At 40.9% G+C, this 72,089-nt stretch overlaps 3 protein-coding genes across 3 annotated transcripts; 2 read left to right on the top strand and 1 right to left on the bottom strand.

Annotated features, from left to right (window-relative positions):
• The first annotated feature begins 14,509 nt into the window (after positions 1-14,509).
• Positions 14,510-17,043, top strand: prok2 (prokineticin 2). The gene is made up of 3 exons (XM_071520132.1): positions 14,510-14,629; positions 16,384-16,509; positions 16,918-17,043. The coding sequence occupies exons 1-3, from the start codon at positions 14,558-14,560 to the stop codon at positions 17,041-17,043; spliced, it is 324 nt and encodes a 107-aa protein (XP_071376233.1). The 5' UTR covers positions 14,510-14,557.
• A 4,671-nt stretch (positions 17,044-21,714) lies between these two features.
• gpr27 (G protein-coupled receptor 27) lies at positions 21,715-22,830 on the bottom strand. Its single transcript, XM_071520131.1, has one exon. It carries the CDS (start codon positions 22,828-22,830, stop codon positions 21,715-21,717), a length of 1,116 nt encoding a protein of 371 aa, XP_071376232.1.
• Positions 22,831-29,902: 7,072 nt separating this feature from the next.
• Positions 29,903-36,463, top strand: LOC139644671 (eukaryotic translation initiation factor 4E type 3-like). The gene is made up of 7 exons (XM_071520127.1): positions 29,903-30,211; positions 31,447-31,519; positions 32,228-32,322; positions 32,895-32,955; positions 33,222-33,288; positions 33,533-33,688; positions 35,040-36,463. Exons 1-7 carry the CDS (start codon positions 30,027-30,029, stop codon positions 35,084-35,086), a joined length of 684 nt encoding a protein of 227 aa, XP_071376228.1. The 5' UTR covers positions 29,903-30,026; the 3' UTR covers positions 35,087-36,463.
• Positions 36,464-72,089: the final 35,626 nt, after the last annotated feature.

The following is a 72,089-nucleotide window of genomic DNA, read 5'->3' on the forward strand; positions in this document are numbered from 1 at the left end:
AAACACGTTTCTCATGTATAAACTGGAGTGACAGAGTGAAGGCCTTGGTTTGAAATGTTTCCAAACGTCGTATCACCTTAGTAGCAGAGAGAAGTGTGCATGTGTGTGTGTGTGTGTGTGTGTGTGTGTGATGTCCTGCCACGTCAGATCCCGGGATGTCTGTCAGGAAAGATATAGTGCTATTCTGATTTATCCCATTTTAACACCAAAAAGCATGAAGTGCAATTCTACCTTCAAGCGCAGACACGAAAATATAAATAACTGTCACAACTTCCCTTTCATACAACGTCTCCTGTCTATATTCATATTCCTCCCTGTCAGATTGGCACATCTGCCATGCAGACTGCAGCCTCAGTCTGAGAATCAGGGCAAAGTAGACAGCTGTTTCCCTGTAGGCATAAAGGCTTTGGACACTATCTTACAGTTTTTTATATGAATGTGACACACAAAGCTATATACATTATTGTGTGTATAAGATATAGGACTTTCGCCTTCAGAACAGCTTCAGTCCTGCTTGACTGATGTCATACTGCATCCTGAACTGTGTGCAGTGGGATACTGGATCTTTTTTCAAGACGAAAAGCCTCCAGTTGTTTGAGGGATGGAGGAGGTGGAATAATGTTTACATCTGGTGACTATACTGGGCCCATGGAAGGAGTTGGACTTCATGCTGCTGTTCATGAAACCACTTTTGAATTTGTTCAGCAGTGTGTGTATCTTGGAATATGGGAACATCATGAGGAAACAGCGTTTGCACCCTAGGGTGCTCTTGGTCCTGTAAAATGGCTTCATATTATGTTTAGACTTTTAATGGGCAGTAATGGAGTAAAATTACACCAGTGTTCATCCTTTGGCTTTCTCCAAACGTAAACTCATACGGATGGAGGAAAAAGGCTGAGAAATGAGTCATCACCTATAGGCTCTAGGTTTTGTGCTCCTCACACCAGGTTATGTGTCTTTGTGCATTGGCCTTGTATACAAGTGCTTTCTGAATGGCAGCCCAGATTTGTGAAGCTCATAACACACAGTTTGTATTCAGACTGTATCACAGAGCTGTTGATTCAATTCTGTGGTAACTTTCAGGGCCACAGTTTTGTGTTTGACATGTGTTGACATGTGATTTTCCACACTATTCCCCCTTGCCACATTCAATAATTTAGCAGTTTTTGTGACTGATGCTGTAACTCTGCTGGTTGCCTCATGTTGCTTGGAAAGCTCACATATAAAAATGGTGATTGCCAGACCTCTGTTAAAGTTGACACTGTACTGCTAACACACACACACACACACACACACACACACACACACACACACACACACATAGAGGTGTTATAGAGGTGTATATGGATATCAATTTTCTTGACTTGATAGAGCTATTTGATCAGGACTGTTTACAAGACACTCAAAGTTTGTTTTGGTAGCTTAGTTTACAACTATTACATCTTCAAATCCATTCATTTTTACAAGCGCATCACCACTGGATGCACCTCCACTCAGCAGGTTTATGCAGAGACAGTAACCCCTGCTGTCATTCAAATGATGCAATTTGAAAGGCAGCAGGGGTTACTGTCTGCAAAATAATCCAGAATCTGGAACCAAATTGCCCCTCAGGGATAAATAAAGTTTATTCAATTGAATTGAATTGAATAAGGGTCCAGTATTGAGAAAGTTCTGCTTGTGAAAAGCATATTATTTTTTTCCGTAATACACTGCACCCAAATGAACAAAAAGTGAATAATTTGACCCCCTGAAATAGATCAAAATGAAAGGATAATCAAATTGGCTGCAATGATAAAAGGTGAAAGGCAATGTACTATTCCACTGCACACTGCATAATATATGTGATGCCCTTGTACAGGCCGGAAATTGTCTTTCTAAAAATGTTGGGGGAATAAAGGGAAATGTGTTTGAATGGGCTGCAGGGAATGATTGCATGTCCCTGATAGCCACAATATAACTAAAGGTTTTACTTTTACTTTTTTGTCATAGATTATTTATTAAAATGACAAAATATATTTTTTCTGTTGGTGATTCTTTTATCGTTCTTTTATAGTTTAAACTGAATGCTAAAGTTTTCACAAAATGGTTTGGTTCAATACATGTTACAGGGTTCACTGGATGATATTATACCAATAAATAGTTGAAGGGCATCCTAGAATTTCATGGAATTAAATTGAACATTCAATTCAAATGTTGAGCTTTGATTTAAAATCACACCTGTATAGGTCCTCACCTTATTCCACATAGTAAAATTGAAAAGAGTGGTTTGAAAAGTGGTTTCTACAGTGTGCATTTTGTAATACTGACAGAATAGCACAAAGACATGCAAATTCATTGAAAACAATATAAACCAGCGTACAAGAACTGCTCTGTGTTAAATCCAGGTACAATAGAACCTAATGATTTTGAGAGCGAACACAATCTACATACAATCCCTGCAAATTCAGACCTCAAAGAATGATCCACATTGCACCAGTGGAGCTGAAAAAGAAAATGACCTGCCAACATGAATACTGATGTAGGCTACAGTTTGTTATCCTAAGATCTTGAAGAATTTATTTGTGCGGTTCTAGCGTTTTACTGAATAATTACTCAATGTCAAACATAAGTGTGCTAGACTTGGAGAACACAGGCTGTTTTCCTTTGTGCTGCACTGTTTTGTTGCCTTCACAAATGACTGAGCAGTCAAACGCGTGGGCTCCTTTGTAATTAAGAAGTCAGACCTGGCTGCAGTAATTCTATACATGAATCACAGCGCTCATTAACACCCAGTGTAGCTATCTATGGACCAGTCTGCATATTAATGCATAGTAACTGCTGCTCCAATTCTCTCCACGGACGCTGTATGTTTACTCATTTAGGTTGTTTGACATGCAGCACTGCCTCTAAGGATGTAGCAGTGCATCATGTTTGTATCCCTCCTCAAACAAATGTGTTACAGTGGGGTCGGATCCCATTACAAGATGCTACTTCAAGATAAAATAAAAGAAAGAGTGAAGGCTTCCAGGCTTTGCCTAGTGATACAGAGGAAGAACACACAGTCATTGGAATATTTCACTCAGTCATAGCAGCTCTTGTACTCTCCATCAGAGACCCTGACCCTCTGGAGGGAAGAGGAGGAGGAGGAGGAGGAGAGGAGGAGGAGGAGGAGGGGAGGGTTTGCCGGCTCTTCTCTTTAATGAGGAGAGCACCTTGTTATCCAGGCCTTATGCTGTTCATCTCTTACCTCGGGGCTGTTGTCTTGGGTATAAGCAGGCTGAGGACGGGGGGTGGCAAGGAGGGGCAAGGCTGGGAGAGGCAGAGACGGGCAAAAGAAACATCAAAATCTATCTTGTTGCAGCTTACAAATGACTCTTTAAATGTGTCAAAATAAAATGTCAAATACAAGAATTCTATTTGATTAAAACACACATCAAATACTGAAACTACAACATTCAAACTATTACACTGACAAAACGAGTCTTCCCCCATGAAGGATGCTTTCCCATCAGTCCCATGGATGGGCCATCATTATGCATCTCACAATGCTGAAGTGGTGGTGAGATGCATAATTTCATATCACGTGAGACACATGGATGATAAATAAACAATGCAGTGTCTTAGGCCAATTAGTGTCATTTTTAAAATGTCGCAACACAATGATGAGATGCATCATTTCCACAAGCTTCATCAAAATCTGGCCAGCAGACTTTCAGATAACAGAAAATAAGAAAATTATGTTGGCTGTCAAGTGTATTATTTCCCAATTAGGCTTCTCAACTCACGTGGGATATGCTGTTTTAATACACAATCTGACCAATTTTAAGGGATCAAATAAATCTGTTCTTCATTTTGTTCTTCAAAGTCTTGATATTGTTCTGTACCTTATTCCAAATGGCATCATGATTGATACCTGAGAAAAACATTCCACAAACTCTGCCCCGATGTGGAGAAAGGTGCTGTCTTACGACTACATTCAGAGTAAAGCAGAGGGAGAGAGGACAGAGAGTTAGAAGACGGGGATGGCAGGCAGATTAAGAGCCAGACCCCAATGTTCCTGGAGGACGGCGGGCTTTTAATGCCCTGATTGGCTCCTCGGTGGGGACCGACTGACCCACGTCAGCGCTCCTGCTCTCTCTTTCGCCGCTAGAGACACACAGCGCGTGATCCGTATCCTCAAATACTCTCCTCACACTCCTCCGCTGCCCCGGCTTTCACAACCTCCTCTGGTGAGAGACGAGCCATGTTTGTCTTAGTTTGTGACTCAGAGATTCTAGCGGGAGTTAGTTGAGGTTTTTCAACGGTTCAAAGTGAAAAGATGTAGGACCAATCGGGTATAGATGTAGGAAATATCATGCTATTGTGATTCACAGGACGCAGATAAATGGATGCGGATGTGAAGACCTGTCAACGGACATGTCTTTTATTTGTCTCAAAGCTTAAAAATCCTTCTGTAACTTGTCTGCTTGTCTTTATCTACATCTCCTCTTTGTGATTGGTATAGATTTAATAAGGGAAATCAACCAGGGGTTTCCGTTTTATAGCTGTCATACACACTAGATCACTTCACAATCAATCCAAAAAACATAACCAGCACCAGTAACATCATTTTGAACCATGGTACAAAATTTCTCCCATACTGTGCTTTTCCATCATTCCTAATTCCTAGTTCTTTTCCAAGTGTTTTCACATTTTTTACTACTAAAGCAGTTGGAAACTAGACAAGGGAGCCGCCACACATGCCAGAGGAAAGATATGGAAAATAAGCTCCTATAGCCATGAAAATATGACTAGTGCCAATCAACAACTTCCTATAAAGTTTGGTTCTAAAATTAGATATCCACAATTTGGAATGGCTGCTATAGATTATTATACAACGATTGCTTGTGGTAGGAAGATAGATATTGTAAGTCCTTGGCTAACAAAATGATAACACTTTTGTAGACTGGATGTTGAATGATGAACTTCAGGTGCAGATCTTATTAAAAAATGCATATCTAGAATATTGGAATATTGGAAACACATCATATCGACTTACTCTGCATTCACATGTTGTCTGCCAACTAACCCGATTGATCCAACGACAGACAAGGACACTGCTTGGCAATGTCTTGGTCCATTAAGACTTCCATATGTTTACTGTTGAATGCCTGGTTCCCATGATCATCCTCTCATAATGTCAATCAATCTGCATATTGTTGTGGTGATGTAGGCCAGTGTAACATAACAGGATCAGTGTTTTCACCAACCATAATGAGACATTATAGAATGCTGCCAGGACTAATCCGCCATGACAGCCCATTTACTCAGGCCCTCACATGACCTGGCCCATGTGATGGAGTGTCAGGCCCAGGAGCCATCTGAGCTTCCCATGTCACTCTGTGTTAGCGTCATGCTGCAGCGCTCACAAACACAACCTGTATCTACCAGTCTCAGCAACCCCTGTGTGTGCCATATCCATGCTGGGTTTTTTTGATACAAAGGTCCCAACCCCAGCCTCCCCTATCAGGTGGACAACAAAACATCTTGCAGATTACCACTTTAATGCACCAGTATTACTGACAACAACTGCACTGTAAGGTTTTTTGGTGATACAGCTATCTTTGGTGTCATGCATGAGCTTTGTCCAGTGGGATGATGAGCATTTCCTCTTATTTTATGTGCAGAAAGCTGAGGAAATAGTGCTTGACCCCAAGGCTACTGGTGATCACTTGCACATTGCACAGGCCAGCTCATATAAATAATTGAAAGCATAAAAAAGTGGAAAGTCTTATGTGAAGTCAAGTCAAAACAAGTGTGTGAAAGTCAAAATAGCTGCTGAGGCGTTTTAGCCATGTAGACCTTCTTCAGGAGTTTGGTCCGTTGGTCACCTTGCCCAATATTTGACAAGAGATGCTCCCTGCATCTCCAAGCCAAATCTCATCCTCACAAACCAGAAATCACCATAAACTCAACCTTCCAAGGACACGCTCAAATCGATACATTAACTCCTCCATGCCATACATTACAAGCATATTAGTTAGTTTGTTGTCCTTAGATAGGAAATTCTTTTCGCAGTTGGTGCACACACGAAAATTCAAAGTTCAAAGACATGATACAAAGTAACAGAAAAAACCCCCCCACAATCAATAACAGAAACCCAAAACACATTGACATTGTACAGTGGTACAGAGACAAAAACATACTGACATTGTACAAACAAGTTACAAAAATTCCTGCACATGGGTACTCTGTATCTACAACCAGAGGGAAAGAGGGTAGAGTGCTGGTGAAGTTGGTGTTCTGGGTCCTGTGCGATTATGTATGCTTTACGATTCAGAGTTTTGGTGGTACGGTCGGATAAGTTGGGAGTGGGAAGACAGATTAGTTTGATGGCTGAATGGGTGATTTTTAGGAGTCTGTTCTTATTAGCAACGGTCAGCATGTTGAAAAAGCAGATGGCACCATACAGAAGAACTGCCGCAATGATACTGTGATACAGGAGGAGGAGGAGATGGGGTTGGACAGACAGATGTTTTAATTTGCGGATGGCTGAAAGTCTCTGTTGGCAGCGTCTGTGAATGTCTGTGGTGTGCTGATTGAAGCTGAGGTTATTGTCCAATGTGATTCCAAGGTATTTGAAGGCCTCAACCACCTCTACCTTCTCTCCCTTAATTATGGTGTGACTGGGGGTATGATCCAGTGTTACAGGAGGGCTTATGAGCACTTCTTTGGTTTTTGAGATGTTGAGGTGCAGAAAGTTATTGTCGCACCATGTGCTGAAGTGGGATATGGAGTGCTGTTAGGCAGAGAGAGAGTCCTTGTCATTGAGCAGTGCGAGGATGGCCATGCAAGGATGTCATCTGCATATTTGAAGTAGATGGTAGTGGGAGATGGGCTTCGGCAGTCATTTTTGTGTAGAGAGTGTAGAGAAATGGGCTCAGCACACAGCCCTGGGGTGCACCAGTGTTAAGACTGATAGTGTGTGACAATGAGTTGTCAACCCTCACTGCCTGTGGTCTATTGGAGAGGAAGTTATGGATCCAGTGAATTAGTGGAGATGGAACTTGAAGGTGCCGTACCTTTCTGATGACCTGATGGCGCTGGATTGTGTTAAAGGCAGAACTAAAATCAATGAAGAGTAGTCTGGCATGGTTTCCAGAAGGTGTTTTATTTGTGGGGTGATCCATGGTTTTGAATTTGGATATGTTTTGATAGTTTTTACTGGGATTGAAATGTCCATGCAGAATTTAATGTAGTCCGTGATGACAGAGACCTGCTCATCAAGCTCCCCATCAAAAACCTCCCAGTCCGTGCATGCGAAGCAGCCTTGGAGACATGCAGTAGCTTCCTCCGACCACTGGCAGACGCTGTGAGTCTTATGCTGTTTTAGTTGTTGTTTATAGACCGGAAACAGGAAGATCACGTTGTGGTCCGCTAGTCCCAAAGGTGGAAGAGCTCTAGCTGTGTAGACTCCAGGGATGTTACCATAGCACAAGTCTATTGTTTTGTTAAGTCTGGTTGGTACATCTATGTATTGGTTAAAGGCTGACAGAACGTGATCAAACCAACAGCTATTAAAATGACCCAGTAGGAACACCGGTGCGTCAGGGTATTTGTTGAGCATAGCGTGTGTGTTCTCCGCTACTTGCTTGGCTGCTGCCTTGACGTTAGCGCTTGGTGGAATGTAAGCACAGCTAAGCACAACAGTCAAGAACTCCCTCAGAAAGTAAAAGGCTCGGGCGGACAGGGTGAGCAGCTCAAGGTCCGGATTACAGACCTTCCCGTGAACTTTGATGTTGGTGCACCACCGGGAGTTGATGTACATGCACACCCCACCGCCACTCACTTTCCCCGAGCCTTTGGTTCTATCTGCCCGTATGACCCTGAAGCCATCCAGGCTCTCCTCCGTGTCTGGGACAGACTCATCAAGCCAGGTCTCAGTCAGGGCAATGACACACGCCTCCCTGAACGATGCTTCAACAAGGCATTTAGCGTGCAGCAGGTCCAGTTTATTTGTCTATGAACGGACATTTGAGAGAATGATCGAGGGTAGAGGAGGTTTGAAGGGGCGCCGTCTGAATCTGCAACGCACCCCACCACGCCTACCTCTTTTTCTCTTTGGTCTGGATCTTATGTCAGGCGGGATAGGGTTGGTTGGATCCAGTTGGCAGTGGATGGAGTTCCGTAGGAGTAGAAGTTTGTCCGGGAATAGGTGAGTCCTTGTCTCGCTCCTCCTTGGTGTAGATCAATGCTCCAAACAACACAGTCACTGACAATCCACATGATGATAACAGTAATCCAAATGTATCTCGCCCGGGTACTCATGATGTTTCACAGTGGTAGGGAAGAAAATTTCCACAAAAACAGCACAAAAAAAGAACGTAAATCACAAAAATAACAAACTATAGCAAACAGCGACTTGACACTACTACAGATAGATAGATAGATAGATAGATAGATAGATAGATACTTGCACATGTTTTGGTGCAGTTTTTTACCTCGCTGTGCTGAAATGTCTTTTTATCTCACAATGCTTTGATCATTTATGTGACTATTTATTATTTTTGCATTTTTATCATGTGTAGACTACCTTTTAAACTAAACATTATTGTGATGCTCACGTATTTCAGATGACTTGTCAGCTGCCATGTGAGTACTTAAACTTAAACTGATAGAGTATGGTAGAACAGTAGGCGACTAGCATTATACTAAAGTGAGAAAATGAGAACTTCTAGCAGCTCTAAGGTTGGATGGTTAGTTAATTTAATGACACGTCTAAAGCTGCCAGGCTTGTTAAGGGGATTGGTAAGAGTAAAAAGAGTCACTTGTTTTGTTTAGAGTTAGACAGCTAAAGTTTTTTGCGCTGTAATGGACTTCACTAATGATGAAGATGGAGATTTTGTTTTCAGAAGTCATTAATCTACAGGCCATAGAAGAAAAACCAATACCAACTTTAACTTACCATACTTTGGATAATGCTAATCGCCTATAATTACTTGACATATTGTATGCTAAAGCGTTAGCATGCGCACCAGACAGAGCTATCTAAGTCACAGAGATGATTTTGGTGCCAATCCTCTCATCAGATGTTGGGTAAAGTGGCCAATGGACCAAACTGTATAGTCCTTTAACAGTACATATGGATAACCGAATGGCATGGAGAGTCAGTGTAGAGAGCTTCAGAGCTTATATGGTGTGTTAACTTGAGTGTCAAAGTGCCACAGAAGTACCATCTCACAGGTGAGAGCATCTTGCTGTATGGCATCTCCGCTTGGTTTGGCATTTTTTCTTTCTTCAGCTGAAGAGCCACATCACTCCACTCACCCAGACAGCTATAAACCTCAATTGAGTCAGGCAAAATGTACCATTCACTCCAGACAGAGAAGATGATTGCAGACCCCACTCATGTGTTGAATCTTGAATAGCAGCTTCTCTCAGGCAGATGCTTCAAGATCCCCTCTTGCAAACTGAAAAGCTATAAGCCCTCCTTTGTCCCTCTGTCCATTAAAACCCTGAACAGCAGCCCAGAGGGAAGGCTAGGAGATAGGAAGCTCTCTTTTGTATTATCTATATATAAATATATGTGTGTGTATAGATATGCATATATGTATTGTAAGTGCCCATTTAAATGCATGCATAATGGAAAATATGCAATTGTTGTGCAGAAGTGCTGATCTAGGATGTCAGATCTAGGAGTGGGAATCAGCACAATGCTCCTGATACAATATTGTCATGATAATATTATCATGATACTTGATGATAATGATGATAACTCAGTTCTTATTGTTTCGTTATGTGTATTGTGGTATATGTGACCGTGATTTATCACTGTTTTTAATTCATTTGACCACAGTAAAAAGCTGATTTTTCTCTAAATATTTATCCACAGGATACATTTGCTGAGCACATTCACTCTTTTCCATTAATATCTTTTAAGGCAATAAAATATCAAAATCCATTATACTTATGTGTCAAAAGCATGAATCAATTACTAGATGAAATTCAATGCTTTTCAAACTAACAAGCAGTCTTCTAATGACCATTTTTCCATTTTCAAGAACATTACTGTCAAGAATATCTTTTCATGTAGTCCCACATGAAAAGCTATGAAGCATGAATATGACTATTAAATATATAAATAATATTTCTTGCCCTCCATTATCAAGCAGGTCATGAGAGTGTCAAGTCATTTATAGAACATGGGGACGTAAATTCTTGAAGAATGAATTGAAATCGCCAAGATGGCCATTGCACTGTCATGTAGGAGGTAGGTGTGAATAGGGGATGGCCGTGATGTGATGCTTGTGTTCAAGGAAAGCAAGAAAGCAAGAATAGTCCTAAGAATTGATTAGCTATGACCTTGCGGAGTGACAGAAGACGTGTTGAGTTTAGGTTTTTATAAGTGATGGAAGGCAAGCAATAGGTACGTATATGGCTAAAGGTACTATATACGGTATATGCTATTTTGTGGATGCCGTGAATGCATGCATTTTGAGTATGAGTGGCCAAAATGGGACTGAAGTGGCACTTGTGTCCAAGGCAACTAGAACCAATAGAAAACCATTGTGTAGAACATGGTGTTCTTCCTGCACTTGTGGGAAGAACACCTCTGAGATAATACAGATAATTAGACACCAATACAGTGGCAATAGTGAGACAAAAGTATTTCTTCAAAAACTTTCATGGTTTTAGCCTCCATGCGAAAAAAGAATCATATTTTGCGATATGACGTTAACAGTGAACTTCACCACCTTGAATGAGTTGAGGTTCAAAACACTCTGCAGCTGTTCCCGTGTCCTTCGGCTTTGTACATGCAGTCCTCAGTTGTGACATCGACGTGCAAGGACAGAATTCATACTTTGCAAGTACTGTATGAAAGACCAGTGAAAGGCATGTTGGGAATGGACTTGGAACTGCTTTGATAGAAAGCGTTTTTTCCAGTCAGGTTGTGAATCGGTGTGGTGGGGCCACTGAAAGAAGGGGAAGGATTTATACCCCTTAAGGATGGATACATCACTCGGGTTTACCTTCCACGCCCCTGTCGTGCACTTTTTTCTTCTTCTTCTTGCACATCATCGCCTTTAAAGCACGCATGATACAGGCTAACATTTTAGGTGGAACTGCTCTGACTGGACCCAACATTGATTCTACATAGCTTTGCATACATAAGCCATTCGGTGGACATGTGTATCCAAAGTGCCTTACCGCATGCTCTACCACACCAAGCCACATGCTCCACTCTCTCTCTTCATTTTGCTGCTCTCTCCATTCTCCCTAACAGTTCCCTAATCCCTACTTTGGGACGGTCCCAGCAGGTGGGGGGGCCCGGCAATACCCGGATTTGGCCCCCGTGCAACCTTGCAGGGATAAAAAAAAAAAAAAAAAGCGTCAGATTATGCGAGAGCGACGGATGCTGGCATGTTGCTTGCCGCGTAATGAGGGAGGAGGAGGCCTGCTGGGAGGCTGGCGCGCCGACAGCCGTGACATTATGTCACCCGAGGGACTGATCCTCCGATGACACGTTCTGGCTAAAAGAGTCTGATGTTCACAACAACCCCGTAATCTAGCGGCATGTGTCCCTCTCACATGTTTATGGATGTAAATCAAATGAGATTGGAGACGCCTGAGAGCGACAGAGTCAGAGGATGAGCCAACAGCCGTGCAGCCTCTCCTGTCCGTCGCCTATGAAATCAAACGTGTCTTTCGACTGTACATTTCCAGCGGTAAGTTATATCTTTCATCCCACGCCCGAGGAGATGCATTTTGCACGGATGTAAGCTCCACTTCTTGCCTCATCAGATCAAAATCATTAGTCCAAACACACACACACAGCCAACTGTGGTACCAGTAATCACCGCTGACACAGTGAGGAGCTGTGGATGTCAAGCCTGTCTGTCAGGTTGCCAAACACCACCGTCTTGATGCCTCCTCCTACCATCAATTTAATATCTTAAAGAAAGCAAAATATCTAGGACTTTTCAATGCAATATGGGTTTAACAGGATAAAAACTTGGTAAGAGCATCATGAGTTTGATTTCTACAATCAGTTTCAACTTCACTAAATTCAATCGTTCCATACAAATTCAGAAAACAGAATTTAAATTCAGTCGTCTGCTGGAACAAATCTCATCACTTTCAATCCGAGTCATTTACACAAACACAAGATCTCAAGTCAAGACCTTAGAAACCTTTTCAAGTCATCAAAGTACAAGTCAAAGTCAAGTCCCAAGTCACCAGAAACCAAGTCTCAAGTCTCAAGTCTTCTCTTCATGCATCAAGTCAAGCAATTCAAACTGTGACTTGAGTCTGACTCGAGTCCAAGTCATGTGACTCAAGTCCCCACCTGTGAGGCGTAGACACTGATCTCTGCCAACCAGGAGACTACACACAAGTGCCGTCATTCTGTAATCAACTGTTGTGAATAAATGTTGAGGCTTTGACAGTTTGTGTGTGCAGAAGTGGAATTTCGGGCCTTACAGCACACCAGGTAAATAGAAGGCAGCAGTTAGTGTACGGCTGAATAAATTGTTGCTGGGGATTGACAACCCTTTTAATGTCGGAAATCATATTCTTATAGAGCTTTAATCAAGAATATTTCAATTTCAATATTTAATAAGATCAAACAAGTTTGCACTTACTATAATAATATTTTTTTTAGCCTAGCTTATCATAAAGTTTTGTCAGTTTGTGTAAAATATGTCAAAAAGGCAAACAACGATTCCGTCTGTCTCCTGGGCAACAGTGAAAAAAGTTGCAAAAACCTCAGTGCTGCATTAAACTTTTATATCAGCCATCATTCTTAAGTAAGTCACTTGAGGCAATGAAACCAGATCCGATTTTTACTGACGTGCGGCACTCACTGCACTCTATTACTAACCAGGCTGATGGATCCATGTTGTTGGAATAGGCTTTCCTTTCTGAGCCCCTTAGCTCCTGTCCTGTGTTTACTGGCTTCTTTGATTTAGCTCTGCTCTTTGCTTCAGTCCAGTCGTCCACTCCACACAGACACTATCATAAAATGGAAGCATAGCGCAAAATGCCTAGAAAATGATAGTACTCTGCAATGGCTGATTGTGTACACTGTGATAAACTGGTGCTTAGATTGTACATTTGTTACGTTTTCCCCAATACATTCTTAAAATTGCAGATGTTGGAATGCAGCATCAAAGAATAAAAGTCTCTATTCAAGTGATAGTCTTATCCAAGCACTTTGGTCCTGCATTGTGCTGTCCATAATATGTGTAATGATGCAGGAGTAGTGATACATCATGAGAGCTGTACACATTGTTGCCTCTAGATACTTTTAATTTCAGACCTCAAGAACATTGGCGGGAAATAAACATGCTACAAACTGCATCACTTACATGATTCGGTATTTAAAGTTGAGGTGAAGTGGGTTATTTATGGGTCATCGTTGTTTCTCCTGAGACTCTGACTCCCGTCTTCCTGTGTGACTCAGTCATCAGTGTCACTGTGCCCTGCCAAGGCTTGACGAAGATAAATTTAGCCTGCAGACTCGACCGGACATGTCAGTCGCTTACACACGATGCCATTCTGAAACGTGTCAACTTCGGGCAATGGTGTCGCTTGTTTCTCTTTTCTCACTCTTTGGTTCTTTGGTAGAGCTACAGGACACTGAAGTTCCCGCAATTACATCTGGCTGGCAAAAATAAAACAAAGACAAAATGACATTTGCTGTATTTCCACTACAACTGTAGTTGTTTGAAAAGTTCTGCGGTGAATCCCTTTATTTCTGAGACATCACTGTGACTAGTATTAAAAAGCAGATACTGTTTTGAAATCAACTCTCAAGTCACCACAATAACTTTAAAAATTAGGTTTCATCCACTAATTTAGTTGTTATTACAGTCTACTCCAAGCAGGTTGTAATCCACTTGACTTGCAAATGAGCATTGAAACAACTGAGAAACAATTGGAAATAATGGTTGAATAATTTGAAAGAATAAGGAAAAAACACTTTTTATTTTTTTTCTACAGTCTTCAGTGGCCTCTGAATTTTCATGCCCGGGACCTTGAGAAGCTTTCATTGCAAACACTGGCACCGTGGGATTGAAAAGCTGTATTCAAACCTCTGGCCTTGGATTGTGAAAAGGTGTGAGGGGGGAAAAAAAGGAAGGAAATATAACATGATGTTATGCTGAATATCTCTGCACTGATCAAGAGCAGGTTTAGCATATATGACTGAGCAAAAAGCTCTGTTTTGGCACTGAAATTTTAATTTGGCATAAATTATAATGTGGCATCACCATCACCATCACTTGCCCGTGAAGGAAAAGAGCATTGTCAGTGAGAAGAAGGCAGGCAGGGGCATTGTTGTGTTGAAGTTTACCTTGGGCTTTTTTTTTTTTTTTTTTTTACCCCCTCTGAGGTGATGCTGGTGTGAGTGAGTCATTGAGATTTTGAATGGCAGGCTGGGCTTATAAACCTCTGCCAGCCCTCAACATGAGTTTGGAGGCCAGTTCTCTCAGTCCGTTACGTGTGCGCACACACACACACACACAGCTAAGGTCCGATAGGCAGAGCGTCACTACTCATCACCCTGGAGGACACAGGAGCGAGAGGACAGCTGTTCATCATGAGGTCCATCTTCTCACTGCTCTTCTGCCTATTGTTGGTGTCCCATGGATCCTCAGCAGTCATCACAGGGGTAAGTGCCAGCCGACAGGTCGATAGCTCAGAGGGCAATGAAGGGAATCTGAAAAGCTGAGCATTTGATCTCAAAATGCTATATACCCATTTTCAAAAAAAGACAATGTTGCCTGATTTGCATTGCTCCATAATTAAAAAAAAAAACCCATTGTAATACACCCTCTATGCCTACTTATAGTGTCTTGGTATTAAAATAGATGCTAACTACTGTGATATTTCATGAGTTATAAAATCAAGAAATCAGTGATTTTGTAAAAGAAGTCAAACATTTGAAATTATGAATACCTTGTTTTGGGATGAAACTCTTCATCCCAAATAGGAAATAAGAAAAAAAAACCTCAAAATGTGACAATAAATATCAAATATCTAAAGTAGATGGCACAGATAAACATCACAGACCAATTGTTTGTATAGCGGTTTCTAGGCATCTACAATAGTGAGAAAACCTTGGCATCCTTTACTCAACAATAGCACTGTTGAGATTAATTTATACATGCATCATGATATTATGGTGTGCTTATCATGTCTTACTTATGCTTAGACTTTACATTATTGTAACATTTATATATCTATAGTAAACTGTTGGCTAAATTCAGAACATTGTTAGATTTTATGGTGCTTTGAAAGCTGGTGTTGAAATATTATGATGCATTGAAAATGTGTCATAACATAGAAATACAATCATTTGAAAAGAAAAACAAAACAACTTTAATGACTTTTTCAGGTGGAAATAAAACACAATTCAGGATTTTTCTCACATAATTAGGGGCTTTTGGCATTTTGAAAGATTAGGCTGGGGGCAATTAAGATGAAAAATATGATTCATTAGCATAGATGATTTATGACAAGTAGAGTGTATCTTTCCAATGTATCCCAAAAATATATCAAATTAGTCACTGAAGTTGCAAATTTATTCATTGAATGATTTTCCAATCCAGTTCAGGATCTAAATTATTTCACAGGCTTCCATCACTGCCGTGGGATAAACCTGCTAAATAAAAAGCGTAATGCTGTCACAACAGTCTCTCACACTGTGGTGCTGATGTGAATGGAGAGAGAAGAGAGATTTCCACCCAAGTCTGTCACATGAAATCACTGGTGTCCCTCCTCATCCTGCTGCCTTCAGTTCATCCAGAGTGAGAGCTGTCACTCAGCTTCTGATCCTGCTAAATCATGATAAATCATCATCAATCCAATAGTGTTTTGCTATATGTGTTACAACTGTTAATGTAATAGCTTCCCATTAATGTAATAAACCATGAATTAAGGTACCAATTTGCAGCTTATAGCCTACTGTAATCCTGCTAATGTAATATATTCCCCTTGAATGTAATGTAATGGGTTTTATGACATTAAAAGGGAGGTTGAACTTTTAAATTTTTTTTTTTTAACCCATTTACAGTAATCAATGTGTATTGATTGATTATCAGAAATAATAATGTGTATTGTCTTTTTTATACCTGAAAATTCCAATATTCTATTCTAAAACCCAATAATCTAATAATGTTAACAGGTAGTTATTATGGTAATGGTTGGTAAACTTTATTACATGAATGTGGAATTGATTACGTTAGCAAGATCATTACACTATTAGCTGTAAATTGTCATTATGTTAATGCGAAGTTATTACATGTCTGAAAGCTAAACGTTACTCTTTGCACTTGTATAAATCATTAATATCCTTTATTATACAGCAGCATCTGTGTAAATGTGTGTCCCTTTCTGTGTGTGTGTGTGTGTGTGTGTGTGTAGGCCTGTGAGAAGGACTCTCAGTGTGGAGGAGGAATGTGTTGTGCGGTCAGTCTGTGGATCCGGAGTCTGCGTATGTGTACACCCATGGGACAGGAGGGAGACGACTGTCACCCTATGAGTCACAAGGTGAGATCTGATCTGAGATCTGATTCCGTAGTTTTACCTGTGAATTACAATACATGTGGACGCGTCATTTACTTTTCTACATAATGTGTTGGTGTTGTCAATGGAAGCAAGGGGTTAGAAGGTAAAGGAGTTAATGCTTAGGATTGTCTCTGGAGCAATACTTTAGGGAGCGGTCTGAAACACCTTTTCCCTTGTGATTGTGTGTGTGTGTGTGTGTGATTTCAAAGCACCCTAACCTTCCTCCTCAAAATGCATTCATGCTGCCAGGAAAACAATCTTTAGGAAGCAGTTAATAAGAGCAACACTGTCACTGTCTGTGTGTCTGAACATGTCAGTATGTCAGTACATCAAGTTTCCCATGAAACATAAAGTGAATCTCATCCTCAGTCTCTCTCTCGCTGCTTGTAGATTCCCTTCCTTGGAAAAAGACTACATCATACCTGTCCTTGTCTGCCCAACCTGGCCTGCATCACAGCAGAGGAGGGCAGATCCAAATGTCTCTCACCATACAAGTATCAAGACTACTACCTCTGAAGTCCAGGACCTCCAAAGACAACACATACACAATTTGTTACATGCATTCTAACTATTTCATCCACTTTTAAAAACCCTGTTTCCAATTTGGTTTATTTATTTATTTTTGTTTAATTTGAAGATAAATAGTTGATAATGCATCGTTTTTGTTCAGGTTAAATTAAGATGTATTTGTAAAGCAAAATCCAAATCTTCTTTTTCCTCTTGGGATTTAGAGCCAATAAAATGTTTAACATGGTACCAGCTGGGCAAAGACCACTCAGAAAAAAAGACATGATATGTTTTGTCAATGACCGTTTGCCAGCAGCATACTAATCTGCCAATGGGTAAACCCACCTAAACTGTTTGCCCTTCTTCACAGCCTGACAAAAACCTTTCTGACTTCAATTCATAGTAGGCATCATAGCAAGTACTATCAAACTGATGTAAGTTATGAGGAAATAGTCTTTCAAAAGGAAATACGTATAAATTAATGTTTCTTTTGTGAAAATATATCTAATTTTTGTTTATATCAGGCAGTTTACCCACCTTTTTAATTACTAGTATATCCTTGGAACTGACCAAATATCAACCAGATAAGAATAAACTGGTTGTGATTGTCTTGTGCATATAGACAGTAAATCCAATGCAACAGTCTGTCCACTTTCATTCATGTTCATATGCATTTGGCAAATACTACAAGGCTGCAGCATCCATCTAGTTTCTACTTTAACATACACAACTTTGCCACTTTACAAACTTGAATGTTTATTTACCTCTACATACTGAATGTTTATTTATGTCCATATACTTTTGTTCTACTCGTTTCGTTACATTTTTAAAATGGGTATTTTGAAATACTAACACCTTGCAGTGAGTGATAAACCAAAGAGCACAAAAAGGAAAATATTTGTACGCGACTGAATGGACGTCTGTAAATAGTCAATCATGTCTGTTATTAGTTAGATCTTACATTGCAATGTTCAATTTTGAGTGCAATCAAAATAAAACACAGGAAAGTGTATTGATATGCCCAGGCAAGAACAAGTCTTTCTTATTGCTGGATCTCACTTTGTATTTGGCGGTGAGAATAATCTTGATTTGCAAATTAATGACACATTTCTCTGTGCTATACTGGGTTTTGTGTTTCCACAGCACTTCATGCGGCAGCAAATCAAAAGTCTAGACTTTTGATGACAAGAGCTTTCGGCTGCCCTCTAGGGAAATATGGGGGGAAATGCATATGCTATCCATCATCTTGCTTATAATAAAACCAGGTTAAGAGGGATGTGCAAGTTGGGTTACAGTGCAGTGAGATTCACAATCCGATGATGCTATTTTTGCATGTTTTTTCCCAAATTGCAAGAAGATTTGGTTTCCAGCAGGCCGATCACCAATAAGAGAAAAACTGAGAGAAAAACTTTATTGCGGTTAAAAGACGAGGGATCAGGGCCTTTCCTGCATTCACCTTGGCAGCCGGTGAGCGTCTTTATTACACTAGGAAGCGGTTCTCTGGAAGTAAGACAGCTATGAAATGAATCACTGTCGGGCCAATGATTCACAGCATTTGTTCAAGGCTCAAAGATATAATTAGATTTGTCCAATGTGTAAAGCATTGACTCCCATTAATCTTATACTTCAGTAATGGATATTGGCCTTCTGTGGCTCTAGACTTGAGAGCATTCAAATGGCCTAAAATCCTCCATGGAGTGATCTGCGATGAGGCAATGCCCCAGATACTGAATTCAGCAAACAGGAACAGACTGTTAACCTCTAAATAACTTGATATGTGGTTAATATGCCAGTGTAAAAACATTGCACTTTTCACCAAGAGATTGAGAACAGCCATCCTACTAATACAGTACAATAAACTGTGTAACCAATGAGATATGACAACAAAAAAAAAACATGAATCTGTCGGAGCCTCGAAAGCCATAGTCCTATATGTAAAGATTTTGAGATATGGTATCAGCCAATCAACTTTCAACCTTCATTACTGCCTAAAAAGTGACACGACACCAAGCTCGTCTGAAAACACCATTTCATCCCAGCTGTCCCAAATTGTTTCTTATAGAAAAACACAGTGAGAAGGACAAAGGGGCATCAGGGTGGCGATTAGAGTGGCTGAAAGGTCAAGAACGGAGCCGGCAGAAAAAGCCCGCCACAAAGAGTCAGTCGGCGGCATCGCAGCCTGAAGGCAACACGCCGTGCCCAAAAATACCTGACCTGCATTTGCGTCGCGTGAGAGCGCGTGCAGGTGAGCGGCTTCCTGTGCGCCGCCGGCAGCAGAGCCAAGCCAGCTGTCAGTAACGAGCGGGCCGTGTTGCGATGCTAATGGTTATGGATGCGCTGAGGCCAGAGACGTGTGTGCAGGAGCTAAGCGCTGTACGGTGGGTGGATCGCAGCGGCTGAGGCCAGGGCTCGGAAAACACCTCGGCCAAGCACAGCGATTAAACCGTTTACCGAATGAAGCGCTCAGCCTCTTAAAACGAACGGTTTTGTGCAGGTTTTTGTGTCGGGTCCAATGTCACCGAGCGCATCAGCAATTAGCGGAATCAATAGCCTGCTACTGGCTAGAGGAGGGAGGAGAGGATTGGGCTTTGAGTGGGTTTGGTTAAAAAGCAGGTGGCACGCAGACAGCTTATCGCAACGAATCTATTAAACCAAACTAACCTAGACTCTTTAATAGCTGCTCTATTGAGACCTGCATTAAGGGGGCCATGAATGTCACACGTTTAAAGGGAAAATCCAACCTGAAACACTTTAACACTGTTTAAACAAACACCTGGCAGCAATGTACGTTGCATTTCTGGACCCATTTTGTTGTTTGGTGGTGTGTTTTTCTTATTCCTGTGGATAACTGGCCCAACATAGATGGCATGATGTCATGTTAAGATATTTCTAGTGCAGCTAGAATCTAAAGTTTTTGTGTGTTTAAAGTTTAAAGGCTTCTTTCTGTCTCATCATTTTGCACCGATGTTCAGCAATCATACAGAGAGAAATCCATTGTATAAGCAGTAGAGAGACCAATTTCTCCACCAGCAGTAGCAGAAAATAGACCAGAATGTAATGCAGCCACAAGACATGTTGCGTTTTGAGCATGGGGCGTGACTCACTTTTTCTTGACTAGAAAAACTCTCACTCCACTATCGCTTTTGCTGTCTCCACCTACACATATAACCCACAGCTGAATGCAACAAGTTGACGTCTGTTCTCTGGGGGTTGGTCAAAGGGCATTCTGGGAAATGTAGGAAACGACTAACTGAAGCAGAAGTAGACAAGGCAGGTTAAAGGAGGGAAAGTGGGTTACACCACAAAAGTTAATTACCACACTTCATCACAAAATAACAAATGCATTGAACATCACAGATTGATGATATCTAACAACGTAAGAGTATCTGAGAGTGGATGTTTCCTTTAAAGACACACCATGAGATGCATGAAGCTGAACATCTTTCCCCATTCATACTACTTTCTCCATTCAACAATCTACAGCTTGAGAGCAGAACCAAATCAAGTAATAACATCTTGCGAAAAACAGATGATAGAGTCCAAACAACTTATCATCTATTTCTTATTTATTTGCTCAGAAATACAAACAATGCAAACATCTTTCCGAAGCACCGGTCCATTTCCCAGTGTCCATATCTGTAGAAAAAAAATGATATTTGTACATCTTACAGGGAAGGGGCAGGGACCCGTCTCTCATCAACACAATTTATCTATGAAGAATATGACTTTGCAAAAGACTTCAAAAGTGAGTTTTAACACCTTGTTCACACAAAGAACTCTAACAGTTTATGAAATATACAACATATCTGGTTAAAAAACAAGAGAAAGAAGAGAGGGAAACAGAGCTTTACAGTATTTACAAACATGTCATACATTGTCTTCACTAAAAATATACAGAGATTTTATCCTCTTGTGATATTCATATGATTTGTAATCAAGAAAAAAAAAAAATCACAAACGGATCATGTGTGTTAAAGAAGCCAGAGACAAGCAACAGAGAAATGGATCCTGACCATTCTGCTCTCCATAGAGGTTTCATAGTTTCTGTTGTGTTTCAATCAGCAGTCTGCAACAGGCAAACACCATATACTGCGAAAAATACATTTGACATACCTCAGCATTTATCCAGTTAGAAATATACCTCAAAATATGCAAAACATGTTTTTTTTTTACATGTAGATGACGTTCATTCAAACTATATTTGAAGTGTCCAAAACTTGCATTGAAATGCTGTCAATACAAAAATGTATTTCCAGTGTAACACATAGTCAAATATATCCTCTATTTGGAATGAATGTCATCTACATGCAGTGATACAGTGGTAAATTAACACGTGCTGACTATGACTTCCAGTAGGTGATCATCATAAGGCAAACAGCCACCACTATAAACACAAATCAATGATACTTTAATAAAAGCATTAAATGATGCTTTCCCCCTATCCTCATATAACTTAAACATGTTTGATACCACTAATTTACACCATATAAAGATGTATGTCCGCCTGATATGGTGAGTAAACTCTATTCCACAAATAAAAAAGGTGGGTAAACTGAGTCTAGGTGGGTTTTACCCTCCACTACATCCCTGTCTGCTTGTACAAAATCACTTTGAGGACCGATCTGTGTACATTCTGAATCAGCATGACATGTATCTTTGGCAGCGTGGACTCGGGACCGTTCACATGACACAGTATGGCTCCATGGGTGTCTGGGTGCCGAGGCAGCAGGGGAAACACGCTCGGAGGCGCACCCGGAGCTCCTTGTTGAACAGAAAGCTGATGATGGGATTCGCTCCCGCCTGGGCGAAGCTCATCCACACCGCAGCGGTCAGGTACAGCTGCGGGACCGGGACTCCCCGCACAAATATCCTCAGGTAGCAGGCGCTTATATATGGAGCCCACAGGACGAGGAACGACAGCGTGATCATGTAGTACATCTTACCGATCCGCTTCTCCATCTTAAACTCGTCCAGCACGAGCAGCCGCCTGTTCCCGGTGTGCGACGCTTGCCGGATGCCCACCAGCGTCGGCGGGGTGGGACCGCGGCCGAAGCCGGCGATCCAGTTGGCGGCGGCTTGCCCGGTGGCGCCGGGGCCGTGGAAGGTCCAGTTCTGGCTGATGGCCGGGACCAGCTGCGCCGGCTTCATCTTGCGGTGGTCGTAGACGAAGCACAGCATCTTGACGTAAACCACATGCGTCGTCCCCACGATGACGGCCAGCATCAGCATGAAGCCCAGGGTGTCGTTCGCCCGCACGTAGCGGTGCTCGAAGATGCACTGCTCCTCCTCGCGGATGAACTTGTAGGTGCCCACGTCGAACACCGGCGGGAACGCCATGGCCACGGAGAGGGTCCACACCATGCAGATCACCGCCACGCACGTACACAGAGTCATCCGCTTGGAGTAGAAGCGGTGATGGGCGATCGCCATGTACCGGGTGACGCTGACGCAGAAGAGCAGGAAGGCGACGTGGAAGCAGAGGAGCACGGACACGAAGGCGACGATCTTGCAGCTCAGCGCGCTGTACGTCCAGGCGGAGCCGTGGCCGATCGATGCCATCACGAAGGGGAAACACACGGCGGAGCGCAGCACGTCGGCCAGGCACAGGTCCAGGAGGAAATAGTAGGGCGCCCGGTGCAGCGAGCTGTCCTTCAGCAGCAGCAGCGACAGCGACGCGTTGCCCAGCAGGCTGATGCCCATGATCAGACCCAGCGAGGCCAGCTTGACCGCAGAGGCCGTGGACGCGTAGTTCTGTAGGGACGGGCTGCTCTCCCCGAACTCGCTTGTGTTTGCCATCTATGCCGCCGAGCCGCTGTAGTATATTCCCACATCAATTCACCGCCTTCCAGCCGATCGGTCGTATCCTATCGATGCTTCATGGAAAATCGGCCAAACAAATTAACACGATCCACTTAACTAGAGAAGAATTCAAGTAATTCCACTCAAAAAAAAAGAAGCACCCGTTCAATGTCGGTTCACATCCATCCGATATGGTTGCGATCCCCACCAAAAGAAAAACCAAATCATTTAATATTTCTTCTTTTCTTCTTATCCCTCATCTCACAAGTGTCACATAGGAAAATCATCCCTGTCTGTGGTTCCCTTCTCTGTTGACTGGAAACAGCCTGTTTTTGTAAATAAAGCATCTCGGTAGGCATCCGTTCAGGAGACAAGCGGTTCAGAAAACACATATCTCAATTTCCACCGATGGCGGAGGTCTCCCGTTCGTCTTGAGGAATAAAAAAACAGACTAAACCAATGTTGATCGGACGCATGGCGCATTAACGCATCCGGTCTCCTATTCAGCGACAGCTATTACTTACAGTTTACAAAAGAAAAAGAGATTTTCTAAATGCTATGCGAGGCTGAGCGGAGGTTTGTCCAGAGAGGTGGGAGCGCCAGGATCGGTCTAAATCTCAGAGAGCATCGTCTATGCGGCGCACGTCCGCTTGCATGAAATAAGCAGGCCTGGGATCAGTCAATAGTCTGATCTGCCGGTCCTGGTGTCTATTGCAATCTATGAGGCCATGCGAAGTCTGTCTCCATGCATTGAGGAGATGCAAATGTTGGGAGTTTCTGCTCCTTTCCCATCGTGCTGTTACAGGCTGCTGCCGACTGGTTCAGCATTAAAGGTGCAGGCTTGTTTATATCCTCTACTAATGTAACACTGTGCTAGATGAGCTTCATTGAGAAGGAGCTAGGCTACAACATTATAGTCTGGAGAGGAACTAGTGATCCAATACATTTCATAAAGATAGTATAAAAGTAGGCTATCACTGGAAACCCTACAGTGTGATACAGAAATTAAAAATACCATAAAGTACAATAAGGTCGTTATAAACTCACTATGAGCACCACAGACACACTCTAAGTCCCTATATGAATATTAATTTTCCCTCATTCATTAATATCAACTTTCAAGTCGAGTACATGGCAAGAGATGGGCAAAAATACATTAAACTGATACAAAATATAAGAAATGCATTAACCTTTTTTCTACATAAACTGTTTCTTTTACATATGGGGGATATACAATGTCCATTGGTGTACAGCATGTACAGTAGTTATTGTAGGGTTAGGGCCTTTTTGTGCATAATTTCTATATGTCATTTTTAGGTTTTGATTCCAAGTTTTGAATAGTAGGAGAACACACTGTGATATACAGTAATGGCATTTGGCTCCTGGCATTGTCATCCCCTAAGCAGGAAAAGAGGAGGCTCTCTTCCTCTTCCTCTGAGGCTGTACTAAATCACAGTAAGGCAACCTTCAGCATGACATTTTCATTAAATGTGGCAATTAACATGAGTTTTCCTGGGGTTTAAGGAAGATTTTCAGAATGGTAGAGTTCAATGTTTTCAATTTTCTCTACAAACAACAAAAGACAAGACACCAAATAATGGAAAGACAAGAATAAGATACCACATATGAACCTGAGCCTATGCTCTGTGCAAATGACTGTGATGCTCTTTTATTTTCTGACTTAAGTAATGAAATAACATGACTAAGTTGATACTGATTGGTTTTATTTTCCAGTGAACCTTTGAAACTCATTTTCTTAGCCAAATATCATGTAGCCAATCTGTTTCTAAAATATCCTGTAATCCCACATATGTCTAATATTCAGATTTATGATGCCATGTCCTTGTTGCTATGAATGAAGCACATATACTAGACCTAATCAGTGTTTGTGTTCCATAAAATCCTGCCTCCCATGAAAATGTGCTACAGTAGCATTTCATGAATGGCAATAAAACACTTGAAGAACTTTCAGAACATAGGCCTACTGAATTTTAGCACGTTATGTCCATTACAAAACAAACTTTACAGTTTGATAGACATCTACCAGGAAGACAGATCACAGTTGAATAGTGTCATTTTAACTGAACAAGATACTTTTTGAAAAGTTTGAAAGTATTTAGCATTAATAATTCTTGTATTTTCTTGGTGAGTAGATAATAAAAGATGGGTAATTTACACTCATTGGCCAGTTTATTAGGTACACCATCCATTTATGACAAGGCATTACTCCTGTATGTACATGTCAGAATGCACAACTTGTCTGTACCTGTGTGTGTTTTCATTATCTTAACCGAAGGGGAGCCATCAATTTCTATGCAGACAAAGATTTTAGGATTCTGGCCTCAACTAGCAACGAAAGCACTTAATAATGCATGTTGTTTGTGCAAGCTAAACTTGTCATCATTCATCGGAGCGCCGCAGTGGGAGCAATAGGGGGGTTCTGACTACCCAGGCCAGGACCCCGGGCTGAGGGAGGGTCCCGAGACTGACTGGGCTGAAATGCCTTTGGTGATCCTCTGGTGTGTATTTATAAATAGTTTAGACTTTTATTTTTCGCTGCTCTCGTTTTGAAACAGGGTTTGGTTGAAGTCTACAAAACTGCAAACAAGTCAAACTTGCTTAAAACTGTGACACAGCAGCTGTTGTGTTATCTGAGACAAACTGGAACAAGCAGGAAAACAATTTGGTGAGGTTTTTCCTCCGCTGACTGAAACAAAGTTTTCCTTCCTAAACAGCATGTCAGGATGGGTAGACATAGATGTTTATCATAGATGGGATAAGGGTGGAGTGGGGATGAGAGGAAGGTGGAGGGGAACCCACAGCCCCCCCCTGTGCAGGCCCATGACTCCTAGCTACGCCCCTGGCCAGATGAGCACAATAGTTAGATATCAAAGTTAGCCTCCCTCATCAACCTTCAACATGGAAAGATGATGCTTTACCTACTGAGCCAAACTCCTGTTATAGGTTTAGTGAGGAGAAACTAACTAAAGGGAGAAGTAGTGTGCACTGCAACCTATGATTGACAGACTGACAGTGTTAATCACTTTATAGAACATTGTAGTACTCTCCATTAACGAATAAAAGAATACTAAGTCACATGGGCCAGAAAACTGCTGCTGCACTGCTCTCTATGGGTTGAAAGGTCTGGCCACACCCCAATCAGTGATGCCATTCAGGTATTTTGCCATTGACAGATGATGTCAAACACCTGCTTTGAGTTTTCTGCACTCTGTGATTTAGTGTTGATTTACTTTTCATGAAACTTCAAAATGGTCAAAGTCCATCAGGGACTTAAACTCACAACTTGTGGTCCAAAGACCTGAGCTTTAGCACTCTGCTAACTTCCACTTTGGTGTGTCAGTGGGGAAACAAAACAAAGGGACAAGTGATAGGTCACAGGTGCTAGTCCAAACCTCAGAAAGTATTATAACTGTACTAGGGTGCCACATTAATCAATTTACACATGGCTTTACAGACATCATCTTGACAGTCCAGACATCATTTGTATTTAGTTTGATGAAGATTGATCAAATTATCTTGAACATATCACATTGTCAATTTATCAAACTATTTGCAGCTGCACATTTCCATCTACTGTGCGCTCAGTTTTCAAGATATCATTATAATTTTTGGGCTGTTTACTAATTAAGGTATGGCGATTTCAAAAATCATGTTGTTTTTTTCCTGTAACATACGGTTTAGGAGAACAACACTGTGGGATCACAGTCAGTTTTTGCGATAAACAGAGGGGGGGCGACGTCAGAATCGGGGGTAGGTACCAGTGTACGAAAGATTTATCTGACTTCAGCCGACATGTCCTGAAAATTTCAGCTCTCTAGGACATACGGCTGATTTTTAATGAATTTTTGAAGTTGTGACTTTAATACCAATGAAGATTTGGTTATTATGCAGTAAGCCATGCCCACTTTCATCAATAATGACCAAATTTCATGGATCGACTTGGACATCATCCTAGAACATGTGTAAAAATTTTCATAAAAACCTATGCAGTCAATTATGAGATATGAACCTTTTGCATTTGTAGCGCCCACTAGTGGTACAGCTCAAAATGCTTTTGTGGGTGTGTTCAAGCAACGCTTCTCAACATGTGTTTCAAATTTTGGCTTGATTAGATGAATGGTTAATGAGTTATGGCCAATTTAGTGTTATGGCGTGTTTTGTTAAAAGTTTATTGGTCGATAAAAGCCAAACCATTTGACCTATCAATAACCTTTATGCAACTTTGAAAGAGGACGGTCCCAAGATTCTCCACAGCAAGTTTCATGTGAATTGGATGAATGGCCTAGGAGGAGTTGCGAAAAAAGTGTTTATTAAATAATTCAAAACGGCGGACAATGCAATATGTTTAACATTAAAAGTGAGATATATGGGTTGGACTCCCCCTAGATTCCAAAGAATCTAGGAACACACGAATTTTTAGTCTGCGACACACAGTTCAGAAGTTATTGGCCAAAACGCAAAGTTGCTTGGTATAGCGCCACCATCTGGCCAATGTGCATGGGCTGCCTTGCCTGAGTAGTGGTGGGCCATAGGAGCCCACCTACCAAATATGGTTGCTCTAGGACTTACGGTTTCTGAGCTGCAGATAGCCTACTTTTAGCAGAGAAAAAGAAAGAAAGAAAGAAGCAGAATAATTCCAGCAAATACAATAGGGTCTACGTGCTGGGACCCCTAATTAATCCCAGTTATGAGATAATAGCAAGACCGTAAATCTGTGAGTCAGTTGAGGTACTGTAGAATATCTTGAAGTACCCACATGTTATGGAGCTTTTAGGGTGACTTCAAATCTTTGAAGATGCTGCTGCTGCTATTTCATGTCATTACTTTGATATTACATTAAACCAAACTGAGCTCTGCCCACAAAACCTGGGCTTGGCTGAGCATATACAAATCACTAGTTTCATGACAGTTAAATATAGTTAAATATAGTTTAAATATATGACAAATGACTGAGACCATTTGTGCTTATTGTTTCATTTTCACAGAGAGTGGCCATTACCCTGAAGACTGTCACATTATTTAAGAAAGCTTTGAAGGATATGATTTTAAACCAAGGAAAAACATTGTAAGGGTTCTCCAGTCTGACGTGCATATCAAAAATCTACTATCAAAACTGTAATAGAATGCAGGCCTCGATAACTGAAATCTTGCTTCAGCAGGACTTGTAGACTTTGAACTAGTTGTCATTATATGACAATGCTCAAGGCTGCACTACATGCTGCTGCTGCTGCTGCTGCTGCTGCGATTCACCAGCGCCCCCTGCAGCCAGTTCCGTGGAGTAGCACCGTAAGCACCTGACACACATTTGGCAACATAAGATCTATAAGCAAACCTGCAATTGTGCGATTATAATATGCATGTTTCTCTTTCCCAAGTCGTGATTCCGTCTGTCGCTATAGAACGTCCTTGTACTGGCAAGCTGTAGACAGTTCATTCTGTTTGGGTAAGCCTACATGCAACTGCCTGTCTTGTGTTTTTTTTTTTTTTTTATGTATGTCATTCAACCAAAAGAAATTTATTTTCAGTTGGAGTCTGCAGTAGCTTGCAAACTACTTTCACCAAAGAGCTAAAACGGGCAAAAACGGGGCTGCCACCAAAGATAGTGTATTCAGAAGATGACTCACTCAATAAAAAAACACTAGCTCACTTCCCGGTCTGCACAAGTGAGCAGTGAGCATTCAGATACAACAGGGCTTGCTTGCTCTTCACTCAATGTTTTGGGAAGTTGGGGTAGCATTAGCCGTTCCAAGCTCATTTAGCCTACAAAATCTCTCACCCCATGAACTATCTACATGCAAATTATTGGAAATAATGAGTTTTAGAGCGCAGGGGTGAACCTAGCAGCCATATTGGAGGTCCATGTAATGATGCATTCCATTGCACTCGGAACTCTGAGAAAAACGACTTTCAACACGGAAAAGTGCAACAGAATGGTCGTTCAAGTCGGAATTCCCAGTCGGAAGTTCGATCAAGATCTATTCCACCCGAGTTCTCCGGCATAAACACAGCTGACGTCACAGTACTTAATAAAACTTGATTTTACTTCATAGTTTTTGTGTTATGAAAACGTGTTGTAACAACTCTGTAGTTTCCATTTGTTTGTAATGTAATTCAGTTGACTTGTGCCTCGTTACTAGATAGAAGTCTTTGCTAGTATGAACTAGCCTGCTAACGATAGAGCATTGTCAGCTAGCTGCCGTTAACGTTAATTGGAAAAGGCTGTTGCGTCCATGTTTTCCCGAGAAGACGCACTGGAACGCATTTAGATCGGAAGTCGGTAATTCCAACTCGGAACTATCGACTTCCGACTTCCAATGGAATGCATCATAACTCTTGGCGACAACAGCTGAGTACAGCTGATTGCTTTTGTAAAATTACGTCTCAACAGTATTGAATAGACATGGTTAATTTCTGTGCTGTTTTTGACTGGGAACTGATCATTTCATCACTGATCCATCTGATTGATATTGTGTGTGAAGTAAAGTTGATAGACATCTATCTGGTTGTTATCACTGCATTGCACAACATTTTGTGACTATAGCGGTGGGCTAGTAGCTATCAGTTATGTGTTAACTTTGCTTTACTAAATTACCTTGCCAGCTACCTAATAAATTCCAAAACCAAGTGTTTGTTCAGGTTAACGGACTTTGGAGTAGAGGCTTGGAGTAAAGACAAGGACGTTTTCTTGAGGTCACAGTATTTGAAAATAAATCTACTTTATCAGACCATACAGTGTTACAGCAATACTGAATGGACCAACTGTACACCCACACCACCACTATCTTTTTCTGATATCTCTTTTTATGGTTGTTAAATATTTAGCCATTTTGTGTACAGCTAATTCTCCAGTGGACCTCCATGATGGCGCCAGCCGTGGTTGCTAGAAGATTTGTGACGCAAACTGGAAAGCTTCAAACTCTGTTCCGTGTGTGGTACTCGCAAATAGGGGCAGAGTGAAATCTTACTGCTTTTTCCTGCTCTCCGGTTATCACCTTCGGATGGCCCAGCTGCGACGTTTCTGCTCGGTGACGCAGAGGCGGAGGCGTCATCAGTCGGTAGGCGGAAAAGCGGTAGTGTGTTTCTGTTTCTAGGGATAAAACCAAACCGGGCGTTTTTATCAAGAAGCCTCACCCGGGGCCATAAAAAGGTTTTGCTTTTTTTTGTCCGAAGAAATGGCGGTTCCTGCAGGTCAAGCTGATCTGCAGATGGACAGAGACGCCCTGAGCGGCCAGACAGTTTCCCCTGAAAACAACATTGACATCGACGAGAGAGAGTTGGAAAATATCACAAAGAAACACCGAGAAGACGACACTACAACGCTGCCTCTGCACTCACCCTGGACGTTTTGGCTGGACAGGTACATATACTTCTCCCTTCCGCAATGTTTTCGAGTTTGAAGCCGTGCAAAAGCACCGAACAAGCGGGAATGAGGGAGAAAAAATATTTTTAAAGGCCATATCTTTCCGCAGGCCTTCAAGACCGAATGTAGCGGGAGTTTGGTCGCGTTAAAGATGACCTTCTCATGTTTGCCAAACGGCGTCTGACAAGCCAGAAAAGTTTCAGTTTCGACGGCTTTACTGTTGTCTACCGCAGTGAAATACCAGCGATGTCGATGTAATGAGGTGGACATGTTTATACATGTATAAACACTTGTGGACACTAACGTTGGTATTGGCAGATGATATTGCGGTTCAAACACGCAGCAATTCAAGTTGCATAAGTGGTTCCCAACCGAGGTGCTTGAGGGGGTTTTAGGTAAAATGAGAACTAGCTTAACTTCATATTTCACTCTCTGTAAGTTAGCACAATAAGAAAATATACAAGGATGACTGTTATGATCATAGGCTTCACTCTGTTCACTGTCACCTCCCATCTTCAGTGTAGACAGTTAACGCTGTACCAAATGAATCATATTATTGAGACATAGCCTATTCATATCTCAATAATATCCCCCCCCCAAATTGATACACATTAGGCCACAGACCCCCATTTGATAAGGAACTTTTATCAAAACAATCATCTTTATACATTAGCTTGTTATGTTAACTTCTAGTGAGTGAAATAACAGTGCAATAAACCCATTTTGTTGAGGGTCCCCAAACTAGGGTCTGGGGACCACTCATCAGTGCCATAGAAGATATAAACCCATTGAACATGTTGATGTCTGTTGAGGTAAGCTACATATAAAGTTGTTAAAATATATTTGTGGCCATAAATGGGTGTGGAAGTCATGACCCAGCAAAAATGGAAGGTCTAAAGCCATTATAAAAGTCATTATTGTTGTCAAACTGCCTCTATTAAGCTGCTGCACATGAATCATTAGTCTAGGTTTGTTACTTTACAACACAATCAGAATTCTAATGTTGATTAGGGTAATCACAATAGGCTTTTACAGGTATGTTTGCCTAAGGCACAAAGATTATACTTAAGATTTATGCTAAACCCCTCAACAAAAGTCCTGCCATGAATGCATTCATCAGAACACATTTAATGTGCTTGTTCGGTTGGTTGGTTAACTTGTTTACCTCCCAGTTGTTACTGTATCATCTATTGTGGGCTGAAGCAGTGTCATGTTCTCATTTGTTGTGTCAGGTCATTACCAGGGACGACGGCTGCGCAATGTGAATCCAATCTGAAGAAGATCTACACAGTTCAATCTGTTCAGGTGAGATTTAGTGTCGACTTGAAGGTCATCATTTTAGTTTATTCACACTTGTCAAATTCAAAATACAAAAGTTGTCTCCACCAACAGGAAGTGGTGAATCAAAAGTTAAGAGCGAAATACAAACTGTGTCATAAACAGCAGCGAGCAGCGCTTTGGTATCTTTGGTATATAAAGCATCACAGATGGCTGGTTGGTAAACATGAGTGTACTGTGAGCAGCTTACTGACCTCACCTTACAGGATTTCTGGGTATTGAAGTTTCAAGCAGTTACCTGACATTTGGAGCTGCCAGTTTTGGAAGTTGCCTGGTGCAGCTTTAAGCTCTTTGATCAACTTGCTGTTGTGTGACGAGACTGATAGTAGTTTACACTATTCCACTATTTGGCATGTTACGCTGCATATGCTAATGCTTTTGAGATGAGGCTAAGATGGCTTGTACTGCCCTAAGGAAAAATCACTACAGTATGTCTATTGGGACCTACAGTGTGTCTGTGATTAGTGAGTTTATAGTGAACTTGTACTTTAAAAAAACCCAAAATCCTATCAAAAATATTCCTGTATCGCTTATATTTTTGCTGTGATATTATGATATCCTATGATATTAAACTTTATTTTAGGATTACTATAGTGCTAGCAAGAGAAATAACACTGTTGCACATGTAATGGGCTTTACTAATAGTAACAGGCAGTGCTTGATTTCATCCTGTAGACGTTCTGGAGCGTATACAACAACATCCCTCCGGTCACAGTGCTGCCTTTGAGATGTAGCTATCACTTAATGCGTGGAGAAAGGAGGCCGCTGTGGTAAGTCTCATAGCTTTCATTTCTGACATTATTGTTATTATTATTATTATTATCATCATTGCTCTCCTTATCAATCCCTTGAATGGAAGGCAGGTTGTTACTATGTAATAAATGCTGTAATGTGAATACAAAACACTAAATGAGTTGAAAATGTAATAAATCCTGTTAATATAATACATTACATCACATTCTTACATTAACTAGCAATTATTACTTCATAGGGGGTGTAGCATATTTTTACTCAAGTTATGACATTCTTATTCGTAGGAATTATTACATTATTAGACAGTATTGTTATTACATCATCAGTTAAAAATATGTTACACTCCTTATGAACTAATAATCGCCAGTTAATGTAATTATGTGATGTTTTTACATTATCCAGCAATTTATTGCTTTAACAGGTTTATTATATTTTCAACCCATTTAGACCGGCAGTTATTACATTATCAGTTGCTAGCGACCTTCTCTTTCAATTAAAGTAAAAACATAAAATTTTACATAAAATGTAAAATTGTGATCGCCTGGTGAAGCTTGCTGAGTATTTAACTTTTATCCTTGTACACCAACAGGGAAGAAGAGAGTAATGCAAAAGGAGGCGTATGGAAGATGAAAGTCCCAAAAGAAAGCACTGTAGGTGCCATCTTGTTCTCTATTCATAGTATTCCTATGATGTCACATGCATTTCCTACCAATGTAGCGCTTTACAATACACACAGCTCATTGGCTGCATTTGTCATTTGATTGTAATCACCTGTTAATTTATTACAATCACCTGTTATTTTCCTACCAAGATGGCCGCGTGGTGATGGAACAGAATATTATGAATAGCTCCTTCTCTCATAATCATGTCATTTACTGAATTGCTAATTGGCGTCTGTGTGTCCTTCCTGTTTCAGTCTGCAGTTTGGAAAGAATTGTTACTTGCTACTATTGGGGAGCAGTTTGCAGATTACTGTGCTTCAGGTGAGTTACTGTAAAGTCAGTACTTGATATTTTATGTTTGTGTCTTCAGCAGGAAGACACTTTCATATGCAGAAACTAGAGGGCAACATTGGGCTGGAAACAAATGTATCATTTCATATGGGACTGTGACTGACTCTTGTGTTCAATTGATATCCATGAAATATGCTATTTTCAAAATATAGCTAATATATGATGGATATTTATTATCTACTGTTAATATTTTGACTGTTCTTCTGTTTTGCAGATGATGAGGTTGTCGGTGTCAGTGTCAGCGTTCGAGATCGGGAAGACGTTGTTCAAGTCTGGAATAAGGATGCATCTCTTGCTAATGAAGCTACTGTCTTGGGAAAAATCTATGAGCTTCTCCCACACATATCTTTTAAAGCCGTTTTTTATAAATGTAAGTATGGCCAGCCATTTTTTTCTGATTACATATACTGTGCCTTTGGATTTATAAATGGAAATTAGTTAAAACTTTCAATATAATAATAGTACAGCTTTATATATGATGCACTACAGATGCATTGTCACAGACTATCGCAGTATTTTTCAGACTGTGCAAAGATAAGCATCTGTACTGCTGATTGAGCTATGAACATTTGAAAGATTCAATATAGTGGTTTGTCTGGGGGAATAGTGCTTTCATCACCTCTTTTAGAGAAGTTTGATATGTTGTTTTCATGATGCGCTGCATGTTCACCTTCCTCCAACAAACATCTATTGTTTTCTTCTGTGGTTGGCCAGTTCACATGGAAACAGCCGTTCAAGTCTTTCTGCTTAGCTGTGTGTTGAACTACTCCCCTTTTTTCCCTTTTTCCAATGATTGGACAAGCATGTGATTTTCCAAATCACTTGATGTTAAATTCAATGTGTAAGGAAATAATTTTCAGGAAAAGTTAAAGAGAGCATATCTTTTTCTTTCCCTCAAATTACTTTGCTGTAAAGAATGAATCGAACTGAAGGGCCGGTGCGCTGGCCAAGATCATTGCACCCCTACCTAAGACCAGGTTGAGCATGCTGACAAATATGTCATTGCAGTGCCAAAATTGTTATTCATGTAAACTTGTCAGCGACACAAATGCACCTTATGCCTACTTACCCTGTAAAGCTGCATGCAGTGCATTAACATTGATTACTCCTGTTGCTACCAAGTACCTATTCATAACCAAAATTATAATAAAAAAAAATTAATACAAGCAGAAAAGGTGTATGCAGGCACAAGCCTATTTTTCCAAAGACAAGCTTTCAAACACTTTATCCAGTGGACGCATCGCACTGTCCAAACTGTTCTAATATATATTTGTTCAGTTTGATGTATAAGACCGCTGACTCATATCTGAAAAGCTTTTTTACTTGTCAATTACGTGTCAGGATTACAGTATCTTCTATTCTCTTCACTTTATGCCGTTGGATGCACTTAAATTTACTTAGGTATTCACCCTAAGTGCACATCTTGGTACATGCCATTTATCCCTTCAGAGTTGGAATCTGCAGGGAGGAGTGTATGCCTTTTTATATATATATATATGGCTTTTTTTTCCCCTTTATTTATATATATATATATATATATATATATATATATATATATATATATATATATATATATAAAAAAAAGGGGAAAAAAAGCCACAATGCCACGCTCTAGTCAAGGTCTGCATTGCGTCCTGTATAATGTGGTATAAAATGAACACTACTGTATGCATGACAGATCAAGGCTTTATACTGAATATGACTGTATTTGAATTTTCCAGCTCACATGGAACATCATGCCTTTGAAGGAGGACGTTCAAGACATTAGAATGTGATGCACTTTTTTTTTTCTCTTCTCTCTTTTTAATCTGAACTCTGTACTCGCCTGGACATGAAGGCATCGTCCACAACTTAATCAAGAATATTCTTTTGCATTCAACAAGGAAATGGTATCAATCTATTTTTATAAATTTTAATGACGGATGCCTTTTTTTTCCCATTTTGATGTGGCTCCCGGAGCTCTGAGTTCTTCAGAGAATGTATCAAGCGTAAGCCTCGTTGAACCGTGTCAAATAGATTTTATTTTGTCTCCATGTTTAGTTCAGGTTAGTCCTGACTTCCTCCTATACTGAACTGCACTGTCATGGTCCTGTTCTCTGCACAGCCTACGGACCTCACAACTTATCCCTGGTATAGAGGCAGCAGCTACATAATCTCACTACTTTTTAACTGTTCCGTATGTTTCACATTTCTTCAGAGTTGTTTTAAATAAGTTGATTTATTTAGTGCCAAAGCACTTTTTTTTTTTGCAGTCGAGAAAGTTTGTATCCTACTGATGAACGTATTTTGCCTTGTCCCACTTCTGAAGATGCAGTGAATGTCCCACGCGTTTTTCTGAAGAATCCATAAATCATACATCGTACTTGCATCAGGGTAACACTTGGAGATATTGCACATGGCTACCCATTCCAAAAAGCACTGGCCCTCATTTATGAAGCCATCATAGGGAGTCATCACATATTCAAGCAGAGAGATGGTCCTAAGAAACCTGTCAGATTTGATTTATGAAACTTGCAGCTTTGGTTTAAGTGCAGTGTCCAACGTGAAAGGTGCATTATTGACAGCTCCAAAACACGTTTGACAGTTTGCTCAATACATACAGAATGTTGAGACTAAACTCTCCTAAACCAAGTCACACAGGCTAATTTGTGCATTACTTTGAAGGGAGACACTGCACTTATTCTCTCTCTCCCATACCAGTACAGCTAGACGTCCTAATCCACATTTCCACATTTAAGTTTTGTAGCAATGATTTGTCAGGTTTCATGATTAAAAATGAAAAAATGTCAAATAGACTGAAGTGTCAGGTTTCAATAAATAACGCTTACTGGTTTATTTTGTCCTTCTGTGTTTCTCCATTATGTAGAGGGCTGCTTCTAATTAATGTGCACTTATTGGGACCAGAAATGAGAATGACCAAAACTTTATTACCTATTGTTGGTCACCTTCTCTACGTGGTGAACACAACACACCACACCTACTTGCTTCATTCCAGTGCAGACTGCAGTAAACTAAATGCACCTGGTACTTTTGTTTGTCACACCACTTTTATTGTTCAACTATGGACTGGTTGAGTTACTTGGAAGGGGACAGTAGTTAATAATTAGTAATTGGTAAACAATTTTTGAGTTGACATGGACTAAGTAATTAAAATGGAAATAATATACCATTATTATTGTCTGTATTTCTCCTTACATGGTAACAACCAGCAACAAGAGTCACCTGTTAAAGGACAATGTTGCCATTCTGGCATATGAGATGTGTGTCATTCGTCCCTTGTTGGGAGTTAATACCTCTGCAGCTCAGCGTCTTTCATTTTTGCTCGGGCCATTTTGTGCTGATTCATCACATTTGAATGTACCAGTTGCCCATTGCTGCTCTATAATGTTAATTCACGTGCAGGCTAGGGCAGCATAATCAGTATTTGCAAGTATAAACAGCTATCTCTTTAAAGCTAGAGGTCAAGAGGAGCAAGACTGTGTGTTTTTGTGAATCTTTGTGATGTTGCACTGATGTATAGCCCAGAGCAGCTTCACTGACAATCAATAGAAGATTGATGCTGTATATCACAGTAGTGCTATCATTTGTGAAACAGAACCTGTCAGTTAGTAGTTAGTATCAAATCCAAGTCATTTGAAACAAAATAATAATAATGATAATAATGATAATAGTTTTTCTTAAGTTTCTAGTATTAAATGTTCAATCCCCTTTTGTCTTTAATCTAGACTTGAGAGCATCTAGACTTCTATATTGTTCACAGTGAGTTTAAATCTCTGTTCTATCAGCTGGAGCCAAACCATTTAAAATTAGCTGTTTTGAAATGAGGCAATAAAATCTTAAACTTGATTCTAAACACCACTGGAAGCCAATGTAAAGTGGCTTAAATTTCTCCTCTGCCAAACACAGGGTTGATGTGAATATCTTTTATGCCATAATTGTGGGTGAGCAATTACACCTTGCTTAGGTTTAAGAGGAAACGTTTGAGCGTGTGTATTTCATTGGGGGTTATAAAATGCATTCAGCAGGTTTGACAGTAAATTCCAACTGAACTGACTAAAAGATGGTAGTGTGGAACAGCTCACTCAGCATTTCAGAAACTAAATTGTATCAGTAACAGTCAGACACCGATGACTGAAGAAACAACCTCACACCAACAATCAGAGCTTAAAAAAGAATAGCTGATCAAAGCCTCATTTTATTAGCATCTATCAAGGTAATAGTGGCTTAAGACCTACATATCATAAACATTGGTTGAGGCAGTTTGGAGACAAACTTAATGCAGGCAGGCTCTGCTCCTCCTCTGTCTGAATCATCAGAAAAACAATGCTATACACGCTTTCAATATTGTACGGCTATACCCATTAAACTTGGAAACTGCTCAACACTGTTGAAAATCACACCAGTGTGTAGTGTGAAGTCCCACAAGTTCTGTAGAAATAACTAAAAGAAACACACATACTTCTTTGAAAGTGAATCAGTTTTCCGCAACTGTGCCTTCTGTCCAGGCTCTCAACATTACAAATATGTGCTCTTTAAATGTATGCAAATCATTTTTTCCCCAGTAAGCAAACTTATCAGTCAGCATTCTCTACATCATGGGTACACATGTATTTTGAAGGGGATTTGTGTGAGAGATATAGCAACGCTGCACTCCCACATCCTCCTATACTCATAATTGGCCTGATTCTGAATGTTCATCAGTGACATGTTCAAGTAGAGTGCTGTGATGATAATATAAAGAGTTGGAAATACCTGTTATGTGGCACTTCAACATGCCAGGGGTTGACCTACATCATACAGTACAGTCCGATGTTTGTTTTCAAATTCAAAATAGAAACCGAAATGATGTTTACCACAGTCATTGCAATACTCCTGCATGCAGTTGTTCCCTTTTGTATAGAAGCCTTCTAACTGATGTGCACACAGAACTTACCTTACTACAGTTGCCAGCACTTCTTACCATTTAACAGATTGTCTGTTATTCATAATGCCAATAAATGTATGCATAAATACTGTCCTCTTTTTCAGGGCTCACATCCATAGTGGTTAACTTGTGACGTCAATATTCAATGATTTGAAAAAGCTTGTCTATGAATGCAAGAGACACACATTGATTTACAATCTTAGAAAAAATATACATGTGCATGTTTTCATCATTTGCATATGCACGTACATGTTATTAACGGTAAATCTACACCAAGGCCCATGGTAAAGATGATAAAAAAAGTAATGAGCAATAAATGCTAAACAGATTTAATACAAAATGTAGCTTATTACTTGTATTGTTTATTTTTATGCTGTTTTTGCCTCTCCTTTACTCTGGGTGGCAACAGTTCTGGAGTACAGAGCACACACATTAAGAAGAGACATTATCACTATACTCTGTAACACAAATTAGAGAATGTATTTGGTCTTCTAAAACAACAGGGACACAATACTCAATTCATATGGCCAAGTTCAGGACTTTCGGTTTCAGTATGAGTCCATATTGTTTCCAAATGCATCATCCCACAGTATTTTGCCATGTGTTGTGTTCCTAGTATAGAATATGATTTTGCATGAAAATCCATGATGCTCAATCAGTCTTATAGGTCACACTGACTTTTAGGAACTGTTAATCCTTATTATCCAATGCCTATGCGAGGTATATTTGCATGTTCAAGGTATCATGTCCTCTGGTTTCTCGTCCTTTCACCTATCTGACATTTTTTTTTACAGGTCATTATCTCTAAACCTTCTCCAGAAGTGCTCTTCCTTTCATTACATGTTGAATGCTACAGTCCTCTATTGTTCCTCTGCTGTTCACAATGCCCCCCAGCAGCAAGGGGAAAACAGCGTATGAAAGCCATCCATCCCCTCTGGAAATCGAGAGGAGCTTCTTTTCATTTGCTTAATTACCTAATTAACAGAAAGCTAATTACTTTGTTGTGTGCACGAGTACGCGTGGAGAGGCTGTTACGTAACTGATAGTGATCCTCAATTAATTTGTAACTGCACTCCATCAAGTCAAGGCCCTAATCCACAACTCATCACCAGCCTGACACCAACAGACTATGATAACAATTTCAAACCCAGACACATGGTTGTTGGGTTCCATTCAGCTTATAGATGCGTTATTGAAATGCAGATCAAGCCACTGAAGAATTACAAAGCTAAGATCATATGTTAGATTGCTTTGATAACATGTACATACATTTGAATTTTTGTCATTAATTGCTTTCTGAGCCAGACAACCATGTTTACAACCTTATGAAAAAGAACTGTAGTAATCCTATAATACATTTTAGAAGGAACGGCCCACTGTACAAATACCACAACAAAACAAAGTCCTGTACTGTACTGAATATTATAGGAATAATATAGTTAGGCCATAGGAAATAAAAATGCTATAAAGTGGAATAAGGTTACTCACTAGACACTAAAAGCCCCTATAGAGTATTTTAGGGATATTATAGTTTATTTTTTCTCAGGGAAATCAAAAGGTGAAATATTTCATGTTAGGAATAGTTTACTTTGTTTAAAAGTGTTTATTCTTTTAAAAGTCATGAATATTCATCATTAAGTCATTGGAGTTGGAGCCAGATAAAATATAGTATAGGTGTATCTGTGTTTGCGTCAGTCTCATTCATACATTTGAGTCCAACTGTGGCTTATGACTTATCAATTGAACGGCTCGGCCAACATCTGTGTGTTTCTCTGGCTCTGTGGGCCCCGGGGTCATTAAACACAACGCTGTGGTTGTGGGCCATGCAGTGACTGATGTGTCTCTCTGTGCCTTCGGGCTACTTGCTTCCTCGTACAGTACCTCTTTACAATGGAAATATGACCCCCCCCTCAACTCACCCCATCTCCAGCTGTCACCTCAACACCAATGTCTTTTTCAGTAACTGTCAACACATAAATACAGTATCAGGCTTGTTGTTTAGTCTACTACTCTATGTATCAGCAAAATTAGAGATTTTTTTTAAGGTAACCGTTTCCTTTCAACAAGAGAATTAGTTTATTAGAATTTCTGGAATATGGCATTGTGTTATATGACTGGGGGTATGCCCTTATAAAAAAGAACTGTATAGTAATACATTTTAGAACTATATGAATATTACAGCAAAACGATAAACTATCTATATAATGTAGAATATTACAGGAATAATATAGCTTATAGGAATATTACAGTGATACCACAGGAGATTAAAAACACCATTAAGTATGATAAGCTCACTGTTAACTCACTATTGAGTACCACGGACACTGTAAATCCCTATAGGAGTGTTATAGTGGTTTTTCTTCAGGGTGTGACCAGCCGTGGTCAGAGGGTGGCGCTCTCTACTAAGAAACAGGCTTTTCTGAGAAGGCTCATCAGCAGCATTCCTCCCAGATGCAGCCATGATAAATGTAATGTCGTTTATAATGAAATGGGCTGTGCTTTTCAGACCTTGATCAAGGACAAAAAAGACTTAAAATATTTTCTCTTGAGGTTAAATTAATGTTGCTTTTCAATGAGTGTTAACTGGACTGTTGAACTGGCCCATGATAATTCTCCTCTGCAGGGGCAAGTGACAGAGATTTTAATTACTGTCATAATGTCTTTACACTTCTTGTGACAGTAGGCATGTTCAAGTGAAAGCTGAATAGGAGTGAGTCAAAGTTTTCAACCACAACAATGATTAAAGGCAGACATTCCTAATAACTTTGCAGAAAGTTAGGCGTAGTTAGGGCTCTTAATGTTTCATAACATTGTGAAGGGTTGACCTAAATGTCAAAAAATTATAACTGCACAAAATGAAAGGACAACACCTGCACACCGGCTATCTATAATGTCATCTTCAAAGCCATAATAGTCTCCCCCTTTTGAAAGTTTTAAACTCCTCACAGCTAAGATTAAAACATCTTTGATGATTATGCTGAAGCATTTCATCTCTTTGCAATGAGGGTTTAGTGAAGTGATGATGAACCTAAAAAAAAAAAAAAAAACAGGAGAAAATAATAGAACTTCCTTCTGCCTCAGTTGTAATTAGTCAGCTTAGACATTTTAGCTTTTCTGACACCCCCCCCTCTCTCCTGCCACACACTTTTCAGCTAAAACTAATGCATATAATTACATTTCCCCATATAACGGACCTATTAAGTGATATTGAATTGTACTTGTGACTGTGATGTTTCTATGAAGGATCTGCAATGAATGTTGTTTACCCAGCAGGTGGATGTGACGTCACGGACTTGGAACATCAGAAAACAACAACATCCAAATCCGCGATTCTTCCTTTTTTCCCTTGTTTTCTCGGCGTGTTAAAATCTAATAACAACATTAAGGAAGGAGCTCGTTTTTTCCCCCTACGAGACGGGGAGCTAGTGTGAAACTCCAGATTTGGCTTTTTTCGACGCTCTCGGTAAGATATCTCTCTCTCTCCTCGTACTTAAGTTAGTTAGTTAGTCCCCCCCCACACCACCAACACCAACACCAAGGCGGGCGGAGTAATATTGTTGGTGTTTACGGGGTGATTTGTTGTCGCACGCGTTCTCGGTACACAAGCTCGCGTGCACGGGTTCGTTATCTCATACTAGCGAATCGGTATCCTCCGCGTGCGCCGGTAAGCTGCAGTAACGCGTTTTCCATTCCGGTAAGTTTCACTATTATCATAACGTTAACATTGGCTTTGTTATATAGTATCTACCTGCTGCTGCTGCTGCTGCACACACACAAACACACACGGAGTTTGTCTTTGTTTTTTGCTGCTGTTTTCTAGACATCTTTCCAATGGCGAAATAAACAAATAAACAAACACCTGTAATATTACCATGTAGGCTGGCTGGTAGCGATATTTAATGTCATGTTGCTTGTACGTGCTGCTGCTGCTATAAGAGTGTCTTTTCTAACTAAGAATCGTGCATCATGTACTTTTTTTTTGGAAAGTTGAGTTTCTAGTTGTGAGGCTACTCATGAGTCCCCGGGGGAGAATGCTCCTTTGGGAGGAATAAAAGTATTTACACAATTTATGCCAGTTTAGAAAGTGCTGGTTAGCGATAGCTGTTAACAGAAGTGAGCACGTAATTACAACGTTACCTGGTTGAGTTAGCGCCGTAAAACTTTCTAACTCTACACGGTGAAAGGGAAGTTTGAGTGCAGTGATTTCTTTGGCGTAAAATCAGGGAAGGGGCTTTTCCCCACGTGTTAGCTGTCCTCCAAACTCCAAAAGACCGTAGGAAGGCATTACAACCACCCTAAACTATAACTTTATTTATTACAGCTGTAATTCAGTATGGCTATAATGCCGCTTTGCCTCATGCTAATAGCTTAGGCGACTTACATACTTGACTGTCCATCATTTGCATTGATCGAAAGCTCTTAATACATATTTTGGTATGGCATGTCTGCTCTACGATAAGGCTAGACATAATGTATTTAAAGTGGATATTCAATTCAGAGTGAACTTTTCATTAACACTAAGAATTGACTGAATTAATCTGACATTATATGGCAATTAACATAAACAGAGTTCTTAAAAAGTTGGAAACCCATGGTTTTATTTTATGTTATTTTATTTTTTATTGGGGGTTTCTGGTCAAACGTAAATTAGTGGTTTTATTCAGTCTGTTCTGATGTGGGTTATAGCAGTCATTTTTTTAGGTAGAGCTAGATGAAGGTAAATAGGTTGAAGTTGGAGAGCACCTAATTATGACTTGGGAAAAGTAGTACATTTTGTTAAATTAACACTTACCTGTTGTTGGCAGACTGTGTAAGTGAACTAAATTGTTTTGACTATTTTAACGTGTTATACTGTCTAAAGGAATGTACGTAAGAAAATGTGTTGTTTTGCAGTGTGGAAAGCAAAACCACTTCAATAAACTTATTCTCAAATTTTTTTTATAAGGTATAGCTTACATTTTTTGCAGTATTTTGTAACAAGTGTATTATACATAAATGGACAGCAGTAACTAAGAATTATGTGTATTTTTGCCTTTAGCTTTTTATATTTCATTTTTTAACTGTTGCCTACCATGATGTGCGTAACCCGTGTTGATTTATTTTGTGAAGAGTCACTGAACATCATACTTTGTAGCAAACAAGAGAAATAGATAAAAAGTATACCGATACTGTGTGTCTATTGAGAGCCAACTCCACAAATGTAAGAGTTAAATATTAATTTCTTTACAGTAGAGACCAAGTCAATCTGCAGCTGGCAAAAGCAGGGCTAAAACTATCTGAAAAATTACAAAAAGGCAACTGCAGCTTTAACAACTATTGCCGGCAGTGCTCCCTCCTCCTTGGTCTTTGGATTAGTCATTGTCTGAGGAAAAAAACACTTTTTTGTAGGAGAAGTAAAGTAAACAGCCTCCAACAAGCGAACCTTGACAACCCAGATTAAGGAAAACATTGGAGATCAAACAGTGCTGCTGCTGGGCTGTTGTCATGAGCTGCCTGAGAGAGAGCTGCAGACTATTTGAACAGGCACTGGGGTTTGTGTGCTCACTTATGCAGAAATGGACCTTCGCAAATGCTGACCCAGGTTTAAAAGCACAGGGTGAACTTTCTTTGCAACTTTTCCAGCCCTGGCGTTTGACTCGGCTAGTAAGGCGTTCAGCCTTTTCGCCTTCTGCTGATTCTGATGGGAACAAACTAACGCCGTCCCTTCTGTCTGGTTTTAGCCAGTCAAAACGACTGTACTCTCTTTGCCCCCTACCACAACTGAATAAATTTAGTTGGCAGGGAGGGGTGGGGGGATAAAGGCTTGAAATTTGAGGAAGCGCAGCTGTATGCAGTGTAATGACTCAAGATCCTTAAAACTCCAATCTGTGATTTTGTGTTATTTGGAAAGCTCTTATTTCTAGTTTGGCCTCTACAGGCTCGGGCTAAGGCTCTTCTATGTAGAGAGTTAAGGCTAAATTGGGAAGAAAGTAATCAGTCACTCATGCATTCAGTCTGAGGACTCCCATCCCTGAGTGGAGCGGCCCTCTCTTTCATCTGACGGCTCAGTATTTGTGAACACACATTGAAATACCCTGTGCTGGGTACGGAGGGCCTGTAAACTGACTGTGCACCCTCGCTTGCAGCTGAATGATAAGGAGAGTTATTTTCGGCCCAGTGTGGGAATGAGGTTCTGCACTTTGCTGTATTGTTGCTTTCAAATCTATTTGCCGGCTTCACCCTTCATTTGATTTCGGATACAAGATGCCTTTAGACCAGTTGCTTGAAACATTTTTTCACAAAGCGAGACAAGTGACAGACGAATAAAGGGAATTTTCTGGTAAATGAATTTGTCATGTGATTTTTTTTTTTTGCATATTTGATTCACACAACACAAAGGGGAACAGTAGCGGCAATATGAATACGACTGCGGCACACTCATTAGTGCTGTATTACATGAATGGAAGTGATAACAAAGGAAAGCAGAACAATATTTCCAGGGTAAAGGTTAGTGTGTCCCGGCCCCTGTGGCGTGCCCAGGCAGACTGTTCTCCATGCCAGGGAGGAAGGCGATTGGTCAGAGAGTGGACAGCTTCAGGTGAGCGCTGGGCAGCTCCTCAGTCTCTATGGAGACTGCAAAACGCTCAGGACGGCCATTAACTCATGCAGCCATTAATTACTGTCTTCTACTGTCATCTGTCCTTAATAAAGGGAGGGAGGCTGACAAAAATGTCATCCGTCTGCAGGGGAAGAGGGGAAGCGTGCAATTACAATCAATTAACTCGTGCTGCAAAATGAATTTACTACTGGTGTTGTGTTTCAGGAATACAACATTGGAATACATATAATCCATTCTTGGAAAATGTAGTATGTATTGAATTATCTATCTGTCCATCTGTCTCTCTCAGTGACTTTGTTGATGTATTAGCCTAAATTATTTATTGTTTTATTGGTTGGCTTCAGATATAAACAAGGAAATGCATTGTTGTTATATTAATAAAAGATTGGCCTATTGGTTTGCAGTGCATGCTGTTGGTTTAGAATTAGATATACAATATATTGAAACAGCCAAAGGCACATCACTATCAATATACCACCCATGGCGGTGGTACCAGTGCCAAAAGATTTTGCTCAGTCACATTTTCTATATGATGGCTTTTAATAATGAATATATAGAAAAAAATCAATGCACTTACTGGCTTTTGTTAATTCTAAGATTAAGGTCTCCATATTTTACCTTGGATTTTAATCAAAGTAAAATGCGGTTTTGTGAAAGCTCATCTGATACTTGAGAATACTGGAGAAAAAGCACTGACTGAAGATAAATAATCAAAGGGAATTGTATGAGTGCTCCATCCTCAGCGTGTCCGCAGCAAGTTAACTTGGCATTGTTGTTGGTTTGCATTGAGATGTGAAACTTTTCATAAGGTTCGGGTGGAGAAAGTAGTGAGTCTGGGAAACCTCATCTGCGCTCATTATCAACTCCTCTAGAAAATAAATGCATGTGCACAGTTTTGCAGATATTTCATATGCAGACAAGCTGTTTTCATACAATTTTAACTACAAGGTCATCAAAAATATGACGGATAAGCTGAAAGGATATGTCAAATTGTAACAGTATTAGTCACCACAATTGAGCAAACTAATCATCATTGTTCATTTTACGGTATGGTTTCAAATTGCTTTGACATCAACATTTATCCTCTTGTAGAAACAAAATATTTAATATTAAATCTGTAGATGCCTGAGATGACTCTTTGTCCAGACTGATGGTTTCAAAGTTAACCAAAGTTGTATTGTGCAGTGCCCGGAGTGGTGTATCATCTTCCATGGCCTACCCGTAGGCGGCAGGGTCTGCCTCATTGGATTAGGGCTCAGATGAGATGCTGAATTGGCTTGGTTGTCACAGATCCCACTTTGCCAGCTGTGGAGTTGACAGCTGACAGTGATCAGGCCATTGGCTGAGTTTTTCCTTGATCCAGAGGTCTAAAGTCAGGAGTCATGGAGGGGAATCCTGGAATATCCCCACAGTTTACCATGGATGAGCCTCACACGCGGGGTTTCTCACATATGAAACATATATTTCCACATATAACACATACTATATATCACACAATAAGCTTGTTTGACTCAGTTGAAATGAGAAGTGAAATTGATACGTTGTAGTTTTTCATCAGTTTGTGTAACTTTCTCTTGCCAGTGGAAAAAAAGCAATCCATTCTTTATAAACAAAACCACGTGGTTGTCAAAGTCTGCCCTTTGTTGGACAGTTTTGAATCATATTGGCAGATTTACACAAACAGATTTTGTAAATTCTACTTTCTGTTTAGTCTATAGCCTAAATAATGGTAACAATTGTTACTTTTTAGGTCACTTAGTTTACTGTTTGTGATTGATTATTAAGGCATGTGATTGTTTTGCGGGTCTTAAGAATTGTTTGGATATTTCTTACAAACCAAAAGCAAAAAGTGATGGATGTGCATTTAAATATTACTGAGAAAACAAAAAATAGGAGAAAATATGCTGAATTTAAAGTCACACTGAAATTAAAAATGACTTTCTCATCTTTTTAGCCCATTCTATCATACCATACACCTATTTGACATTTCATGCCCAAAAATTACGAAACATTTATTTTCTTGTATTTTTATATAAAAATGTCATTACTTTTACTTCCTGGAAAAGAGAAAATCTTTAGTGGTGACATCATCGTGTAGCAGTAGGCGACATAAAAATTCCAGCCAATAAAACCATCACAGATTTTTGAACATTCCGCCTCTCCCGCCCCTCCCATCAAATAAATCCCTAACTGATATCCCATTGGTTTACACTTTCGAAATATCCCTCCGTGCGTTATGTCACGGGTCCCGCCCCAATATCGTGTTTCAACAGGAAATACATCACATTAAGGGAGCAAGATGCTCTCAAAATGCGGTTTCATTGTGACTTTAATTCTTTGTTCTGGGATGTTTTCGCTTCTAATGAGCCGCTCTCGGGTGAGGTGGACTATGAAGTTTTGTGTTTTGGTGTGGATCCAAGTGTGATTGGTGTGCTCACATCTCCCCAGATGAACCACACTATGGGTTTTGTGCTCCACGCTTGATTCAGCCACTCAAAACAAGCCAGATGTGTAGGCACCCTAAAACTGTCTTGGTGCACAGCCCTGGAAAATACCAACGTTACCCCAATTCTGATTTGATTTTGATCTTATTGTGTCAGCGACTACAATTTAATATTTTTCTGTTGTGCAGAAATCACACATGAATGCTTCACCTAAACTGCCTTCAAACCTAAATTGGCCTTGCTTCATGTCATATTAAGTGTGCAGGACAACTGGAGCTTTTTCGTGGTGCCTGTGCAATATATTATGAGTACAGTCCTTAAACTTGATACACCCAGTGGTTGTCGACTGCTGTGGAGTCACCACATAGCCTTCAAGTAGCTCTCTGTGACGTCCCCGGTAGGCTAGCCAGCCATGTACGGTTTTAGCCACATAAGTCAAAAACGTGCACTTTGAATAATGCTCATTGTCTTTTTGAGTAGCTTGCTGTCATCCAGTAAAAGTTGTTCCTTGTTACCAAATGCTAGCCTTTTAAGGCACATGATTCTCTGTTCGCATTTTGGGGTGAGTGCAAGAGCCTCTTAGTATATAGCAACGTAAAATCTGAATTTCCTGAGTAGCACAGCTTCGTGTCTCTATCAGGTATGAGGCAGGTAAGCTACAAACATTTTCAGGCAGATGTAAGGGGTCCAGCCATATGCTACAAGCTGTGTTCAGCTGCCAGGCAAAACCTCAGCACCTGTTTCTCTCAGCTGTCCAGTCTGTATGTTGGTCTGAGTGTGTTTGTGATATGGCCTCCACAAGACGCAGGCCTTCATTTTAAGGGAATTCTCTATTAAATCCCTATGAGTGAAATTTGCATTTGAGAGTATTTGCACTGAGATGGCAATTTGGTTATTACTCTAATATCATGCCAGATATTTCCATGTTGTTTTGTTTGTGGGGCAACATGAAAAGGCTTGAAAAAAAACTGAAGTTGGCCACTTTGGGAACAATGCAAATGCCACTAGTAACAGTTGGTTACATTTGTACTGTAAGTGATATTTCTCTTTGATTGAATGTTTCCACTTTTTAGTATGCATACCCCATGAGTTTATGTTCAAGCAACAACCAATATTTCATGTCCAAAAACACTCACTTTTATTTTTAAAAACCTAGACTAAAATAATTCTTTAACCATACACAATATGAGGTGGATGATGTGGATCCTGTGCATGTTTTCTTTCTTTTCTGTGTCCATGGTTACAGTTTTCAAGAAGTAATTTTTTCTCCTGGCAATTTTTGATAACAAAAAAATAATCTGACTGCTGATGGTGACTGTTGGACTCCTGAGGCAGCTAATGTTGGAATTGTACTCTAACTGAACTCATATGGAGGTGTGTGTGCTGAAAAGTCAATCTGTTCCACCAGCGCGGGATATCTACCTGAAATAGAAAATGTCTCTTCAGAATTTCAAAAGCATCACTTTAAAGTAGTAATCGGTGAAATTCAATTTTTTTTAAATTTTGGCGACATCTTTGATGCTAAGCGGTCAGTGCTGTGGTGTTTCTGCGCCACAGTTCCCAGAAATCACTTGTCAATCAAACAGCACGTCCATATGTGTCCAATATGAAAATGTCACGGATTATTACTTTAACCATGTTAGCTGTAGTAGCCAGTGTGATGTAGAATAAGGCTGAAGGAGCACATCTTTAAGGGCCCCATCCTTGACTTCTTGGCTGTGTTTTCAGTTGGCAGCCCCACCCTGACAAGAAACATAACATGGCAGGGCCTGCTCTTCCATCATCATTGCTGGGTGGAAAGTTGGTGTGCTTTGATCTGTCTTTCGGGCGCATCACTCCAGCTTAGCCCTGCTGCTCGCTATGTGATAAGCCATCAGAGTACTCAGATCTGAGCCGGCAGCTCTGTGGGCATGAGGAGAGACAGGGGAGAGCAATGGAGATGAGGAGAGAGCAGCAATGCAAATTTTGTTGACAGATTGTTATTGCAGCCGTTCTCTCTGCCTTTGAATTCAACAATGTTACTGTCCCTGTGCACGCTCCTCTGAAGAAAAGGCCATGTTTCATTTTTAAGTCCTTTTCTGGCGGAACAGCACTATTCCCATGTTGTATGTAGCGCCCTGTTTGCGATTATAACACCTTTTAATTAGGGGCGCATATTAATTACCTCAAAAGCACATGTGATTTAATGATTTTACAAACTGATGTGCGCGCAGGCACTCCTAAGTGCGCTCAGCGGATGCAAGTTCACTTTGAAGTTGAATGCTCCGTTTTCACACTGCTTTCCTCTATCTGTTTGTACATAAAACATCATTTTGAACCCCCCATTATGAAAGGCTGCTCCTAATTGACGGCTTGTTGCTTGTTTATTTGATATATATTTACCAGCTGGGTGGTAATTGGGAAGCAGTAATTACCCAAGATGCAGTGCAGCACTCCTGCAGAGGAGCTACCATGCTGATGAGTCTGGAGCACAGATGAAAGTATGCAGGTTACTGTTATCATCCCAGCAGCCTGTTTAAAGACTTGACAGCGGAGAGCAGAGATGGCTAATTGGGCCAGTGTCCCTTATACAGTCTAATTGTTTACCTTGATGATGTACAGTATGACATCAAAGGCACAATACTTTTTTTCTTTGTGTTTTCTGGTGTTACAGTCGTTGACAGTATACATGTAGTAATGGCAACAATAAAAGGCCAGGGAATGTAAAGACCTCATGGATTTGGAGTCCCTCATGATGATGTAGTTCCTTCACTGATAATGGCCTTGTTAACTGAGATTCATTACCTCTTCATTCAGAGTCCCCTGGATATTGAGGGTGAGTGTTCTCAAAGTACTGGCTTTGCCACGGTGAAGTCATACTGATGTGGTTTTGTGAGCTATTCATCGAAGGTGGTGACGGTATCTTCCCCGACTCCTGGTGATTCAGTTGACCTGAGACAGGGCGGGGGTGGGGGGTGGGGTGGGGGGGATTCAACTTTCTGTTTGCTACTCTGTTCTGCTTTCACACACACACTGTCTTTCTCGCTTTCTATCTCTCCCTCTCTCTCTCGCTCGCTCAATCTCTCACACAGACACTTTCTCTCAGTCTCTGATTCACTCGCTCAAACGCATACACACACACGCACACCTTGTTTGTGTGCGAGCCGCTGTTGTTTGATAGCTTGGTCTCCCAGTAGATCTTCAGACATTGTTGTTGTTTGCCTGTATTGGTTGGAGTGTGTGACTTGCATTTGCCCAGGCTCCTTGGAGGGAGTTTGTTTTTGTTCTCAGTGTTGTAAACAGGGTGGGGCTCCATTCCCAAACCACTCAGTTGGAGATGGTTATTTTCACAGGTGTTATTTTTTGTTTATCATTTCGGTCAATAGATTTACCCAGGACGGAATTATGTGTTGAAGCAGAAAGTGTAGCTAAGTATTTTCTATATGTGCTGACTAGATAAACACATTTTGTCATTATTGTTTTTGTGTTCGAAGCAGCACCCAGATTTGATTTTGTGGATATTTAAAATGTTTCTTAACTTTGCTTTGCTTGGCTTTGTTGCTATTGATATCAGACCTTTTCTAGATCTTGTAACTGGTGGGCCATATAATGTTTTTATTTTGTCACTGGTTAAAATTCAGTGGGCGATCGTGGACATTGTGGTATAATCGCAGCCTACAATCCATGTGTAATTTCCATCCATAACTTAGCTGATCACATTAACTGCTTTCAGCCACGTTTTCACCCAAGTTGCTGTATAACTTTCCTACTAACCTGAAAGTTTAAAATTGTGCGGCTCAACATCTCGCATGAGTGAATCACTCCAAAGGAAATGACTTATGCTGCCTTCAAGTGGTATCGCAAATTAACACTGTCAGACCAAATTTAAGTTGAATGTCAAAAAATTATAATATTCAAGTCACTACTGAATGTATCAAAAAGTGTTTTTTTGTTTTTTTTCACAGCCAATTGAATTGAATGCATCCCTGACTCCTCGTGGCTTGGCTCCACAGACGCTCATTCTCTGTCGCTCTTGCGATTCTCTTCTACTATTAGTACACACATGCTTGGTATAGTGCTGGCAAGGGGTAATCAATGCTTTAATGTTTTTCCAAACAAAGGATGGTTTCTATCAAAACAGATGAAAATTAAGGTTTCAGTAGATTGATGCTCATTACAAAATACCTTGCTACAAAACTTTTGCTGAAGCTGCTATTCCATATTTTGCCACAATGAGCGACTAAATCTATTTGTCCAATTTGTCTTTCTTTTACTAAACTCAAATTTTATAAATTTTTTTCTTGTTGGCATATGCTGTCTTTATCTGGAGTGCTGTACTGTTACGATTTGAGTTGTACTTTTCACTTACTTGCGACCTCTTAGAAAAACAAACTTAAAAATATTGTGATGCATATCGTCAATTTTGATAATATCTGAAAATATTGTAATATATTTTGTCAATACCACCCATCTTATTCTTTGTCCAACTATTTTCCTCATTCTTACCATATGAGTAGATCATATTTAAACTGTCTTTCGATAGTGAGCTAGCCCATAGTATAGTCTTGAAAATATTCAGATTATCCCAGAATTTCTCTACAACATGAAAATGTTCTACAGGTATAGACTCTTGACATTGACAAGTGACATCAAAGCACCGTCTGGATCATGAGCATTATGTTCCCGAGTTGCCTTCCTCCCAACTCGCTACAGTTTACCATTTACTATTTATTGTTTACAGCTTTTTGTTGGATATTTTACTACCCCTGTTATAAATGCTATAAATATGGTGTGGTTTGAGCAATAAGCTGTTATGAGTTATTGGATATTTTTCTAAAAGCCTTTCCATGTTGTGTATATAAGCGCATGATGTACAAGCTTTTAATGTGTTGACTAATCAATTCCTCACACTGAAAACAACTCACAGTGAGAAATGAGTAAATCAATCTTTTCGCATCGTATTATAGAGTAGAGTTGGATTAGGCATCTGAGTGCATTTCTGTGTTCTTTATACACAATTGTGTGCAGTGATTGAAGGGCTAATTCAAAGAATTTTAATCACTTCGACCAAACCTCTTGCAGTGTCATCTTTTTTGCAAATGCCTCATAAAATGAATAGATGAGCAGCCTCTTTTAGAGCATAATGGCTGCATTAGAATATGAGATGGATAGTAGATGAGAATCCTGTATCCTTCATGCACTCTTTCTCTCTCGCTCAGTCACTCTGGTCTCTTTTCATCTATAGTGGCCCAGTGTAAAAGACCTTGCGGGGCACAGTGAAGTGTTCAGTTGAACCTTACACAGACAGGAGAATGGAAAAAGTAGAGGTGAGAACAATTTGAGTGTTAAATTGTAGAGGAACTGGTGCGGGATCGACAGTTTCAGAACCAGCTTAGCTAATGTATGATTTCATGCTGCGGAGCCAATAATAGATTTGTTTTGTTTGTGTTTAAGTCTCCCACCTTCATTGATTGCATTGCCGCACCCTCCCACCAGCTTGACAGTGACGGCTCTTTTTCCACCTAGTGAGATCATGCCATTGGAGGCTGTGTGTTGTTCTCATCAAGGCCAACCACATAGTGCCAGTCAATATGTAAACAATGGTGGAGACAGTTTCTCATTGCCTAACTGACATCTCTCATTGCCTGGCTGATGATTCATCTGAGAGATGTCATCTCACAAATTGCATTTACAATTTGCAATGCACTGTACTTATGGCAGTTGCAGTCTGAGATCTTTATCCACCACATTCACTGCCACATATATGCTAATATTGTATATTCTAGTCCTACGGTGAAGTGATTTGTACAGTGTTTTTGGTCATTGACCGATAACATATTGGTTTACTATCCTTTAAGTAGCTGCGGGGTAAACTACCTGTTAATAAAATCAACTTTGGGATGTCCTGTTACCCAAGCCTGCCATAACATTGCAACATCATGGGCCCAAATCCAGCTCCTGATCGTGGCATTTCATCCACTTTCTCCCCGGCTTCTTTCAAGTCACTTCTCTACCACAGACCATGAAAGAGAATTGCCAAAAAATTAATTAGGACAAAATCAACTGAAATATCCTTGTAAGCTCTAACACTATAGTGTATACTGTGTATAGCAACACTATAGTGTAGTGTATAACATGCTAAGTGTGACATTAAATGAGTATGTAGTGTGTTACCACTGCATAATATGTTGATTTTGTGTATGCAAAAAATGCCCGGATGTACTGTATACTACATTTGCAAGAATTTGTGAATATGCTGCGCAATGTTACTAGAGATGCCCCATAATGCATTACTACTGCGTAACCTCTGTGGCCGCGCGCCACTTTCAGCGGCAGACAAGAAGGTGGTTGGTGCTGGTGGCAGTCCGATTTTCAAAGGACTACAAATGTAAGTAGACAATATTTATTTCACTAACACGGTTTGTGTGGCATCAAACATTATCAAAACGCTTCTAGTATTTTCAGAACAAGTATTTTTTTTAACTGAAAATCGGCTACACAGGCTTGCTAGCTTTTTAACTTGCTTGTGGAAATTTTCCATAGAGATTTGAGATTAGTTCGCTTGTTAGCTAATATTTGCCACTAAAGTGGGGGTTGCTATTTCAGAATAAATGTAAATGCATAGGTGTTTAACATTAAAGCCTTACAACAACAATGACATACATGTTTATTTTTCACCCAGGGAGCGATGACCCCATCGGCTTTCTGACTGTCTAGTCGGTCTGGACGGATCTCCCAGCTCCCCACTGCTCCTCTTCCCCTGCGGAGCAAGGGACATTGTGTAGGATGATATGGCTGAAAATGTTATCACGATTAAAATTTTCATATCAGGCGATATCAATTTTTATCTCAATATGTAAATTCACTATTTCTGTCAAGTTTAAAGGGTTAATTTTGCTCCGGAATAAAAGATGAAGATCAGTCAACTTTCATTTAAAACACTTCTTTATTTGCAGAATAAAACTGTAAAAAATAAATAATAAAACAAACAAGTGGGAGTGAAAACATTTTTTCAGTGTTATTTTTCAACACTGTAACCGTCTTTAAATAGAATAACTAAACAAAGCAGCGAAAGCCCGTTCTTCCAATATGACCTGAACACAGCAGAAAACTGGCAGCCAGCAAAATAACCAAGTGATGAAATTTTCAACACAATCAATCATAGAAAAAGGAAAATAAGGCCCAGGTTGAAAATAACTGGAATTATCCTCCAGTTCCTGAGAGGAACTCTGCTATGGTCATTATCGAAAGTTATCGTATTTCAAAATGGGGGGAAATTTATTCGAAATAATTATCAACATCATTTTATCACCCAGCACTAAAGGGACATAACATAATTTATAATTTATGATAGTTTCAGGTAATTGGTTATCTGTGGTATTGATGAAATCTGTATATTCGTTTGCTGGATTAAAGGTGTGAATTTTAATCTGATCATGCAATGCTGTCTTTTCATGAATGTATACTTTTCTAAATATGTTGGAGACGATTTGACAGTTCATAACATTTAAGTCTGATTTTGTGGGTGACAGGAAAGTAAAGTTAGTTTATTTTGTGACACTATTCTAGTGCCATTAGACAGCAGAGTTTGACTTAACGACATCAAATAACATGCTGGGAGTCAGCTAGCCACTTGGCTGGCTACGTAGTTAATCATTATTATTATTTACTTACGATACAAATATGAAATTCATGCATGTCTGGAGCAGTGACCACAGCCGACGTGCAGGTACGTCTTTGTGCTGTATTTACAAGACCACAGCATGTAGGAAGAGATTTATCTGTAGGCCGATGGTGGGTAGTTAGTAGCTGATGAATGTGTTAATCAGGTGATTTGGTTTGACGGTAAATGAATGAAGGCGAGCGGAAAATGTGTTACAGCTTTGTGCAAAAGAGGAAAAGTATCTAAATAGGAACTGATAGTAATGACATACCAAACGTACTAAGTGCTGATACTTATTATGTAGGCTAATGTAGCCAAAATAACAAAGGCTTATAGAATTATAAATACTTGATGAAATTCAAAATGATATATTATGTTATTGGGTAAAAGTAGGCTTATTTTGAGTTTCATCTGTGTTTTTTGTAGCGTGGCCTGGTCATGTGATGTACTGTTTGAGTATACTGCAATCTGATCGGTCTGCTGGTAATCGTGTACTGAACCATCACTTGAATGTGCAGTATGCAGCACATACTGATTAGTATGTAGTCGGTTAGTATCCGGTTCTGAACAGAGGTCAAACATTGTTGAAAAACTGGTGAGAAAAAAATTTTCTTAACACACCTGGCAATGAGGTTATAACTGACGCACAGATTTTTCTCGCTTTCATGTTCTGGGTGTGAAACCTTTAGATATTTTTCCGCTCTCTACACTTGTGCTAATGTAAATGATTTGCATGGAGTTTGTCCCCGCTGATTTAGGCTGTTTGGACTGTTCTTCTTTGGAACCATGCCAATTGAATTTTCTGCCTTCTAACACGCTAGGAGAGTGGGGAATATGGTTCTCATTGGGCCTGAGGCTTGATCTCCTTACTTGCCTCCCCCAATCCTTTCACATCACTCTGACAATTAGCGAGCTCGACCATCCCCAAATGGCACACGTAATTAAAGAGTTGGCATTATAATTACAATGTGTTTATTGTCTGTTTATGGGTACTGTGCAATGCATAACGCACTGGGAGATTTCTTTGGTGTAAATGGATTGAGGGCTGTTAATATACTTGGTGGTAAATGCGATTTCATGTGGTTAACATCTCGATACCTCCTTTATCAGCCCTTTGACAGTTGCTCTGTTTGTCGCATGTACAACGCAATTTGGCCGACAGCAGAAACTGGCAGCCGAAATAACCAAATTATTTAGTCATGGGTTTTTAACGGGCACAACGGTAAATGGATGTTAAGTAAATGATGCAATTTATTCCCTTCTCCTCATTGCCAGGCTGGCTGCCACGGGACTTCTGCCAGCTTTAAATAAGTGGTACCCAGATGGTATTCACATGATGCCCACTTGGTTACAAAACGGTCCCGGGGAATAACTCCGACTGCCACAACAACCAATAGGTCAGTCTTGTCAGTGAGCCTGTTGCTACTGCACTCCGCGTGTGCAAACGGGCTAATGTTGTGTCACTTTGCTAAATTCTTGGGGAAGCTTGTATCTCAGGGGTCCTAAACGAATTGGAAACGAGCCCAGTTAATGAGGAGGGCGGGATGGAGGGATGGAGGAGAGACATCCTCCGCGGCAGCTCGTTTCCTCTCTGCTAACGCCGGGATTCCTGGTTCCTCAGCCTCCTCCTCTTCCGAATAGACAGGGAAAAGTGCCAGTGATGAGCAGCCCCCCTGTGGTGGGATAAGGCCGCCAATAAAGTGATTTCTTTACCTTCTTATTTAAAAAAAAAAAAGTGGAGTGTGATGTTTGAAAACAATGGCTTCTCTTCTTTTTCCTCTCCTCTCCTCTCCTCTCCTCTCCTCTCCTCTCCTCTCCTCTCCTCTCCTCTCCTCTCCTGTCTGCCATGCTCTTTGCAGCCTGCCTCCTGGTCTGCAGCTGTGCTTGTCTCTGGGCTGGCTCTCTCTCCTCCTGGAGAAGTGGTGAACTGTGTCGTCTCCAGCCACTAACAGCCAACAGCTGCAGCACCAGCCACCGCTGCAGAGCGAGGGACAATGTGGAACTGATTTTCTAACGCAGAGAAATAAATAAACAAAGCCCCTGGAAAAAAAAAGAAACAATACCACAAACAACACACAGCTTATGCAAATGGAGGGAAATGTGTTCGCGGATCGATAAGCCCTGTTTGTGTACGAAGAGACTATAGGACAAGAGTGACCGTTTTACACAGAGATGCTCATTACTGAGTTTGCTATTTTATCGGCAAGAGTTAGCCCCAAACATCTGTTTAGTTTTTTTTTTCTCCTCTAGATGTTAAGCCCACACATTATGATGAAATGCATAAACTATTTGTTGTTGAGTTGTGACATGAATCTCCACAGATCTGGGGAGTGTGTTTGTTGCTGTGTACGGATAAGACACCAGATGTTCCAGGCAAAGTTTTAGTCATTGTGGTGGGAGAGGGGTCAAACTGTCAGTAGGTTAAAGGTTGAACAGTAAAATAGACAATGCAACGCAACACATTTAATTAGAGATGAGAGATCTATCAGGGAGTATTATATATTTATATCACTGTCTTGAGTTCTGTTTGTTTTGTTCTGATCTTGCCTATCCTGTTTTAAACACAGAAAAACGCTTGTTACATCGTGAAATGTAAGTATTCCATCAAACTCTGTTGCAAGACAGACAATTTCTTTTGTGAGTTATCCATTTTTTTCCAAGAATGAAAAATGAAATCTTAACGGCTCGTCCCATTGTTTAGCTTTTTCTCCCAGTCACCTTGTAATTGTTCCTGTGTCATAAGCAGCTATTAGTATTGCTAGAAAATGGTAATGCTGTGAGAGACTCATCTCCTCCAGAGAATGGCTCTCTATCACACTCTCACATTCTTTTAAAAGGGAAAAGGAAGATGAATTTTGCCCATAAAGGCTGTATCACAAGGGCTTTTTATCCTAAATGGCTCTGGGGATTGTTATCTGTGGGAAGTGTGTCCTGCCTCCGTCGTGTTCAATCAAGTGTCCACTTAGCTGTGACTGGGAGTAATTGTTCCCAAGTGGGCCACACACTGACCTGTTAATGTCTGTGTTGACCCTCTAACCTTGTCAGCACGTCTTAGGGAGGAGTTTAAATCATGTGGATCTCCTCCGTGCCTTTGCGCTGCCGGGTCAAGTGGGCGTCGGCACTGAAAGACCACTCTCTTATAATTGTCCCCAGCAGCATGGGTCAGCTAGGGGTGCTCCCAAAGACCGGCTCTTATTAGATGAGGTACCGGGAGTGGTGTGACTTAATGGGTCAAGCCATTGATCCGACACAGCGCCAATGTCCCCCAGTCACAGTCTCCACTATACCTGCTCACTGGCTTGACTCTGGCTGAGGGAGGCGAGCACAATGGACATCTCTCCGAGGCAGGCTGTATTGGAGATCCATCTCACTGATTTTATAGAGGCGGGGAAGGGAGTCTTATGTGGATAATCTCCTGTTCCCACACGGTTTGTTGTACCCTTGTCCATTTGGCCTCTCAAATTTCCCTCAGTTGGACAGTTTGAATAGATTGCACAAGTTCCCTATTGTAACTTGTGATGCAACACAACACAACACATTTTTTTTATGCATAATCCTGTGTGTATATATAGCACTGATGCCCCAGTAGGAAGTGAAGCCCTAACCCTGACAGTATTAGTGTCATGGTCTAACCATAGTGCTGTACAGGATCATATTGCTCTACATGTGGCGATTGACACTCACTCATAGTCATTGTCCAAAATTAACTTTTTGGTTCACCTGCCAAGGGCGGGTTAAAAAAAAAAAAAAAAAAAAGTACTTGCCAGGAATTATTTTTGAATATACAATGAATATACATTTTTCATAAAAAAATGTCACCCCACCCATTCGTAATGCTATTTCATGATTACAATCTGGTACCGTGTGTTAATTTAAAACTGTCTCACTCACTTATACTGTAATCGAGTTTGTAACAGCCTGCTTGATACAGAGCCATTGTTTGGCTTTGATTTGATTGGCTCACGGTCAGAGAGAGAATGTACAGTCATTGTGGCAGGTGACTCTTATTAATCTATCCACCAAAGACAAATTTTACCAGCATTTGGTACTTGGCGGGTGTTTATTTCGGACCCTGTTCATATTCCTCAACAAGGACGGACAGCTACAAATACCTGTCTAGATTGCCTAGAAACTTCACTCACAAATAAGTGGCAATTAACACACGTGCTGTAAAGTGGCTGGATATGGAGTTTCTTTTGAAACTGACATGGTTTGTAATTTGAGTGAAAAGGGGGGATTACAACCACATGTTTTCAGAGTTGAAAGGGTGTTGTGTGTTGAGCAGCTGGCATGCAAAAGGCCACAAGTGCGAGACTGCTTTACTGTTGGAGGTAAAGGGTCTTGGCTTAACGTTGACTCCTTAGCACATAATATATCTCAGTGTTTGGTTGTTTATTCTTTTTTATGGACAGATTACGTTATAAAACTTAACCACCATTTAAATCCAGCGCTTGCTAATTTGCAATAAAGACTCGAAAGCAGAGCTACCTCTTAAGTGTATACACTCCCATGCAATTTTAACATCCCTTTTGTGAGACCACACATAAATCCCATCTCTTTTGAATCTTCTCATCAAGTAGTTTCTAAGGCTCGGGCCTTATAAATTGTATGTGGCAGACATGGCAGCGAGCTCTGCTGAAGTCACTGAGTGCCTTCTGTCGGTGGTCTCAAAGTGAGGAGACCTTTTTAAGCAAGTGCTCCTTTTGTTTGGGCACCGCAGAGACACAATGGTGCAGCCGTAAATTCACGGGGGCGAAGCTGTCTGTTGGGATCAACATATTTTTGGGAGTAATGACAGGCATGCAACCGAGTAATCAGAGGGGTCTTATCTGGGGCCGATGGCGGGCCCAGGAATGTGGACGGGCTGTGGAAACAACGGCTGCGCTAATGGGGTTAGCCGAATTCCACACTGGTGAATTATGAGGAGTTGGGACGTCGGGCTGCGGTTTGTTGTGTCTGGTTTGGGAACTGCACCGCTACACACAGAAACAGAGTTATGGATTTGGTCTTTTGACACGCTTTCTCATAGACCAGGCCAATTAACAGGGGGCTGGATCGCCCTGCTCTGCTGGTAGAGACACAAAGCCACATTACACGCCAAAGCCGTACACACATATATCATAGGGCAACGAGCCACACAACACACACACATACAAGATACAGCCATGACTCCTATGACAGGGACAAACCAGAAACCGTTCATTCTGCTGCCTCATTTGCATGATCTGAACCATATCTGGAAGTCATTAGCATCTTTCCACTTGTTTATCTGCCTACAGATTTTTGGTTTTTGAATAAACAAAATGTCTAGCTTGTTGCAGATGTTTTTCTAGTGGTACAAGTCATGCATCACTTATTTAAAAAACATATAGGATTATAAATATTTGGTTTATTTCTGAGGTTGGGATGACTGCGGATGGCATGGGTTTGTAGGTCACTGCATCACTGTGCATGCAGTCTCCAGGGGAACAAGACTTGCGGGTTTTGTAACATTTTTGTTGGTGTCACACTATTATGCATGTGGTATAGTAGTAGTACTCGGATTATCTTTTTGTGGCAACACTATCTCAACATGTACATTTTTCAATTCTTGTAATCTGTCATTACTTACTTTTTAAAATGAAAATGTCACTTCTTTTATTTTTCTTTGATATTGTTTCATTTTTTGTTAGTGCAAAATAAAATAAAGTAGAAAGAACACATGAAAATGTGTGCTGTTGAAAAACCCCCAATCTAAGTCTGCGTGATATAAATAAGATTGGCTAAAACAGAGCAATAGTCTTGCTTTGCATTTTAAAACACATAGACAACACACTTGGCATCAAAAGCCAAATTGCTATGGCATGGTTTTGAAGTGAGTAATGAAGTACAGTAATAAAGAGTAACTTTATAATGTAACAACCACATTTTATGTAAGAAACCAATTACTTTTTAAAGTAACTTTCCCCAGCATTGATATGCAGTTATGATATTTAGGTGTGAGTTGCACATGCTTATCTGTTCAGATAAGAAAAATAAAATGAGGCGGAGAGGTGACAACAGGAATCAATGTGTCATAACCCATGTCAAATACTTGTGGCAGAGCACGATCACGTTTACTTTTGCCACTTCTTATGTCATTTTCGTACATGTGGGCTCAGTGGACCAGTGTAGGGGCTTTCCCCACCTTTTCGCTTCCTGTTTGTAATCACTGTATCTTTCCCTTTCCTTCCTCCCTTCTCTCTCTGTTTTAGACAAGTGTCATCTGTGAAACCCCCATGTTCCTGCCCTCGAGACTGTGAGCTGAATTCTCATTGGAAGAATGGAGTGCCAGTCTGTCCTGCACCAGTGATCGGGGTATGTGGCAATCCTTCCTCTAGCCCTTCTCTCATTTCATATGTGCGTTCTGTCTGTCTGTGAAGTGACTCCAAAACACTGTGAGATCTGACTTATTAGGCTCATTTGCATCCGGCCATAATTAGCTTGAAGTAGATCCCAACAGATTTACTCAAAGCGCTTTTCATCAGTTGTATTGTTCAGCCGTTCATGCCAATGAATGTGGATGTGAATGATAAAGCGACTCATAGTATGGAATACTAAAAGATCTTCATCCACAAAGTGTGTGATGTGCTCAGACAGTGTTGTTTCTCATTATGTTAAACTGTAAATTTAATGCAGTGCATGCATAATGTAAAACAACAGCAACAAAAAACATGATGTTTTTGTGAGACAGAAGAAAAAACAAGGAAGCCTTTAGTGCTTGAGGCTATTTATCTTTAGTGCATTTTTTTTTTAAATTCTTTTAATACAGTATGGACAGTAAGGGGTATTTGCTTGTTTAACTGCTGTGTGATATTATATGTATTTTATAATATTTATGATCTTGTCATCGTAGTACAATCTTGTAAATATGTGCCTACTATATAATGGAAAGCAACGTTTTCATGATAATCAGTAGACATATTTGCTATCATTTGCCAACAGTACCTTAATAATAATACAGTTCATTGCACACCTGAAATCAATGAAATATTTGACATGCGTTAATGCTGCACATTGCCCTCTACCTGAATGGTGCGCTGTCAGCTGCTTTGTGTTCGTGACTCTCCTTTGTTTTTAATATCTTTGGCATGCTGTAGTCTTTCTGTCCCTCTCCTCACCTCTGTCTGCTCTGGGAGCCCTGATTGGCTGAATACTTTCTGCACTATAGTCTGGCCACTTGCCAGCCATGCTGCCAGTGGCTGCCTTGCCCCCTGATCAGAAGAGAACGTGACATTTGTGCAGAGGTAATGGAATCTGTGTGCAATTAAATCTCTGACTGTGAAGAGGAGTCTATTTCCTCCGCGCTCCCCCCCTCTCCCGCCTGTCCCAGCAGCAGGGGGGGCAGGCGCGATGATGAAACCGTCCCAGCAGGCCGCTCACCGCACCCCCTTTCCCAATCTCACTGTCAGGTTGCGTTTTTTTTAACTTGAGCCGCGCTGGCCTCGGCTCTATTCGGCAATTAATTACAGAAAACGTCAATTAAAAATCTCCCCAAATATTGTATAAGAATTAAATTTCAATCATAGAAATTACATAAGAGGGCTGCTACATTAGCATTGCTTTAATGAATTCTGCTGTAGGTGACAGTTGTTATTTTGTGGTTGAGCGTTGTTGTCCTGCTCAGCATGTTTTGATGAAAAAATTAAAATGGAGTTTTGAGGGAGGGGGAGAGAGAGGCAGAGAGAGAGAGAGAGAGAGAGGCAGAGGGCAGATCCATGCATGGATGAGAAGAGGGTCATATCTCTCAGCTCCTCTTTCTCTGCTGCCCTGCCACTACACTTAACGCCTCATTTGTGGGCTTTGCGGCCAATGGCTTGAGTCTGTGATCTGCTGCCATAAAAGGCAGTTTTTGCTTCTCTGCTGATGGGGCACTTGCTCCTGGGTAATGCCAGACCCCCTCTATAGGCGGACTCATATCTAATGGATATGTGCGTCCCCATCAGGATAGCTCATAAACATAAAACTCTCTGCTGCCATTGTGCTGGAGCTGGCGGGGCAGGACAGAGCCACGCCAGGCGAGCATTTCCCTTGAACTTGTCGAGGAGTGGTTCCTATCTGTGTTCCTTGTCCACAGTGGGTGGACGGAGAGGCAGGATGTCCAGGTCAAGGGGCAGCAGTGTCTCATTCTTCCCTATGTTGTTCACACCCTCGGTGGCTCTGTCCAGAAGGGCAGGGCGCGATTTGCGACCAAGTTCATACTTGCATTCAGCAGATAAGCTATTGGACACTCGGAGAGGCAAGATGTGGATATTGAATAGAGAATGCGTGCTCCAGTCCATTTAAACAGTGATACATGAAATATAGCTACGTTTTTTTTGTTTGGCATGCTGTTGCCAATCTCTGAACCCAGTTTTAATTTGATTTCTGTCATGATTGGCTCTTTTTTCTTTTTGGCTTCGCACTCAGCTTTCCTGTTAATGTATTTTGTCATGATGAATTATTTATGTCAATGCCGGTTGAAGGGAGTGTTGTCTCAGAAAATAGCAGGGTCACTCTAGTTCTTCTTCTCTCCGCAGCCGAGGGTTAATTTGAACCAACAGTTAAATGAACCTCCCCATTTCCTTGCTGCACTATGGGTCGTAATGAAAGCTGTTGGGCCTTACTTTATTCACTAACATCCTGCTAAACAAATGCAACCCTATTGCTCTTGGCTCTCTCCGTTTTCCTCTGTTGCAGATGGCTTTGCCTAGTCGTGTGATACAGAGGAAAGGGCTTCGCTCAGGGAGGGAGGGGGAAAGAGGCTTACTACACTAGTGTCATTCTAATGGTGAATTAGATCAGTCTGACAGATAGATGCGGAAAATTGTTTTAATTGTATAATTATCTGTGGTTAGCCACTTGTGCGGAAAAGTGCTGTGATGTGGGTGAAGGCCAGGGAAGAGCACATTTTGGCCTTTATGTGCTTATTTTGTCTTTGCACAGGAAATGAACAACAACCACGGGTCCCCAGGATAAAACACACACACACACACACACACACGCTCACACACTCCCCCCAGGCAGGTCGAGACGTGCCCAGTGAGATGCTGCCCTTTTAAGTAATGTGTCTGGCCAGTGAGCCTTTTCCTCAGGCAAGGACTGAACACAGAGTGCGCCTGTGGCCACCTGACCAGGATGGCATGACTTCACACAAATTTAACAGCTATGCAGCATATGGCCCGCTTAATGCTACTGGCTCTATGAAGAGAGAGGCCTATCATATCAGTAGCTCTGCTTAATCACCATCCAGCGGATTCCTGATAAGATGTCAAAATACAAGGCTACGGGTACAGATGGTGTTAAATCTCTCTCTTTATATGCGTCACTTACTTTGTGTTGTTTTGTTTCCTGCAAAACATTCCCATGAATGAGTTTGCATGAAGTATCTGGCTTAACTGCCAATTTTGTTGCAAAATAATGACGCCTTTTCTCTTGTGTCAAACAACAAGTGTTAGAACAGTGAGAAGTGGTTTCAGCAAAACAACTTATGTTTTATAATATTCAGTATGTTTAACTGTTGGATGAATTTAGCTTAGTCTTCTTTCCTTTATCCTTTTCTCCACATCATCATTGTTTTGCGTTGTCATTTTTTTGAATAGAAAAAAAAATCCTGCATTGCATCCTTTGCACATAGTATGTCATCATAGATAAAGCAGTGTAGGGTCTAGTATTGAATAGCTGTGCCACTTTTAGTTTTCAACAAATTTTCTGTGTTTGGATTAAACAGCCTAGGGCTGTCCTCAGCTAAAATCCAGTTGACTAATCGTTATGGGAACTTGTTAACAAAGGGAATAGTTGATTTAATTAGCAATTCTATAAAATGTGCTTCTTCCTCATCATTGTCCTCGTGTAAATGAATGTTATCATGTAAAATGACCACTTTAAATCTAATGATTACTCTAAAGCAGTGTGAATAGATAAATAGCATTGTCTTACCAGAGACCTGCTGAGAATCTGAGAAATAACTAATAAAACATGAGGGAAAAACCCTAAAAGACATACAAGTAATCTAGTGAATGTGTAGTCAAATTTTTAGAAAGGGGCCAGCTTTAAATAGCGTCATCATGCTTTGTATTGATAGACTAAATGTCCGGGTTCACACATACAGATATTATAAATTCATCAGTGATTTGGCCTCTGCTGTCTTTGCCAGTCACATAAACCTGAACTTTTAACTTCTGTCAGCCATTATTTAACCGTGCAACTAATAGTGTTCTAAACACAAATAAAGAGATAAGTGTAGGAACACATTTACACACATGCACATGCACATGCACATGCACACACAAACACGCACACACACACACACACACACACACACACACACACACACACACACACACACACACACACACACACACACACACACACGCACACACACAAAGCTTGTAGATGTGGCTTACAGGCACCTCTTGACAGATCAGTAACTGAATGATTTTTCAAGCCTGGTGGGCAATGCTAAGCCCAGGCCAAACACTGATAGGCTGCAGTCAGCAGCTGCATGCAATTTTCAGCTCAACTCATTCAAGTGTAATAAAACAATGCAAGAAGTGCTAGGGGGACAGTGGGCCTGGATGCTCTCACCCTTGGAAGGACTGGAGTGGGAAGTAGGACAGCAATAAACATCAAGGAGAGGGAGGTGCTACAGTTTATGGCATATTCCATACTACCATATGCTTTCCCCTGAATGATTGGCTGTTTGTCTCCCTGGTTTTGTGTGTAATCGGTAACATATTGTCACGTAATACGCAGAACCAGGTTTTTCATCACATCAATATCAAACAGGCCTTTAATACTTCTTCACATAATAAGATCATCACACATTGAGCCTGTTTGGGGAGAGCCTGGCAACAGAGAGCAATTTGTGGACGGTGAGCTTGTCGTGTCTCAGTTGTTGCCTCGGTCATGCTCTGTTGTTCAGCCGCATCTCCTGTGATAAAGCACGGGGGATTAGCAGGTAACAAGGCAGCGGCGGTCCTCGGAGGATAGTCTGCAGCGCTGCGCATGACTTCGAGTGTCTCGAGCGACGCTTCATAAACGGAGGGGGAGTAGCACCTAATGGTGATTTCCCGGTCATACAGGGAGCCTCTCCCTGGATAATGTGGTAATGAAAGGTGACAGGAAGGGCTTGGGGTCCGGGACGGAGCCGGGGCAGCTGGTCAGAGCAGGAGAATAGGAAGCAGTGTGCACCCGGACTAAACTGCAGCGAGAAGCAAATTAAAGCTCATATCTGCCATCTCCCTCGCCTCCCTGCACTTTCCTGTTTGGACTTGAAGGTGATTGGGAGCCAAGGCGGTGACAGTTGACGGAAGCTGCGCAGAGGAGAGAGTATTTATTTACAGTGAGACGCAGCGATGCTTGTTCAGGATGCGGTTTCACGCAGGATGTGCCGTCCCCCCCCCCCTTTCCTCTGACACACACCTCCTCCCATCTTTCTCCTCTCCACCCTCACACTACAATTCCCCAGGTTTGATCATCTCAGAAGAGTGGGAGGTCGGTTATGGGGGGGAGGGGGAGGGCCGTCGGGCTGTATTGTGTAAGAGACCGGGCCAGGACAGAGCCAGCAGAGAGCTCACTCAGCACGCCTTCCTGGCCGGCCTCAGGAGGTGGGGCCAAGGTCAGCACAGGTCACTGAGAAAACGAAGTGTGGCGCATTAAGACTGCAATGTGTGACACAGATTGTTTATGTGTGTTAAGGAAACAGTGTGTATGTGCATGCATGAATTTGTGCGTCTACATGGGAGGAGGGCAAGACAAGTAGAGAGGATGAAAGATGATGTGTGTTTGAGATGGAGTATATGTGTAAGAGAGTGTGTGAGTAAGAGAGTGCAAAAGAGAGTGTGTGTATCCTGCCAGGAATTCCTCCTTGTAAGGGGGGGGGGGGTTGAAGGTGTGTAAATCCCAGTAATTACACTGTACGCAGTAGTTGCCGTACAATTACCTTTGTCGTCACCCTACAATACAGTATTCCCATTACGGTAAGCTGCTCATTTTAAATGTGCATGCGTGTGCAACACCACTTCATACCACCCAAGAGTATGCATGCACGAAATATCACATTATCAGTCACATCTTAAAGTCACATGTAGCAGTGTCTGTGTTAACGCCACAACTGCACATGCACAACTTTTCACCTGACAGTCCTGCTGTCCCCGGCTCTCGTCTGGTGGGATAGCGAGGGTCACAAGCATGAGAGCGTGGTGGAAAGGTGAGCCACGTTGATGCCTGCTCACTGGCTGTCATGTCGGCACTAGTCCAAAGTTTCAAAGGCAGGTTTTATGGCCTGCCTTACGGCCTCATCTATGTGGACAGCGGCATCTTAACTCTGGAGAACCTGCCACATAAAACGCACATCTGTTAAAGCTCGGGCTAAATTGTAAAACAGCCCCCTCATCTCCAGGCAGCGTTGTGTTAATAATACACTCAAAGTATAGCTTACTGCGCTCACCACTGCAACAATGTCAAATGTGGATTGTCTTATATTCCCTACCTTTGATCAGCTGTTCTGTCTTTTTTGCCCATTTCATGTTGATGTCTTTTTCAGTGTGTTTGACCTTCAAAACAAAATAAGAGATTGTGTACAGTTTTTTTTTGTAGTAGAATTTCCCATACATGATGTCCTTTATGAACATAGAGGGTGTAGAAGAAACAGTGATATTGAGCTAGAGCGCTGCACAGCTTTTGCGAATTTGTGTTTGCATTGTCCTTGTGAGTCACTGCGGCCAATGGCTCAAAAAGACATTTCGTTCACAGATCACTTGTCTAGTAGCAAAGTATAATGCTTATTCTTATGTCTTGCACTTTAACACTTCAGTCCAACATATGAGGTACTATTGACAGTTCTGAGAGTTGCTGCTTAAACAATAGCTCTCAGTACAGTTATACTGCATTTACACCAGCTCAGCCTCTTTAAGAGGAAGTGTACCTGTTCCCCTTAGCATGTTCATTCATCGCTCTTGTATATGCAGCCATTCAGGGGGCTACATATATTGTCCTCGCTCCCCCCTCAACCCCTCTCTGTTTGTTGTGTGCCAGTAAGTTCCTTCAAGGGACAGCGCTCCTCCAGATCGGTGAACTTGGCTTTGGACCTGACACAAACAACACAGAGGGGAGGGAGGGACACAAAAACACAACACACTCAATCCCAGGGCTGTTTTGAAGTTTGTTCAAAGGCATCTGGCAAATAACCTGAGTGAGCACCACTGTGCAGTTCTGTATTGTACACAGTCGGGCAAGGCTAGCCACCGTTCCTCTTTGAAGTGGCCGTGGGTTACAAAGGGACGTGGTGGGTGCACCTTGTGGCCCATGTCATGGAGTGGGTGGGGGTGGGGGTGAGGGGGTGGAGGGGTGTGCATGAATTGGATAGTTAGCATGAGCAGCGATAGCCACTATGGCTGAATAGTAGAGGGAGGCAATCGAGCTAAAAAAATGACCGTCTCCAAGGCAAAAGTAGAACGAACATCTGCATTGCCTTTCCAAGACAACAAGCACTCCAAGCTGTGAAGGGACTAGTTTTGTTGTTGTTGTTTATTTGCCACGGTCTACATTGAGTGTCTTTTAATATTATATTGGGCCAGTGCCTACATTGAGTTGCAAGTTAGCCGACTTTTATAAGACTTTTGGTAGTCAAACATGGGGTAAACATTTCACAGCTAATTTCTAATTTCTCAATTGAGTATTTCCTTACGGCTACTGATTGTAATAGATATGCAGAAATAATGTAACTTAACAGTAATCACATTGTTTTATAAAACATGTTTGATATATGTATATTATTATACACTGGCTGAAAGTCTGTCGTTCCATTATTTGTAGTCGCTTCACTAGTCTGACTAGAACAGCCCATGATGGTTTGTTTGGGGATGTGGGAGCTGCTGTCAGTCCAGTGACGTCAAAGTACTGGTGAAAGTGTTGTGAAGCGATTGCTGGGAAATGCAGTGCAAAACACGCTCATCACCGAAGGTGTTGCCAAAATCAAGAAAAACAAGAATCTTACAGATTATCACTTTAGTTACTTTTTTGAATTGAAATGGCATGTGATGATGCTAATTCCCCATATGACTTGGTCCTATGAGAGGGTAGGTACTTTTTGGGAGACACTTTGGCATTTCTGCAGGTGTACATTGTCCTGGTTGATATTTTACTACATCTGCCTGTCATGCTTCCCCACCTTTTCTCTAAATACAGTAACCATCTTTGCCCATTGTTATCTTCTGTCATCTGCCACACTTAACCTAGCATAGGGTTGGGGTTTTTCTCTCACATTATGAAGTGAATTTAAAGTTAATTTCCAACTCATCGATGCAGTGATCTGGCTTCATTTTTTGCATTTGATGAGTCAAAACGGAAAACGAGAACAGGGAAAACTACTCACTTCTTGACATTTGGAGGACATTTGCTTTCTATGTCCTTTCCATCTTTCTTGCAAATAGTAACTGCACCTCAAGCTTAGACTTTCTTTCCTCATGTAGGATCAAACGGGGCAAGATCCAATGTCAGATTTGATGATCATGTCATTTCCTGGTAGCTTATTCTGTAAATGACATTTATAGTGTAGGATTACAGGCTGTTTCATGTGCCATTCACCTACATTGCAAGAGTGGTTGATTCTTTCCGCGTTCATGTTGTCCAACTCGGGTCTCAATTTTCACCGTAAAATTAATTTAGATTAACAGGGCAAAAACGAAATTGCGGAGCTTAATTACTTTTGCACTTTGTTTTTGGCTTCACAAGGTAAAGCTCAACGAGTTTCAGCGTGCACTAGTCTAATTTAAGTTTCTTCCTGAGAGAGAATACGCGTGTAAAAAGCATGAATAAAATTGAGACCCTTGAAATGTATTAGAGCAGGTTATTGATGTCTGTGCTGTGCTAGACTTCTTTTGAAGCATCAACTATCCCATTGGCATTGAATACAGTTTACCAGAAATCCATGTGATTTTTGCCAACTGCACCAAGTTATTTTGGAATTACTTTGGAGAGCCGCAAATATATGGCTCAGGAGCCACATGAAACGGCCGGGTAGTGTGTGTGCCCCCTGTTGGAACACTGTTGGCCCACTCTGGACTTGGTGTACACAGTGATTTATTTGATTAAAGCTGTTTTTTCAGCCTGAAATGTAATGGTAATTCTTTTTATACAAGGACTGACAGTAAAAGACAGCTTTGCATGAGTTTTCTATGCATTTTGAGCCAGTAAAGGGTTTGATTAAATCTGTAATGTTTGTAAACACTGGAGTAAAGAGACCTGTGTTTTGAGTTGTAATGAGTTAAGAATGTACCTCAAAGCTTATTTCCGTCTATAAGCCAAAGTCTGTTCAAGAACAAGTGAATTTAGCCAACACTGAGAGGGTCAAATAAATTCCAGATTGTGTTCTTAAGTGGAGCTGGCCTGGTGTTCACCGGGCCAGAGGGCGTAGCTACAACACCCACTGCTGCTGAAGGCGCATAGTGAACAATCTTTAAGAATCAACAATGCGTTTTCGTCATTTGGTTCTGCATTGTGCCGCTCATGTCAGCAATTGATTATGACAACATGGTTACATTTTGCATGAATAGGAAAAGATTTGTTATTTACTGTGATAGCAAAAGCTCTATTTGAGTGTAAGCTGGGTCTTAGCCTAATTGATGTTTTGGAAGATGAGCCCAATCGGATGAGTCATTAAGCATATTCCCAGAGTTTTATTATATGGCACAAAAAAAAGAAGAAAAAAAATCCGTAGTGGAATTTTCCCTTCCTAGAATAACAGGAGGTTGGATTGGTAAAAGGCAGATAATATATGTGTGAGATTGATCAGTGAGTAGCGACCCCATTATCTCCTGAGATGTTAATTACACTCTGCTCAGCTTGCATGTCAAAAGGCAGATAATTGAAGAAGGTAAAAGATGTGCCACACTTTATTTATGCTTTCACTTTGAGCTGGCGGCGGATCTGCTCTCTCGTGCAGCTTTTTATTCCTGTTCTTTCTCCTCTTCCTTTTTTTGGCTACCATTTATTTATTGTTGGGTAATATTACACTGTCAGAGTTGATAATTTTGCAGAGGTATTATTCACAGTCGTCACTGCGGCCTGCGTGTGTGTGTGTGGGTGTGTGTGTGGACTCACTCAGATTTTTTGCTGCCCTGTTTCTGTATTCCTGGTGTCTGCAGGTCCTTGAAAAGTCTTGAAATGTCCTAAATTGAATTATCTAAATTCAAGCCGTTAATTCTAAATTCATGGTCTTAATTATGGTCAAATGTTGTGTTTGAGTCCTAAATACTATTTCTCACCTCTTAAACACGTTGCTTTTTCTCAGTGCACTACTCTCTCGAGTGTATTTTCTGATACTGCTACTGTTACTGCTATTTTACTTTTCAGACTTATTTTGGGGGTGGATTTGGTCCTAAATTTTATTCATGTTGGCTTTAAAAAGGTTTAAAAAAGAGTTAAATTTAAACTTAGTAGTCACCCTTATGCTGTGCCTGAGTTGCTGTTGGCTGTAGGCACTGTCAGAATACAATAGTGCAGTCATACTCCTATAGACCCTCAAGCCAAGGACGTTACAACTCCTCAAATTCTATTTAATCCTATGTAAAAATGAACGGTATCAAGTTTAAGCATTTATAAGAAGGCAAAAGTGGGTGTTATATTCTTCTCAGCCCATTTTAGACGGCCCGCTTGTCTATCTCTTGTATCAGTAATGTGTTCCTGTGCATCGACTGCAGCTAGTATTGGTTGGATGATGACAGCGAGAGTGGTGAAGCATGATACCAGCGCAAACAAGAAAGGAATGAAGACGATGGAAGCCTTTGTGAGACGGTCTTAGTGCTGCTCTCCGGCGGTAACCCAGACAGTTATCTAGCCAAAGTGGTCTTTTGAAATACGCTGAGGTGAGAGGGCGCAAAAAGCATCTGAAACCCCTTAAAAGGTCTGTCGCTTGTTTTGTTGTTTTTTTTTTTTTCTCTTTTCATTGTTTCTGTTTTGAGTGCAGTTTCCCCCACCTGAACCACACGGAGCTTGGTGTCTGTTGACTTCCTATTGACAATGTGAAAGCCATAGGGGACGCGTTGTACCTTAAAAAAAAAAAAAAAATGCCGCTTTTTTTTTTGTTTGTCATTTTGCGTGCTTATAGAGATAGCATCAAAACTCTCTCTCCTGTGGTTTCCTGTGGAGAACTGTGGTGTTTCT

The sequence above is a fragment of the Centroberyx affinis genome, unplaced genomic scaffold, assembly GCF_046629955.1.
Source record: "Centroberyx affinis isolate AG114_WGS23_722 - 3 ecotype Tasmania unplaced genomic scaffold, CSIRO-AGI_Caff_v1 ptg000771l_1, whole genome shotgun sequence".
Taxonomy (NCBI): Eukaryota; Metazoa; Chordata; class Actinopteri; order Beryciformes; family Berycidae; genus Centroberyx; species Centroberyx affinis.

What these genes read in the sequence shown, in the direction of transcription:
- prok2 (XM_071520132.1), top strand. Translation starts at nt 14,558, where the DNA reads ATGAGGTCCATCTTCTCACTGCTCTTCTGCCTATTGTTGGTGTCCCAT. An exon ending in CCTCAGCAGTCATCACAGGG is followed by an intron (nt 14,630 to 16,383) that starts GTAAGTGCCAGC and finishes GTGTGTGTGTAG; the next exon opens with GCCTGTGAGAAGGACTCTCA. An exon ending in GTCACCCTATGAGTCACAAG is followed by an intron (nt 16,510 to 16,917) that starts GTGAGATCTGAT and finishes CGCTGCTTGTAG; the next exon opens with ATTCCCTTCCTTGGAAAAAG.
- gpr27 (XM_071520131.1), bottom strand. Translation starts at nt 22,830, where the DNA reads ATGGCAAACACAAGCGAGTTCGGGGAGAGCAGCCCGTCCCTACAGAAC.
- LOC139644671 (XM_071520127.1), top strand. Translation starts at nt 30,027, where the DNA reads ATGGCGGTTCCTGCAGGTCAAGCTGATCTGCAGATGGACAGAGACGCC. An exon ending in ACACAGTTCAATCTGTTCAG is followed by an intron (nt 31,520 to 32,227) that starts GTGAGATTTAGT and finishes TTCATCCTGTAG; the next exon opens with ACGTTCTGGAGCGTATACAA. An exon ending in TGCAGATTACTGTGCTTCAG is followed by an intron (nt 33,289 to 33,532) that starts GTGAGTTACTGT and finishes TCTGTTTTGCAG; the next exon opens with ATGATGAGGTTGTCGGTGTC.